The sequence below is a fragment of the Cervus elaphus genome, chromosome 33, assembly GCF_910594005.1.
Source record: "Cervus elaphus chromosome 33, mCerEla1.1, whole genome shotgun sequence".
NCBI classification, from domain to species: Eukaryota; Metazoa; Chordata; class Mammalia; order Artiodactyla; family Cervidae; genus Cervus; species Cervus elaphus.
Window position 1 is genome coordinate 52,379,777 of NC_057847.1, and position 72,089 is coordinate 52,451,865.

A 72,089-nucleotide genomic window follows, 5' to 3' on the forward strand; every position below is an offset into this window, starting at 1 on the left:
GTTCTTCAGAGGATCTGCACCACCCAGGGATTGAACACAGGTCTCCTGCATTGGCAGGCAGATTCTTTACTGCTGAGCCGCTAGAGAAGCCCAACCTTCAGATATAGCTGTCCTCCTTTTAGGCACAAGAAAGCTGTGCCTCAGAGAAGCTGAGTCAACACAGCTCCTGAAATCCGATATTCAAACCCAGGGAATGTCTTGACACAAAAGCCTGTACTCTCTTCAGCTTACCAGACTCCCTTCCTCTATACTGAACACTGACACTGTCTGAAAAAGTGCAGAAATTCCTTCAGCAGCTAGAGCACTTCTCTATGACAAGGAATGCATAACTGCAGTTATAGTTACAGAACAACCCAGTTATATTTGACAACAGCCCATGAAAACAAGACCTCTTAAAGGGAGATTAATGCCATCACATCCTTTCAACTCAGACCTATACCTGCTTATATAATTGGCCTTTCACATATCAGTTGGTAAAATCCAGCCTCAGGAGAGAGAGAGAGAGACGCATGCAGTATTTATACTGTTGTTGAAAGTTTCACGGCCTTCAAACCACACAGGTTGGAACTGAATTTGAAAATCTGTCTCCTGACTTCTTTTGAGGAATCACTAATCTTCCAAAGGATGCTGTGTTTGCTCTGCATGAATGGTTTAGCTAGAGAAAGTGGTCATGCCCTGGTCACTAAAAGAGGCTGAGTCGTTTTCCTCTGTATTTAAAACCAAAACATGACTTGCCATATAAAGCTGTTCAAAATCAGTATCAGAAAGAACACTTCCTTAATGTTCAAATAATACACCAAAATCCTGTCCCTATTATTTTGACTTCCGAGGGAACGTTTGAAATAAGGAGAAACAGTTAAATGAAAGGCCAAATTAACAGTCTTTCATCTGATAGACTTAGGTCACGAACAAATAGCTGGCTGTAACTATTCCAGCATCATTTTTTTACAAATGAGAAGTGAACTATAGCATCACACTATCACTGAAATGTTAAGTCACCATTTAAGTTGAGGAAGAGTGTTCTATTTCTGCCTTATGTTCTATAACATCCAAATTTGTAAAGAATTGGTATCCTTTACTTTTAAAACAAATACTGATATTATTTGATTGTTTAGATTACCTAATGCTTTATTCTTCTAAAAACTGATACAAATACTAAGTTAATTCCCAAATTGCATAAGTGATAGGCAGTTAGAATCTGAAGTACCAGGTAATGACTCCATCTAACATCTTTTTTTTGCATGTTGTTTTTGATAACAGTTGATATTGTCTTTTGTCATAAGGAGAGAGGTAGCTTAAAGTACTTCCCAAAGTGGCAGAGTTGCAGGAAAAATCCTATTGCCCAAAGCCAGTTTCTTAGCAACAGCACCCTCTCAATGTGTCACAAAGTCTGAAGCCCTTTGGCCCCTGAAAGGAAGTTCCTTAGGTGTCTTTTCCACATTGAATGCTTTGTGATAGTTGAGGCCTGCTGGCTGTCAACTCCGTCCCTTAAGGGAACTTGACAGATCTTAAAAAAAATCAATTTTAAGCTCACATGCCCCAGTGGGTGCCAAAGCCACTTCAGAGAGCCTGAAAGATGGCTGAGTCGACAGGATTTGACTTCTAGAGGTAGAAAGGTGACAAACTCTATCATGAGAAAGGGGCAGCTCGGGGCCTCAGAGGCCTAACCTGCTCCCAGGATCTGGGGCCTAGTGTTGTATTGAACCTATTTATCTCTTTCATGGGCCGAAGGTACCACAGGGAAAGAAAAGTTGTTCAAAAAATGCTGGCAGAATTCAGGGGTGTAAATGATGAATTACTTTTCATCAGCTGAAAGGAAACATAGTCCGGAACAATACTGAAAGGGAGCAGGAGCGGCTGACCCCCTGCTTCAGAGCAGCCAATATCTTCATTCAAGAAGACAACCATGAAATTACACAGAAAATGGGATTGTCATGAACAGCCCCTTGAAATCTCAGTATACAGTCATTACTGCATGGGAAAAAGCCTTCATCCACACATCATAACTTGTAACAGACAAGAAGGGAAAAAAAGAATGGGGAGGGGGGGGGAATAGGCCTTGGAGTTACCAGTAGGAATATGGAGAATATTTGTTGATTGAAACTTTCCCCCATAAATTTCTCAAATACTTTCACATGGCTTTAGCAGTGTATTAACTTAATGCTGATTGCTGATTTCTCCTTTTGAGCTATTTTGGGTGAGTCTGTATTAATTTTAGGAAAGTAGCAAGGGAAGAAAGACCTGTCTTTATATATATAGGCTTCACCCTACAAGATAAGAATTAAATGGACTGGTATCGTAGGTCCTCAAATTATTGCTTAATTAATTTTCTAAAACTCAATATTGTATATTACCTAATAACCATACAGAGCTTGCTTAAATTTTTCACTCAACTCTCAAACTTTGGAAGATCAACTAATTTTAAGGTCTGTGTGAGAATAGTTTGAGTCGGAATATAGAATTTTTAGGAGGGCATCTAGAATATAAAATATTGGTGACATAGAAACATTAACATAAATGATATCATGGCTATGTATTTTGCTTTGTCATTCTGGCTACTTTCTCCATTGAGTTTAACCAAATTTGCCCTAGTCTTTTGTTTTTTAAAGGATTACTCATTACACTCTTTTCTTCTTCTGTGTTCCAGTGGTTTAGGTGACTAACTCTCATGAAAATTTAAATTACAAATTTTGACACAAGTCCAGTTATAGACAAATGGAAGGCTGTGACTGCTACATGGGGTACATTTTTTTCACAGGTGATAGGAGAAAGTTGAGTAGGAAGTGTCTATTCAGGCCAAACAATTCCTTGCTAACTTCTTAAAGATACTGTTTGAAATTTCAGGGTGTTCTTGATAACCTTTTATCTATATTTTTTCCCATAAGTCTATGTTTAAAAGCAAAGATAATTTGCATTGATTGGAGGAGTCATACTTATTTCCTTGTCTGCTTATAATTCTCTTAAAACAAACAATTTAGACTATAAAAGCAACTGAAAAGAAATAATTCCCTCATAGTCTACTTCTTACAAGAATATTAATCTCCTAGAAAAGGAATTGTCTCACACACTGGAAGCTAGGCTTTGCATTTAACTACAGAGAAGATTGTCCAGAGAATAAGGGTAAAAGTAGAATGACTCATGATTAAGCTTAACTTCACAAGTTAAAACACAACACATTTCAATGGTAATAGCTGTCAAAGTTTTTGATACCTTTTGATAGTTGTTAAGGCTTTTGAACTACTTCTACTGTTTCAGTAACTGCAATATACTGAAGATGTTATGAGGTATATGGAAAAAAGTGAAATTCTGACCTAATTATAAGATGATGGTGGTTTAGTCGTTAAAATATTGTCTTGACTCTTGCAATCCCATGGACTGTAGCCTGCCCGGCTCCTCTGTCCATGGGATTCTCCAGGCAAGAATACTGGAGTGGGATGCCATTTCCTTCTCCAGAGGATATTCCTGACCCAGGAATTGAACCCAGGTCTCCTGCTTTGCAGGCAGATTCTTAAAAAACTGAGCTGTGAGGTAAGCCCTAATTATAAGATGACTTATAATTTAAGAGTTCAAGACCTTATTTTAAAAGAAGATGAGACCATAAGGCAAAACATCCAGTTCCCTGGTTTATTGTTAAATCCAAGCGAAGACAGTGGTTTTTGCCCTTCTGGTCTTATTGTTTTATTTTCCATTTTGACATAACCACTGAACAACCTTCATGATGTCATCTGGAGCTACACTTATACAGTTGGCATTAGGAACTGGGGATAAAAAGTAGAGAAGCTTAATTTCACTGCCACTTTCAAAGATTATATCTTATTGTCACTTACCGATAAGTAAAAGTTTTCTTTTTATAGACTCTTTTCTTTGTGGGGGTTTAATAAAGCTTTTTCTAATATTGTGTATGTGTGTATATGTGCAGGTGTGCATATGTGTACACCCAAGCTATGAGCTCAAAATTGTTCCTCTTCTTTTCCATTTATTTCATTTTTCCATGCTCTTATGGTAAGTGTAGAAGTTCTACCCCTCATGACAAAGTTATATACTCTTTTTAGCATCTTTTGGACCTTAACAGATATTTATTGTAGCTCCAATGTATTTTTAGTAGCATAGAATTGTTAATTTATAAAACATTGTTCATATCTTTCATTGAAAGATTGCCATTCATAATTGCAATAAATTGCAATGCAATTCATTGCTCCTTCAATGCTCCCTCCAGAAATCTATTAATAAATTTGTTCACAGTTTTTTCTTTCTGTCATATGTATAGTTCAAATGTTCATACATATGATCAAATGTTACTGATTTGATCCAACGACAGCAAAAGTAAAGCCACGACCATTCTTCAAAGGGAAAAAATATGATTATTAAATAAGCAATATTCTCTAGAAGTAGATCATATGTTCTAACACGTAGGCTTGCTGACATTTAGTTAGCCTTAGCGTTTGGTGTTCATCCTTCTTTTAATTATTTTTATTTAAAAAAAATCAGGTTAGAGGAACCAAAGTAAAGTTCGTTGGCAGATAGGAATCCTGTTTACTTTCCAACTCTGAACTCAGCAGGTTAGGTAATTGGGCTACAGAAAAGTTCCTCCATTTCTATTTCCAGCTGGTGATACACAAAAGGCAGGAAGTTATCTCATTAATGGGGCACCAGCTTTATGCAAATTATGGTAACAAAAAGGCTTCCCTTCATACTTTTTCATAAATTACCTAATAAAGTGGGAATAAATGGCCATATTCAAGAGCCTTTGTTGTATTTTTAGCACAAGACTCTTTCTGTTACTGCAAATATGACTAAATGTGCCTTGTTCAAAAGGGGTGTTTATGAAATAAGGCCACTCAAAAGCTTTTATTTCTTAACAGCCTTCAGTTACTTTTATGGCACAAAATTAACATAATTAGTCACAGAGAATAGATGACATAAGCAGCATGCCATGCACAAAAGGGGGAAGCAGTATCTAAGGAAGGTATTTTGAGAGATCAAAAATTTTCAAAGTGCTTAATACTAGAAGGTCCTTTTTATTTGTGCACAGCCTTAAGATACTTTTTTTTTTTTTAACTCCGTGAAATTCACATAATGAGATGCAGTAGACAGATGACATTAGCGATGTGCCATTAGAAAGAGGTCAGTTTCCTCTGAAAGATAGTCACTGTTCCTGCTCGTCATTAATTTGCAGCTTCAAAGCACTGAGCATATGATAGCCTAGCATGTTAAGCAAGTTGCAGTTATCTTTAAATAACCATTTTTTCCAGTTATTAGAAACTAAAGTTTTTCAACTACCGACTGAAAGCAAAATTAAGGCATGCAGCAGTGTTGGGGAGGAGGGGAAGGAAAAGAAAGGCAGGAAGATTAGGAAAAGAAAATCAAATATATTTTAAAAATGAAGTTGCTGATGGTTTTCCCTGGAGGTGACCTGCTTTAACTTCAGTGCTAGAATTTGGGGGTCAGTGATGGGCCTTGAAGATTGGAGTGCTGGCTAACAAATGAAACAAGTGGGGATTTTTGGTTTCTGTGGCCTTATTGTGGCACACATAACAAGGCTAAAAAGCGATTGTGTGGTTATTTATGATCCCACTGAGGGGGAACATTGAAGCCAGAGGGCTCCGTGAGGTAGGAACATTAAAAGGGTTAAGAGCATGTGGGTTTCTCTTACATGAGTACTGATCAAATAAAAATGCATTGAGAAATAGATCAGATTATCTTATTTTAATGTGAAGATCAGTGAGATTTCTCTATTTTGGTTGGTGAGAAAATCACAGACGAGAACACAGAAAACTAAAGGATTGAGACTTTTAATTCATCTATGAGTTCAAATCTGTTATGACAAGGCTGTTTTATGTTTAAATAATTCCTTTTTTTGCATCAAAATACATGAATATGGTACAACATTCATAATATTCACAAAGACTTACAGATTCTCCAATTTACATTCCCTTGGAGTCTATTTTTGACAGAAATTCTAGAAGCATTTCATAGTGTCTAGCTGCTTTAAAAACATTCTGATTTATAACTTCATCTCCCACCACCCAAAGTAAAGTTCAGTCCCCAAATCTGGTGTACATGTGATGACTGACTTTCTGCTATATATTTAGCTTGTGTATCAGTGAGTGGCAAGGCCAAAAGGCATCAGAGAATAAGTATTAGTAAGAATAGCAGACAACATTGGTGAACATTTTGAAACTATTGAAGCAAAATGCTTATTTTTAGGTCAGCAGTAAATAAGGTAAAAATGGTGATTGTTGAATGATGATTTTACATCTGCGGTGACATTTTACTACTAGGAGAGTTATTTTTACTCACTGTGTAGATTGGTGATATTGCATCTTTGCAGTGCTTGAATTACCTGGTGCTGGGCAGGACAGGGGAAGATGGCCTGGGGCACTGTTCCAGGCTGTGAGGAAGTAGAGACAGAGAGACTCCGGGCTGATGCTGTAGCTATGATGGCCCTACAGGACATGGGTCATTGCAGCTGAACCAGCATGAATGTTTATGGAGGAGTTCCCTCATGAAAATCACAGATTAAGGAAGAGTAAACTAAACTGCCCCTCTTTCTTCCGTAAAGTATATGTGATTTTATATTGCTTAACTTGCTTTTAGCATTGTTTGATTAGCTTCCATTTAGTTAATACTAGGGCTTCCCAGCGGAGAAGGCAATGGCAGCCCACCCAAGTACTCTTGCCTGGAGAATCCCATGGATGAAGGAGCCTGATAGGCTGCAGTCCATGGGGTTGCTAAGAGTCGGACAGGACTGAGCGACTTCACTTTCACTTTTCACTTTCATGCATTGGAGAAGGAAATGGCAACCCACTCCAGTGTTCTTGCCTGGAGAATCCCAGGGACGGGGGGAGCCTGGTGGGCTGCGGTCTATGGGGTTGCACAGAGTCGGACAGAACTGAAGCGACTTAGCAGCAGCATCAAAGAAAGTATCATTGAAGAGTAACTAGAAATTCACTAGAGTGACAAAACAGAAGCTCAAACAAGGGAACCTGAAAGGCCAAGGCTAGTTCTCCACTGATGGGGTTGGAGGCTTAATCAGTGAAACGTGGGATATGCTGACCCAGGAAGTTTGAAAATAATAGTGGCAATAGATGAAAAAGTGAAACATTTCAAATTTAATTCTTGTTTTAAAACAGCATCTTATACAAATCCAGGCTGACTTGCACTGCCTTTTGGTAGTGCTTTAGAATGAGAAGAAATAAGCATAACCATTGCACCTTTTCAAAGTGCTTCCTAAAGTTGGAGGTTGTCATGGATGCATTGCAAAGGTTTTCCTTTTAACCCTCTCAACAACTGTATGAAGCAAGTATTTTTTATGCCTGGTTTTCATATGAGAAAACTGAAGCTGATCTACCCAGCATCACAAGAAGTTAGGAAAGACCATCTGGATTCACATTCAAACTCAATTCTTTTTTTGGCTGTGAGGTTTCTTGTGGGATCTTACTTCCATTCTTTTCCACCAACTTTCAGGGAAAGCCCTACAGGATCTGAGAGTGAATCACAAGACAGGGCATGCGGACAGTATAATATGAAATTTTTAGAGCCTCATTTATTATACTCTTCACATTTAGCTTTTTAATGATTTAAAATGCCATATGCATTTGTAAATAAAATTTGTATGAATTTTCCTTTAAGAATATCAAGCTGTAAAATAATAGATGGTGCATATAAATGGCAAAAAAATAAGTAAACAAAAACAATCATTCACCCAAATACATATAATGTAGAGTAATTGAAAAAAGATTTCCATTGAGTTCAAATGCTATAGTTGCTTTTTTGTCACTGTTCTTTTCCATGAAAAATGCTGGAGAATAATTATATGTGTTTAACTATATAAAAGAAGCCATGATAGTTAATACTATACTTTTTCTTGTAAAATGGATTCCATCTGCTTTTATTAAGGAGAATAGTTAGAGTAGAATGAAATACTTATTAATCTAGCTGGTCTAGGTAAGGTCTAGTTCATTTTAATTAAAAAGCTGAATTTCTAAAGAATTGCAAGTATATAGATGCACTTAAAGCACCTTGCATTTTACGCTTAACCTTTTACTTTAATCCTGAAGCTTTCTATATTGTTATTTTAAGTACATGTTAATAATATGCAAGCTGATGCTTTGAAAATTCTCTGAGATGTGGTTAATGAAGAGAAACTACACCATAAATTGTATCCAAAATATGCAGTCCATGCAGATGTAATTTTTCTTGAACTGCAGTATTTTGCACTAAATTGCAATAAATAATTTTTCAGCTTGTTTGGGTTTATTCTCTATTGTTTATAAGAAGTACCATCAGTTACTACTGAAAGAAACAACTACATACAGTAACAGGCAATCTTAGTTTAACAAGATCCTTTGGATAAAAATAGATTTCAGATCTATCTCCTGCTAACAGAATGCAAATTCTGATGAAACTACACACTAGTGTTTTTCATAATTTAAAGTTTGTCACATGGTGTAATGCACTTGCTCACTTTCCCCTGAGTTCTGCCAGATGAGGCAGAGTGGCTATGCCATTTTATGATCAATACAGACAGAATGTTCTACAAGGTATTCTGGGAACTGTAGTTAACAGAGAACATTTTTCTTGTAAATGCATTTGTTAAAACAATGCCCAAAAGAGACATGATATTCCAGCGACTGTCCATGTTTCTATGATGAACCCTGTGTTTTTCAGTGGATTGTAACCAGCAATTTGGCCCTTGCTAAATGGCACCATCTGTAGTTTAGCCTGCAGATTTGCACAACCCGAGATACTGTCACCATTTCGGAAAGTCTGTCTTTTAAAGGTCTCACGTAAGCCTAGGTTAAGAAAGACAAGAAGATAGCTGATGTTTTCACTGCTTTTCATTTTAAGCTGAATGATCAAGAAAAAGACAATGCGCTTAGAGTGGAGTGATTGTGTCAGTTTGTCTCCAGTGGATTATTTTACACTTCTGCTTGTTTTCCTTTCCACGTTATATTATTATCATTTGGAAATAAGTAGGAATGCTGTAAGGAGGGAAATAAGAAAATACTATGACTCTGTCTTTTGCTAGAAGATATAAGTATCCTTTGAATCCTAGGCTATCGCAGGAGACAGAAACTAAGATTTTGCAAAAGACAGGAAATGAGACTGGGGCAAACTGGGGAGCAGTGCCCAGCTAAAATAAGCAGCCTGAATATAGCACTAACAGATGGCTGCCGTGCCCCTTGTTACAAGCTAGCCTATATTTTTTTCCAAAAGATGTCAGAATTATGGAGTTTTCTTACAAAATTAAATATATCAAATGCCTTAATTTTTAAAAGTTGGCAGCATATTTAATTTTAAGATAAATTTGTTTTTTTTTATTTTGCACAAGTCAAACAAAACACTTCTCCAAACCAGATTTGGCCGAGACACCTCAGTAGCAAACCTATACTCTAATCTTGTATCTTCACATCAGTCAAGCGTCAATGCCTTCTTAAAAATGAGCAAAAACTGTAGAAAAGATAAAAAGTTAAAAAAAAGAGTCAAATTGGATATTTTTTGGTTCATCTGTTTCTGTGTTTCAAATGGATTGATTATATTGAAATTATTTTAATAACTTTCTATAAACTTTTAAATTTCTTTTCAAAGCATATTTCTGTAACTTGTGTACTCACATTCTAATGACTTCATAGGTCATCAGTACTATTTATGATTTTGTATTTTTAAATTGTTATTGGAGATAGTTGCTTTACAACATTGTGTTATTTTCTGCTGTATAGCAAAGTGAGTCAGCCATACATATACGTATATCCCCCTTTAGGGGGTGGATTTCCCTCCCATTTGGGTGATCACAGAGCATTGAGTAGAGTTCCCTGTGCTACAGAGTAAGTTCTCATTACTTAGCAATTTTATACACAGGAGTCTATATATGCAAAAAGTGAAGAGGAACTAAAAAGCCTCTTGATGAAAGAGAAAGAGGAGAGTGAAAAAGTTGGCTTAAAGCTCAACATTCAGAAAACTAAGATCATGGCATCTGGTCCCATCACTTCATGGGAAATAGATGGGGAGACAGTGGAAACAGTGTCAGACTTTATTTTTGGGGGCTCCAAAATCACTGCAGATGGTGATTGCAGCCATGAAATTAAAAGACGCTTACTCCTTGGAAGGAAAGTCATGACCAACCTAGATAGCATATTAAAAAGCAGAGACATTACTTTGCCAACAAAGGTCCGTTTGGTCAAGGCTATGGTTTTTCCAGTGGTCATGTATGGATGTGAGAGTTGGACTGTGAAGAAAGCTGAGCACTGAAAAATTGATGCTTTTGAACTATGGTGTTGGAGAAGACTCTTGAGAGTCCCTTGGACTCTCCAACCAGTCCATCCTAAAGGAGATCAGTCCTGGGTGTTCATTGGAAGGACTGATGCTGAAGCTGAAACTCCAATATATTGGCCACCTCATGTGAAGAGTTGACTCATTGGAAAAGACCCTGATGCTGGGAGGGATTGGGGACAACAGAAGGGGACGACAGAGGATGAGATGGCTGGATGGCATCACCGACTCGATGGACATGAGTTTGAGTAAACTCCGGGAGTTGGTGATGGACAGGGAGGCCTGGCGTGCTGCGATTCATGGGGTCGCAAAGTGTCGGACGCGACTGAGCAACTGAGCTGAACTGAACTGAACTGAGTCTATATATGTTAATTACAACCCCCCAATTCATCACTCCCTTCCTCTCTTAGTATCCATACCTTTGTTCTCTATGTCTGTGTCTCTATTTTTGCATTGCAAATAGTTTTGTCTGTATCATTTTTCTAGATTCCACATATATGCATTAATATATGATATTTGTTTTTCTCTTTCTGACTTTTGCATTATTTTCTTGAGGTAGCCCAGTAATCACTCATCAGAAATGATTATGAAAGGAATCTGGAGGTGACTGCCAGCTTCTGCTACCTCAGTAGGAGATTGTCTGGACTGGGTAGGGGGAGGGAGCTCCATGGCATGGGAGCCCTCCAGGCGGCCAAAGCCACATAATGTCGACAGTTCATCCATCTGTCCATGCCAAATGGGTCATGGGGAAGGTGACTGTGACAGCAATGCAGAAGACTGTTGAAGTAAGAGTGGCCAGATTGTTTTATATCCCTATTTATTAAAATATTTTAATAAGCAAAAAGTGTACTTTGCTACAATGCTCTCCAGCACTCCAACATTGGGCATATTGAGCTTCTCCGAGCTCTGCCTGTCCAGCAAACAAAGCCCTGTTAATCATGAACTGACCGAGATCATGTTCGGTGTTGGACAAGTCATATATCCAGGGACCACAAGGTGCTGTGGGGGAACCACCTACCTGGCGGGTCCAGTCTGTCTGGAGCTCACCCACCTAACCCAAAACTTGGAAGACCTCGATCCCTCTTCAACACGGGTGAGGGAAGATTGGAAGATAGAGCCAAAGGGAAGGGTTTCTAAGTTTACTTTTTCCTAAGTTTTCTCACAAATTATCTAGTTTCCCTTCTGGTATTTATGAAATAGCTAAAAGTAAATGGAGTAAAGGCCTTGTTATAATTTTTCATAAAAAAGAAATGGTAATGGAAGAATTAACATTATTAAAACTAAATAAAGCTAAGTAGCAAAATAAATAAATGTATACTTATTTGTGAAAAAGTTATTTTATAAAGAATCCTTTGGAAATTGAAGACAAGAAAGTGTAGTTACTGGCAGCTTTTTCCTCAAAAATAAGGTAATCCCTGATAACTGAGTCCTTTTTAAGTACATTCCAATATCCTAACTTTGGTTGCTTAAGGATCCAAATAAAATCAAATAAGATTGTGTGGTAAACAGTCACAAAGAGAGAACAACACAATTTTGGAGGAGAATCAAGGTGATGAGAAAAATCTTGGGTTTTTTTTTTTTCCCCTAAGAGAATTAATATGCATGTATAGAGATGTGTGGGTTCCCCAGGTGGCTCAGTGGTAAAGAATCTGCTTGCCAGTGCAGGAGATGCAGGTTCCATCCCTGGGTTGGGAAGATCCCCTGGAGAAAGGAATGGCAACCCACTCCAGTATTCTTGCCTGGGAAATCCCATGGACAGAGGAGCCTGGCGGGAGCTGTAGGAGCCTGTAGGACTGTAGGACTGTAGGAGCCTACAGTCCATAGGATTGCAAGAGAGCCAGACAAGACTTAACGACTGAACAAAAACAATATGGATGTGTAGGATTCCACTGTATATATGTTAAAAAGAAAGATAAAAGTATATCCAAGAGCATTTTTATTGTTTTGAATATTAAGCCCAAATCAAAGCATTTTGTATTTACAGTTAGTATGAGGATTGCTATTAGCCTATATGTATTTAAATTCTACCTACAATTTTCCTAACTGTGCTCATTTTATTTGGAACAAATATGCCATGTTAGCATATCAAATGATAAGTTATCTCATAGGAATCAGTTCCTAATTTAAGATTACTGGATATTTTAAAGGCCCAAGTGTGTCCCTTATTTGGCCCTTTAATACATGCTTGCTGCCTTAATTCGTTTCCCTTAAAAATCTGGTGATGGCTGAAAAGAAAAACGAAAAGTACATGTACTCTTCACTGAGGCAGAAAGAGCCCTAATCATAAAATTTCCGACCAGAACAGGGTCACCTACACTTAAATTTTCTGTAAACAAATAAGTGCTGAGACAGCTGATCAACTTCCTCAGTGCATTTTTCCCCTAGTACAATCAGTTTGAGATAAATTGCAAAATAAATAAATGTCAAATAACAATTCCCATGACTAGTATTTGAACTGAATTTAATGATGATTATGAAGACAAAGCTGTGATAGGCCTCTGCATAGAAGGCTTAAAGGGAACAATCTGAAACAATTTTAACTCCGAACCATTTTAACAAATGAATGTATTTCCTAAATTGCCACATCAACCAATCCTGCTATCTAATTATGGCCAGCAAAAAGGGCTACATATTAACTATTCCAAAACCTAAGCCATTATTTTTGGTTGACGTTCAGCTAATAAACCTGAAAAGCATTTTGCTCATTGAATAGTCAAGGTTTCTGCTTTACAACTGATAGGGAATATAACCGGAAGTTGCATTGTTCTAAGGCACACATTCTCTAAAGACTTTACTCAGACTCTGTGCTCTTGCTCGTCATCAATGCTTCTACCATCTTCTAGGATAAAATCATCACAGTTGCTTCTTAGAATAGAAATTTAAGAGAGCTCTGCCCATCATTTCAAAATTATTAAGAAAAATATCAGTGAAAAGTCCATTTTATGTCCAAAAGGGTAAAATGACCTAGGAGCAGGTGATTCTGTAGCCCCACCTGGGTCGTTTTGACAGCTTATGCCTATGTGCTAATCAGCTTGTAGCAAGGCAGCACCCTTGAACTTGTCAGGAAAAGCAATCTGGAATTCACTGATTAGCAAAAGGAATTTAGAGAAACAGTATGTAGAAGTATTTATGGAAAATAAGAAATATACTTTCAAGGTCCTAAAATTTATTTTGCTATTAAGCTTGTCCTTTGGAAAGTTGTAAACCTAAAAACTTTAAATCTGTTTCCTAATACCCTTGTGTTTGTTGATCCTCTGTCCACTTATTTTGAAGGGATCTTTTAAAGTTATTGCAAAATGTGGAGTGCATTTGCCATCTACTGTATATCATGCAATGAACTCTATTTAACAGTCCAGGGGGAAATTTTCTTTGCCTGGAGGATACATTGTTCTTTTACCTAACCAACACTAACTGTATTTCCCTTTTTCACATTTGCGACCAAAACCCTCAGAGCCATATTTATGATCCATTTTTAGAAAAGGCATCACAACTCTTCTCTACCTTAATCTTACTGCAGGCATCAACTTTCTCTTAACCTTTGTCTTAATTCCTCCACCTCATCTTAATATATTCATCTGGTTGTTTTGAAATCTGGGAGGCTGGATTGCAATTTTGAACACCAAAATAATAAAAATTAGTTCATAACATTTTCCTTTTACCATATCACTTTTTGGAGACTATATGGATTAAAGAAAGAATCACACACACACACACACACACACACACACACACACACACAACCCTTTAGGAAGTCCAGGGTTCTTTTTTCTCTAAAATAGTTTAATGTGTTTCTCAATCAGTAATTAGACTTTCTTATAAATTCATAAGAACACAAAGATAGCCCATTAATTCAGGCAAAGAAATGACAGTTTTTGCACAATCAAACCCATAAAAAGTGAGACATTCAAAAAAAGTAAGTTTATGGTCCTATTTTTGTATTTCATGTAGTGCCAAGTGTATTATGGCAAATAATTGCTTAATAGATTATTCACTTTGGGGGAGCATAGACACTCTTCCTTGTTACAGACCTAGATTCTTGAACTCTTTAATCAATGTAAATTGATAAGAGGCCAGACTAGAAATTCAGGTATAAGGGAGCAAAAACAAATAACAGGTCCCCTTGCTTGCTGCCCTAGGAGGTTGAGGTGGTCCCTTAGGTGGGATGGGGTGGATTGGTGGATTAGGCTGGAGAGGTGGCTTAGGCCGTCTGCCCACCCACTCCGTGGTGCAGTGTACTGGGATCATAGGCAGCACCCTGCTTTTCCTTCTCTCACCTCAGAAATGGCAGTTGGGTTTGGACCCTTTTGTATGTTGTTGTTGATGATTTGCTCCAGTTGGGCATGCATGTGGTTATTTTAGTCTCTTATATTTTCTTTGTATGCTCTTGCCTGAGGAGACATTTATCCAGGTAAAAGCACTGCAGTAAAGGGTGCAAGGTCCCAGCCTGTCTCAGGCTCACTGTAGGTAGGGGCTGGTAACAAGGAACACCACTGTTTCCTCTAGGTTTTCCCTTTCTTGTCTCTCTCTCAATTGGTGCCCACAAATTCTTTATTTTCATTTCACCGTGCATAAGTCTTTACAATGCTTTGCCCTAGCCTTGACAGTCTGACTTTTTAGCGAATCATAAAAATTCTCTCAAAGTCTTTTAGTTAAAATTCCTGAGGTAAGAAATTTAAATGAATTAAATCAAATATCCCAAGTTGCTGTTGAGCATATACCTACTCCCTAAAAGTGACAGATTCAAAGTCCACCCATCTTTATTCATGGGTGTGCAGACCCCAGCTGATTTTGCAGGTGAATATGAGGTTACATGAAAAGGAATGCAGAGAGTGGGGAATGATAGACCATTCTAATAGTTTATCACATCTATCAATGTATATATGCACGATGATAATTAACTCTATGTTTATTACTCTGTAGTCCAATTTGCTGCTGCTGCTGCTGCTGCTAAGTCGCTTCAGTCGTGTCCAACTCTGTGTGACCCCAGAGACGGCAGCCCACAGGCTCCACCGTCCCTGGGATTCTCCAGGCAAGAACACTGGAGTGGGTTGCCATTTAGAACCTGCTAAACACAGGTTTGAACAAAAATATTCCCTTGTTTTGATTTGTTTGATTCACTTGGTTTCCCTTATAAATACTCTATCCATCAGCTTTGATGTAATCATAAACTGTCCCCAAATTCCAGTGGCTTAGGTACGTATTTCTTGTGCATTTCACACATGATGGTTGTCTGGTTCTCAGTGGGTCTTCCTATATCAGACACAGGCTGAGGAAGCATCCGCCATTTGTGACATAATATTCTTATGGCAGAGAAAAAAAGCAAGAGAGCTGGCAGAGATGTGTGAAGGCTCTTAAAGTTTCTGCCTAGATGTGCTGCATGTTATTCCTGCTCACATTACATTGGAAATAGATCCAGCATTGATGTCAAAGGGATGTGCAACTCCCTTCCTCCATTGACAGGGTACAACCCATCAGCTGGTGGTGAATAAAAAATGTATCATCCCTGTACTGGACAGGGTGGGAGCAAGAAATTGAGCACAATAATGCAACTTACCACAAACTACTATAGTGGCTCCAAATGTACACTGATAGAGTCAAACTCTTTATTCCAATGGTTTTTGAAATATTGCATTGATCTCTGAGGTTCCTTGGACATATAGTGTTGTCAAGAGAAATTAAGGGGCATGTGGTTCTTGATGCCACTCCCTCCCCCTGCCATAGTAGTTCTAGTTTTACCTGTGCTATCTGTCAGAGACCTGTGTAAGATTTACTTTCAGGGGAAATAAGAGCTCTTTTTAATTTCAGAAAAATATTTAAAATCATTTTCTTTGTTTGATCATCAATATTTTCTATCATAAATTGCCAATGTAGTTTTCAAAATTTGTCTTCTCTATCCCCTCCCATTTACTTTACACTTCCACCTAACTTAACTCATCATAATTTTTATATGGCACCATTTTTTTCTTCCTTGACTTTCTTCTACATAAACTACACCCCCTTTTAATGTAACTTTTTAATTCCACCATTAATGCTTTGCAAACCTATGTATCTTAGTTTTTTAAGACTACCATTACAGCTTTCCTGCTGGCTCAGTGGTAAAGAATCCACCTGCCAATGTAGGAGACATGAGTTTGATTCCTGGGTTGGAAAGATCCTCTGAAGAAGGAAATGGCAATCCACTCCAGTATTCTTGCCTGGAAAATCCCATGGACAGAGGAGCCTGATGGGCTGCAGTCCTTGAGGTCGCAAAAGAATAGGACATGACTTAGCAACCCAACAACAACAACAACCATTACAAAGTACCACAGATCAGAGTACTTAAACAATAGGAACGTATTGTCTCACAATCCTGAGGCTAGATCTGAGATCAAGGTGTTGACAGGGTTGATATCTTCTAAGGCCTGTCTCCTTTTCTTGTGGATGGCCTTCTTTGTCTTTATCCAGTATCTTGACATGGTCTTCCCTCTCTGTGTATGCTCAGTTGTGTCCAACTCTTTGCAGCCCTATGGACTATAGCCCGCCAGGCTCCTCTGTCCATGGAATTTTCCAGGCAAGAATACTGGAACAGGTTGCCATTTCCTCCTTCAGGTGATCTTCCTGAGCAGGGATGGAACCCGCATCTCCTGCATCGGCAGGTGAATTCTTTACCACTATGCTACCCACTGTGTGTATCTGTGTCCTAAGGGTCTCTTCATTCACAGACACCAGTCATATTGGATTAGAGCTTGTCCACATGATCTCACATCACATTTCACATTGCGCTCATTTCATATGCTAGCAAAATAATGTTCAAAATCCTTCAAGCTAGGCCTCAATAGTACATAAACCAAAAACTCTCCATTGTACAGGAAGGATTAAGAAAGGTAGAGGAACCAGAGATCAAATTGCCAATATTCTTTGGATCATAGAAAAAGCAAGGGTATTAAAAAAAAAATCTGCTTCAGCTTCATTGACTATGCTATAGCCTTAGACTGTGTGGGTCACAACAAACTGTGGAAGAGATAGGAATATCAGACCACCTTACCTGTTGCCTGAGAACCCTGTATGCAGGAAAAGAAGCAACAGTTAGAATCGGCATGAAACAGTAGACTAGTTCAAAATTCGAAAAGGAGTATGTCAAGGGTGTGTATTGTCACCCTGCATATTTAACTTATGTGCAAAGTACATCATGCAAAATGCCAGGCTGGAAGACTCACAGGTTGGAATCAAATTGCCTGTAGAAATATCAACAACCGCAGATATGCACATATCTGTGCATACCACCCTAATGGCTGAAAGTGAAGAGGAACTAAAGAGCCTCTTGATAATGGTGGAAGAAGAGAGTGAAAAAACTGGTTTAAAACTCAACATTCATAAAACAAAGATCATGTCATCCTATCCCATCACTTCACGGCAAATAGATGGGGAAAATGTGGAAACAGTCACAGATTTTATTTTCTTGGACTTCAAAATCATCGCAGGTGGTGACTTCAGCCATGAAATTAAAAGCTGCTTGCTCCTTGGAAGAAAAGCTATGACACACCTAGACAGCATATTAAAAAGCAGAGGCATCACTTTACTGACATAGATTTGTGTATCGCTGATCCTGTTCCTGATGCCAATTGTCTTGTTTTATCTGACTTTGCTCACTGTTTGCTGAATCCAGGGTAGACAATGCACAAGCGAGGGAGCTGGAGAAACACTTGAGGAGCCGTAGGAACTGAAGACAGGTTTATCCTCTCCTGGCTGGCGCAGCAGCCATAGCAGCAGACAGGCTATATTGTCTCCTCTTGTGGCTGATCCAACAGACACAGCCGAGATGCAATAGTAATGCTGCCGCTTTTTAGGTGGAGTTCACATAGCTCCACAGCACAGAGGAGCTGGTGACCAAGCGAGTTCCTTGTGATGCGCATGTGCAGTTCTGTAAATGATCTCAGCTGTTACATAGTCATTATTTACAAAACCTGGGGTGAGAGAGCCTGAACAGGCCCTCTTGGCTAATTTGCTCTCTCCCCACATTCTCTATAGGACTTCGCTGATAGCTCAGTTGGTAAAGAATCCGCCTGCAATGCAGGAGACCCTGGTTGATTCCTGGATTGGAACGATCTCCTGGAGCAGGGAAAGGCTATCCACTCCAGTATTCTGGCCTGGAGAATTTCATGGACTATATAGTCCATGTGGTCACAAAGAGTCAGATATGACTGAGCAACTTTCACTTCACTTCACAGCCCCTATAGCCAAAGCTATGGTTTTTCCAGTAGTCATGTATGGATGTAAGAGTTGGACCATACAGAAGGCCGAGTGCCGAAAGACTGATGCTTTCAAATTGTTCTGGAAAAGACTCTAGAGTCCCTTGGACTGCAAGGAGATCAAACCAGTCAATGCTAAAGAAATTCAACCCTAAATATTCATTGGAAGGACTGATGCTGGAGCCGAAACTCAAATACTCTTGCCACCTGATGCAAAGAACTGACTCTCTGGAAAAGACCCCGATGCTGGGAAAGATTAAAGGCAGGAGGAGAAGGGCACGACAGAGGATGAGATGGTTGGATGGCATCACTGACTTAATGAACCCAAGTTTGAGCAAACTTTAGGGGATAGTGAAGGACAGGGAGGCCTGGTTTGCTGCAGTCCATGGGGTTGCAAAGAGTTGGACACGATTCAGTGACTGAACAACACATGACCTTATTTTACTTTATCTCCTTAAAGATCCTGTCTCCAAATGTCATTATTTTCTTTTCAAAATTAAACAAAATATTGAGATATAATTGGCATGTAGCATTGTGCAAGTTCCCTGGTAGCTCAGACCATAAAGAATGTGCCTGAAATATACATAATATAAAATTTAACCAATTTTTAAGTACAACTTGGGGCTTCCCGGGTGGCACTACTGGTAAAGAACCTGACTGCCAATGCAGGTAGATGTAAGAGATGCAAGTTCGATCCCTGGGTTGGGAAGATACCCTGGAGTAGGAAATGTCAACCCACTCCAGTATTCTTGCCTGGAAAATTCCATGGTCAGAGGAGCCTAGCAGGCTACAGTCTATAGGGGTTGCAAAGAGTTGGACACAACTGAGTGACTAACACACATTGTATAAGTTAAAAGTGTAGAATGTATTGATTTAATGCATTTATATATTGCAGTATGATTCCATTATAACATAGCCAATAGCTCTATCTCTTCACTTTTCATATTTTTTCTTGTGAAGAGAACAATTAAAATCTTGTCCCTTAGCAACTTTGAAGTTTATAAAGCAGTATTGTTGACCATAAGCAATATGTTGTGCGTTAAATCGCCAGCATTTATTTATCTACTTGTTACAAATATTGTCACATTTTGTGACACTGGGGGTAGGGATTCAATGTGTAAATTGTCGGGGAGACACAATTTAGCCATAACACTGTCCTTCAAACTTTGATGGAAGTACTAGCTCAACTCTTGTTGAAAATACTAATTCAAATCTTGTTGAATTTTGTAACTGTAATAGATTCATCCTAAGTCCATTGCATAAAATAGAAGAAAGATAGATAAGTTTTTAATACCTTTTGATAACTAATCTATGTGCCTCAAACAGGTAATCTTCATCAATCATGTAAGATTTCACTCTGTGATTGGGCTCCTGTCTGTCTTCCAGCTCAATGACCATACTGCTGAAGAGGCCTTTTCTGGCCACAGCTAAGATGCTTACCTAATTGCTCTATCACATTTCATTTCACTTATAATAATGTGCCCTTTTATTTCTTGCTTTACTTGCTTATTGTACTTCTCCATCCCTCTATTTTAAATGCCAGCTGGTGAAAGGACTTGTGTGCTTCATACCACTCACCATAGAGTCAGCTGTTCCAAGCCAGTTCTTGGCACATGGTAGGGATTTAATGACTCTTCTCTTGAGTAAATAAATGGAGGGGAAATAGCATTAGATATCAAAAAGTGAGAGAGTAGGCAAATAAGCAAGAATTGAGCTGTCAAAAGGCTTCCCTGGTGACTCAGTGATAAAGAATCCGCCTGCAACACAGGCGGCACAGGAGATGTGGAGGGTCAATCCCTGAGTCAGGAAGACCTCCTGGCAAAGGAAATGGCACCCACTTCAGTATTCTTTCCGGGAAAACCCCAAGGACAGAGGAGCCTGGCAGGCTTTAGCCCATAGGGTTGCAAACAGTCAGATGCTGAGCAATGAACACACACACAAACATACACACACACACACACACACACACACACACGACCTATTAATATCAAAGGAACAATTCAACAGTGCCAGTAATTCAATAATTCACAATAGATTCTAATTATCAGGGTCATATCACACAATATTTGGGCAAACAATATAATTTTTTTTTCAAAAGGTCATTGAATAATCACTAAGTTGGCAAAGAGCTGATTATAATTTAAATAAGATAATAAGGAATGAGACACCATATTATTGAAAAACATTTTCACATCCATGAGAATAAAATAACAGAAGTAATATCTACTTTCCATATGTAACTGCAATTATTTATTAAAGTTTTTCTCTATTTCTTTAAAATATATATTCACCATCTAAAAAAGTTTCTTGAATTTAATGACAACATATAAATATTTTATCATTAGGTATACTTATTTAAATATATCCCTGCATCTATGTGTACATACAGATGCCATTATAAATATCGCTAAAGTAATATATAGTGTCCGTTCTGTGTGTTTAACAAATAGGTATATCAGAGTAAAGTTTTGGAAAGAAAACCCATGTCTTTAATTCTATATCCTTTTCATGAATCTAGCTCATTGATGCAAAATATTAAACCACTGAACAAGAAAATAGATTCTATGCAAGAAGTAGTTTCTCTGGAGGTAGGAAATTTGTAGTACTGAAGACTAGATCGTCTGAGGATAAATTCAAAATAACCACTGAAGAAATGACATGAAGATTTAATTCTTTCCCAAGGGAAATTGTAAAGAAGAGCAAATGACTTAATGCTAATCAAAAAGCTAATGAGAGTTACCTGTGGAATAAAAATTTCTAAGAACTTATTGTATGTATAATCTTTTGGCTGTTTTCGTTTATCAAAATAGCTGCTGAAATTGTAAGGGGATTTGTATGTATCTTTATATTCTGCTTAAAATATTTTTGTTGGTTGTAAAGAATTTTGCAAACCACGTGTGTGAATGTCTTTTCGAATTGCTACGTTGACCCAAACCTTTCTTTTCCTTTTAGTTTTGATAGAATAAATCTCCAACAAAAACAAAAATGAACTTAGCAACAGGTGAAGGAAAAGGTTAGTGTCATTTCAACAATATAAATATACCTTCTTTCTATTTAAAGATCCTAGACCTTGTTTTTGCTCTTTTCTTTTTTCTAGTTTACATATTTAGGTGATAGAATTAAAGGTTATGATATTATCAAAAAGCAAATAAAATTATTTGATTAAATTTGAAATTTAAATTGCAGTAAAATGACAATGATTATTCTCTTCTTCCATACCCCTATTTGGCACTGTTCAATTGATTTAAAAGCTTTTTCAAATTTATGTATAATATATGCCAGTAGGTGGTGGTAGTATTTTCCACAAGACAATGCTATTTTCATCAGTAAATAGCCCCCAAAATAGAGATCATTTTCTGATCCTCAGTTATTCCCAGAGCAATACAGAGACTTCAGAGATTATCTTTCCCAAGTTATACTCCCAGATTCTGTTTAAAAACAAAGTTAGGCATTTTAATCACTGTATTACATTTTGAGGGGTGGTGGCGGAAGCCTCTAATAAATTTGGGGGCCTACGGGTTTAATTCCATGGCATTAACCGTTACATTTTTCTTTTCTAACAGATGCCAGCCATTAAATTGAAAAGTTGAAATTGAGGATATAAAAAGTGGGGTATGTGTAGCCAGCTAGTGAGTGATTTTAACCAGATTTGCTCCTTCATCATGGCTCATTTGCATTGTGACTACTCTGAAAAAGACAGCTTTTGTGGACTCCGCTGTGTTTGTTGCTCCTACAATGTAAAACTATTCAAAGGGTCCGATTGTGTGTTCAGATATCACATACATATTGCCCTGGTTCTGGGATTTCCTGTTACTCTGAATGATAAAGATTCTTTCCTATTTAAAGTACAATTCATCCATTGTGTCTGCGTATGTGAAAGGGCACCTTTGTCGGATATACATAAGCAGGGAAGAGACTGAGAGTTGAGGGGATGGAATAATTTGGCAGTTGTAGGGGGACAAAAGGTACTTTTTAGTAAGAGGGAGAGGAGAGGTAAACACTAGAGATCATCCCATAAAGGAACTGACTTCAGTTTGAGAAGGGGTGGTTTGGAAAATGATCTGGAATTTATAACCTTCTGAACTGCATTTTTAAAGAGCTTTTCTGACCTTAATTTAATCCAATTTTCGGGAATCTAAAATACCCCTTCCAGTTCTCTGTCCAATTTTATTTTTAGAAATCAGAAACTGGAAGCATGTACAGACAGTGATTCACATTGAGAAAGCCAAGATCTCTTTAAATCTGGATACAAATATAGGAGTTGAGAACCATGTTACTCTCAAGGTCTGGCCCAGAACTGGCAGCTTTGGCATCACCTGGGAGGTCGTTAGAGACACAGAATCTCGGGCTCGGCCTTCCCCTCGATCTACTAAACCAGAATCTGAATTTCACAGGATCCTAAGGGGATCTGTATTCATGCCAGGGTTTGAGAAGGCCTGATTTAGAAGATTCCTAGTTAATGAAGCTACTTATTCTTTTCATAGCGTGGAGAAGGAAAGCACAGAGTAGCCTTTTTATACATTTCACAGACTCAACAGAATGTGAACATCTAGAGCAGGAACTTCAGTCACTCAAGGTCTTGAGTTTCCTATCTTCACTCTATTTGTGGATTCTGTTTATAACTGTAATAAAGGCTTTTAAAAAACTGGGCAGATGGCCAAACAGAGGGAAAAAGTCAGAAGAGTGCTGCAATATTAGGGATGACTGAATCTTAAAGATCATCTAGTTCTTCAGTTCCCCTGTATAGGCATCCTTACAGATCATGCTTCCATCAGGACTTGGTGACTAAAGTGTCTTGAAAAGCTTTGCACGTAAAAACTGGTGTTGCCGTTCTTTTGAATCAAAGAACAAACAAACAAACAAGAAACCAAAAAAACCAGAGAAGGTTAAGCACCAAAATTTTGGAAATGTTCCTTAAGGGCAACAGAATGGAAGCAAATGAAGCTGGTGAGCTCTGGTTAGTGTTCAGTTGTTCTACAAGATTTCCTGTTAAAATGAGTCTGGAAATGCTTGAAATATATTCCAAACATTTTAAAATAGTCAATTATTACTATTCAAAACCCCCATCTATTTTAAAAAAGTGAAAGTAAGCCATTATGTTATTGTATCCATTCCCACTTAGAAACCTTTTGAGCAAAAGACATTCAATAATAACTGTATTCCAGTTTCAGTACCCTACACGACATGAGTATCTCCCCCACATTCATGCTAAATATAGATTAACACAGGTTTAAAGTTATGGAATTTATATAGTTCATCAAGTCATAATTGGCTTTCCCAGGTGGCTCAGTGGTAAAGAATCCACCTGCCAGTATAAGACGCGAGTTCAATCTCTGGGCTGGGAAGATCCCCTGGAGGAGGAGGTGGCAACCCACTTCTGTATTCTCACCTGGAAAAAAATCCTATGGACAGAGGAACCATGGGATCTCAAAGAGTTCAACACGACTGAGCAACTGAGCATATAATTCATAATTACTCTTAAGCAAAAGCTTACCCCAAACTAGCCTAAGATATCAAAAGTGATTTAAGCAATGCATTGGGACAACCACAGTATTATACAGTTTATTCTAGGACCCTGTATGAGATGGTCCAGGTAGAGTAGAAATGCAAATCTGTTGCCTTAATTTGGACCAGAATATTTTCAGTGACATCCAATGATTCCAGTTTTACATTTATCCACCTTCAGTTGCAGAGAGCTACTTTTTAAAATGGATTTGAGACTTTGAGAGTGCTTCAATCGGTTATTTTGCTAAGGAAAAAAATTATTGCTAATCAAGAGTCATTAGTATTGGCTGTTTATACTATAGATCCTTCCTTATGAGTTTCTTCACCTGTCACCAGCATAGGGCTGGTGCCAACACCTGCCCAGACAATCTTTCCTGCTTCTCCTATAATGGGTCCCCAACATTCCAGGATCTATCACCTGATGATAGAGCTGATATAATAATAGAAATACCATGCATAATGAATGTAATGTGCTTGAATCATCCTGATTCAATATAGAGCTGATATAATAATAGAAATACCATACACAATGAATGTAATGCCCTTGAATCATCCTGAAACCACTACCCGTATCTTCCCCACCCCCGCCAGGCCCAAGTGAGTACATGGAAAAATTGTCTTCCACAATTTTTCTGGTCCCTGGTGCCAAACATGTTGGGGACCACTTCAGTGAACCTTTGCAAATAGTCTGTTTTCAAAGAAACTCTTCCGTACATATCAGATTTTGAATATCGTATGAGTTTCATTTTGAGAACCTGCCAGATTCAGGAGTATATAAAAGTAATTTAAAAATTAAAAAACAAAACAAAACATCAGTTCAGCTCAGTTCAGCTGCTCAGTTGTGTCTGACTATGTGACCCCATGGACTGCAGCACACCAGGCTTTCCTGTCAATCACCAACTCCCAGAACTTGTTCAAACTCATGTCCATTGAGTCGGTGATGCCATCCCACCATCTCATCCTCTGTCGTCCCCTTATATTTAAACCAAAGGAATTGAGTTGTCAAATAGCTTGATAGTAACAGATCTAGATGGAAATCCCATGATTTATAATACTTTTTTTTTCTATATCAAGTGGGAGATTAGATGCAGAATGAATCATTTCCTGAGCATCTTTTTCAGACCACCAGTTTTTATTTAATCTGATTGTTTATATATGCCATTAAAAAGTCCTTTGATAAACTAAATGTGGGAAAAAATATATTATCTACATGAAGTATCTGTTCATTTAATTTATTGAGATATGCTATAGCCCTACACTGAGTTCTCTATGCTGATGTGGACAGTAAACCTCCATTTACAATAATGTGGAAAATTAAACATGACAATGTACCCTTAGAACTAGGACAGGAAGAAGAGTATATTAGGTCCCAAGAAAACACCTGATGTTTAGTTCAGCAAAATTACTAGTAGTATGCTTGTCCAGAAGCACTGCTTATCAATCTAATAGTTTACCTTCATATTTCCCATCTTATATTCATGTTGGTGTTCAAGAAGACTTTCTTTAAGTGTAAATATACAGTTGTTGTTTGTTGTTCAGTCACTCAGTTGTGTCTGACTCTTTGCAACCCCATGGACATCAGCATGCCAGGCTTCCCTGTCCTTCACTGTCTCCCGGATCTTGCTCAGACTCATGTCTATTGAGTCACTGATGCCATCCAACCATCTTATCCTCTATCATTGCCTTCTCCTCCTGCACTCATATACAGGGAGATGATTAAACTTCATCAGCTAACTGTTCTCACAATTCTCTAACCACAAGGTAAGGAGACCTTATGATGATAGAGTCCCAGATAATGCTACAGATGGGGGCCAGAGTTGGCAGGAAACGAAAGAAAGTGGCCGCTAAGTCAAACTTGACTTTTTAGGAGAGCCTGGGCCCAGGGCTGTAAGCCTAAGTTCTATTTGGAAGCTTTCTTTGAAAACCCTCCTTACGTGTTTGTGATGCTCATTTTAAACTTCTGACTTGATAAAAAATAGTATCCTTCCTCTGTTCTTCAATCTTATATTGAGAGATAGTTTGCACCTCAGGCAGTCTCAGGAGTGTCCTCTCTAGGCAGAGAGGGTGGGGTCTGTCCCTGAACATCTGGAGCAGGAATTAGCATCTGCAAAAGATGTGGAGGAAGCCTGGGGGTGGAATCACAAGATGGTGAGTAAGGTAGGCAGGCATGGAAAGTCACTATACAGGAAACAAAAAGTCATAGAATTGGGTGTTTGTGCAGCATGCTGTGTGAGAGTAGGAGAAAGGGAGTCTTTTTCTGGTCAGAAACCAAACTGAACACATTTGCAAAGACCAGCTAAGTCATCTGCAGTGAAGCAACTTTCTGCACATGGTTTAACTTAAACTCTGTTTTGGAGTAGGGGCTTCCCTGCTGGTTCAGATGGTAAAGAATCTACCTGCAATGCCCAAGACCTGGGTTCAATCCCTGGGTTGAGTTTTGGGGTGAAAGATGCTGAATCATGTCTGACTGTTTGCAACCCCATGGACTATACAGTCTATGGAATTCTCCAGGCCAGAATACTGGAGTGGGTAGCTTTTCCCTTCTCCAGGGGATCTTCCCAACACAGGGATTGAACCCAGGTATCCTGTATTGCAGGCAGATTCTTTACCAACTAAGCTATCAGGGAAGCCAATAATTAGCTGAGGTTGATAAAAAAAAATTGTTCTTCCTCTCTGGCCACCCACGTTGACTCAGTTCTTAGCCCTGGTCCCTTTGAATTGAACTAGCTCTGTTTTCTTTCATTTTCCACCTTTTTTTTTTTTCCTAGTAAAAGAAGATGGTTTTGATCTTAATGAAAGACTGTTTCATCGAGGCCTTAGAAGATGTCTTAACTAATCATCCCATGCCTGGGGAAATATCCACCAGTGGTATCATCTTGAGATTTGACAACACAGTTTATTTTTCCAGAATTATCTATGAATGCAAGCACATAAAAATTAGCAATTACACACCATGGCAATTTAAACATTTTCTTTCTCAGTATGGTTATGTTTGCTTAAAGTGGAAAATGTGATGTTAACCAAAAATCAGATTTCACTTGTGTGAAGGCAAGACATTTTATTAATGTCAATTAATTGAGTATACTGTGTCATTTGTTTGTATTTTCAGTTTTTATATGCAACTCACTTCAATATCATGTGGCCATAAGAATTTGTTTTTGTAAGAGTCATATCCAACTCTTTGAAACCCCATGGACTGCAGCACACCAGGCCTCCCTGTCCCTCACCATCTCCTGAATTTTGCCCAAGTTCATGTCCATTGCACCAGTGATGCCATCCAGCCATCTCATCCTCTGACACCCTCTTCTCCTTCTGCCCTAAATATTTCCCAGGATCTTGGACTTTTCCAATGATTCCTTCTTCTCAACACATGATCAAAATACTGGAGCTTCAGCTTCAGCATCAGCCCTTCCAAAGAGTATTCAGGGTTGAGTTCCCAGAAGATTGACTGGTTTGATCTCCTTGATGTCCAAGAGACTTTTGAGAGTCTTCTCCAGCACTACAGTTCAAGGACATCAGTTCTTTGGTGCTCTGCCTTCTTTACAGTCCAACTCTGACAACCATACATGACCACTGGGAAGACTATATCCTTGACTGTACAGACCTTGGTCAGCAGAGTAATGTCTCTGCTTTTCAACACACTGTCTAGATTTGTCATAACTTTCCTGCCAAGAAGCAAATGTCTTCTACTTTCATGGCTGCAGTCACCATTTGCGAAGATTTTAGAGCCCAAGAAGAGGAAATCTGTCACTACTTCCACCTTTTCCCCTTCTATTTGCCATGAAGTAATGAGACAGATGCCATGATCTTAGTTTTTTTAATATTTAGTTTTAAGCTGGCTCTTTCACTCTTCCTCTTCACCCTCATGGAGAGGTTTTTTAGTTCCTTTTCACTTTCTGCCATTAGATTGGTATCATCTGCATATCTGAGGTTGTTGAAGTTTCTCCCGCCTATCTTGATTCCCACTAGTCACTCATCCAGCCTGGCATTTCCCATGATGTGATCAGTGTATAGGTTAAACAAACAGGTGACAACAGACAGACCTGTCATACTCCTTTCTCAATCTTGAACCAATCAACTGTTCCATACAGAGTTCTAGTCATTGCTTCTAGACCCGCATACAGGTTTCTCAGGAGACAGGTAAGAGGGTCTGGTATTCTCATCTGTTTAAGAGCTTTCCATAGTTTATTGTGATCCACACAGTCAAAGGCTTTGGCATAGTCAATGAAATAGTGTAAGTATGAAACAGTCCATAAGTATAAGGACTCCTTAAAAACCATGTCAAAAATAAATGTTTTTCTCCATGATTATACACGTTCTGAATTCTGATTATGGACATTTAAAAAATATAGAAAGAAAAAGAAAAGAATGGCCCTGAGTCCTACGCTTAAAAAGATTACTACTGGGTGATACTTTGATTTATTTCTCTCAAGTTTTTTTTTTTTAATTGTATATATCTACATAACTGTTTAAGACCAAAGCATATTATTATGTAAAATCTTATTAGGCTATATTATAATTCAATAGCTTTCACATAACTTTTCTTCCATTTTAGCATATTTTAGTTAAGTTCATACTATTCTACCATGGATTCCTAAGCATGAGCCTAGAACACTCTTTTAGAAGATATTCAGATAGATTTTTCCAGTAGTTTGGTACTGTAAATAATACTGCAATAAACATGTTCATGCTTGAATATTTGTGCTTCTGACAATTTTTAAGATAAACTTCTGGGAGTAGAATTAATGTGGCAAAAGATACAAAAATTTAGGCATAACAATTTTCATATTTTTAATCAACATTTCCAACTATTTTTACCTTCCTGTAAAGTCTATGAAAATATATATGCCTACCAGTAGTTTAGGAGAGGTCTTTCCTAGAAAAATATATTTTTGTTTTAAAAATGTATTTGATTTAAAAGTTTGGATTGAAGACAAGAATAATTTTTGAACTAATACATTAGTTAACCCTATTTCTTATTTTGTGAATCTCATTTATTATGTTCAATATTTTATTGGGGAATGGTCTTTTTTATTTTATTCAACAAACTCTTTATAAAATGAGAATAACACCATAGGTCTATTTTATAATTTGTAAAATTTTGCTAAGTTTTTATTTATTTTAAAAATTTAATATATTACTCTAGAGAACTTTATTATATTTAGAAATTTCATTTAATGTTATAAAGTTTCTTAATTTCTTGTTTGTGAGTTCCTCCATTCCAGAAATTTAAAAAGATTCTCCATATCACTGATTTCATATTCATCTAAACTGCTTTTATTTAATGTTTTAAATGAACATTTCAAGCAATATGGAAATAATTTTAACATTAGATAAAGAGAAGTTTTTGTTACCTATAAACATTTAACTAATGTTTCAGTATCATTTATTAAGAATTCTTGCTAGAAACTATTGCATAATGATATCAGTTCAATCATATTCCAAATTCTTTTAAAAATCTTTTTATGAGTTACAAATTTGGTATGTTGGTCATTTTTTGATTTTACAGAAATCTACAGTTTTAAGTATTAAAGTTAAATAATACATTTTAATATTTTCTAGTTCTAGTGTCCACTAACTCTTTTTCCCTTTGTAGAGGTGTCATATATAGCTTATCCCAGATAATTATAGTGTGTGTTTCTTATGTTTACAGAGCATCTACTTAGTTTTTCTTTTCTTTTCTTTATTTTGGGACAGGATATATTCTACTATGAACAAATGCGTAACAAGTACATATTTCAAGACCAAACATTAGAAATATACGTCAGTGAAGTATGTGCCCATTGTCACTCAACAAGCTAGTAAATTATAGATCTGGAATCAGACTTTGTGTTATTACAAATTTCCAGTCTGATGCTTAACCCACTGAAACTCATAGCTATATTGTTTATAGGCTGAAAAAAGGACCACTGTGGGGCTCCTGGCTCACAAGGAGCTTTTTCCTACACGCTATGGAAAGCCTCCCTATTGGCTTGCAATAGTTTCTTAAAGTCTCCTACCCAGAAAGAAAAGGAGCTCAAGACAACACTCTCACCATGCCATCTTATCTTTGTGAATTAGAAAATGAAATAATGTTTGAAATCTCTATTGAGAGTGCTGTTATAGAGATAGTCTCTCTGGGGGCTGGTTAGGGTTGAAGAGGGCAGGTTCCTGGAATGTTATGGGGGGCCTAATGATATGTCTGAGATATAAAACAGTTTCTGATGTTTTCCAAATGGGTTATCGTTCATGTTTAAGTGATTATAGCAGTGATTTAAGCCAAACTAAATATTCTCTTTCTATGGTTTACTTCAACTCTAATCCCTCTTCATGCGAACTTGTCCAATTTTGATTTTTTTTTTTTTCTTACGTGGGTATTTGATCATGTGGGCAAAATTTAATGGGTGAAAAGAGTGTGAAAACTAAAAAACGATAACAACAACAAAAAAATCCAATAATGTGTGGTTGGTAGGAGATATAGGGCTGGATTGATTGCAAGTGTTCTAAGAGAAAAATGACACATTGGCTAGGCATCAGAAATCATTTTTTGCCAATAAAAATCTCTAAAGCAATGGAATCATCTCTAAAAGAAATGATTGAAACCTCTTGTCTGAGCCACTTAAAATTGCACCTAATAAAGCTTTTGAGAACTCTATACTGTTAGTAAGAGATGATGACCTAATAAGTCCAGTCCATTGATTCTGTGATAGTCTTGGCAAGACCTACTCATGGAATAACTTCATAATCAAATCTAAGACACCCTGCAAGCACATATAAATTCATGTCTCTAGTTTCTAGATGACTATTCAGATACATCCTTGTATTCATAAAAATACTTTTTCCCCTCATGAAAGAATATGTTCATCTATTACCAAAGAAAGAAGTGATTTGAAAAATAAAATACAAACACAAAACAATGATTTATCAAAATATAATATACCACAACCTGATGCTTGTTTCTAGCTGTTGATGTTGTTATCTCAAGACTAAAGAACTGTGCTAGAGACTCAATTATTATTTTATCAAAACAAAAGTGAAGGAGGAAGAAAACTCTCCAAGCTGACAATCTGCATATCATATTTCAACGTGATGTGATTTAAAACAGCTGATCTATTAAGCACTCAAATTAGACTTTACAAGCAAATAACCGATTCTACCTTGGCTTTAGCATTGCCTCTGGCATTTTTATAAATGAATATCTGAAAAAAAATATATAAGAGCCTCCCTTCTGGTGCCTGGGAAACTTATTAACTATTTCATATTCAAAGACTTTCAAACTTATGAACTTTCCCCAAAGTGAATGGCTAGTGCTAATACTTGATATCTGTCTGACTGACTGAACCTTGTGTGAAAGTGAAAGTCACTCAGTCCTGACTGGCTGTTCGTGACCCTATGGACTATATAGTCCATGGCATCCTCCAGGTCAGAATACTGGAGTGGGTAGCCTTTCCCTTCTCCAGGGGATCTTCCCAATCCAGGGATCAAACCCAGGTCTCCTGCATTGCAAGCGGATTCTTTACCACCTGAGCCATCAGGGAATCTTGTGTAGTTTCTGCAAAAGTCTGAGTTGGCAGCTTCCTCCTTTTACCAAATATTGATTCCCTTTTTAAACCCTTTCATGTTCTAAATTAACCTGGGAATTTCCACATTGACTTCTTTAGTTGCAAAGAGAAATAACATGCAGGAACTTTCCTGTTAACTTATCATGTGGGATAGAATTTAGTTTCTGTAATGGTAAGCACAGAACCCTATAGAGAGCTTCTAAGCAGTGAGAGGAAAGGAAATTGGAAGGAAGAACTGAAGATATTTTTCTCCTATGAATTAGCACAAATACAGATTTATAGCCTACACATGTGTTTTGTTTTTACTGATGGTTGTAACTAGGGACACCTGTAAGACAGAGCCAAAGGGGAAGAATTAAAAATAAATGGAAGAAAAATGTAATAATAAGCTGCATTTCAGAGCTTGATTTGAAGCCTAGTATGTGAGACTCTAAAATTCTCCTTTCCTGGAAAATGTTTTATCATTTAGCTTATGTAATTTAGCATACCATAGGAAGGCTGAAATATGACAACATTTTTTTTTTTAAAGATTCTTTCAGTATTTCCAACGGAAATGTTGAGCTAAGTGTAGAATTTGTGGGATCAGTTAGCTTATAAATAATGATCCTTTATGCTGGCATTGGGAAATCCCTGTTCCCACAGCTAGTTCAATAAAGCAATTAATATCAATAAACGCTGAAAAAAGCAAATCTCTATTCACTTTTGCCTGGATTAGATAACATGAAAAAAATCCTATACCTCTCCTGGAGTATTTAACCTTTTCAGAGGAAGACATTCTAATGCAAGGTAAATAAAGTATGTTTTTGACATATGTTCCTCTTGTCCTGTGCTGTGTTCTTACTATAAGATGATTGACCTTTCTCCCCTCTCTGAAAGTTCAATGTGATTTTCAATTTAGATCAGATTCTTGTGAAAACTTGTGTTGTCAATAGACCTTAGCATTTTCTTCTAATATCCCTAAATTGTTACTTTTATGAATTTCTTTAAAAGAAACAAGTTCCAAAATTCAGATGTAACGTTTCCTTTCTACTGCATAATAATCATACATTTCATGTAGAGTAATTCATATGTACTTTGAATTCACAGAAGATATCCTAGAGAAAGAAAATTTTACGTGACATGGCATGTTTTAGCAAACCTCTTAAAAATAATGTACAGAGTGGGAGAAGAAACTTTGTCAAGGTGATGGTGAGGTATCATTGACCATATTGATAGATAAGGATTTGTGCATTCAGATGTTCATAGACCAGCATTCAGTAAACCAACGTCATGGAACAGCCCTGAATTTTCACTACACTTGGCTAGATTATTTGAGATTTCACACACGAGCAGCAAAAAGCTTTAAAGATACTATCCTGTAGCATCCAAGAAATGTAATAAAGTAAGAGTTAAAATGTGCTGTTGGCATAAGGAAGCCATGGTTCCTACTTGATTTGTAACACACCCAGTTTCGTCAGAGTTGGCATAAGGGTGCTTGTTCTGACAGCATGGTGATAACATACTGCAAGAGTTGAAGCTGCCAATTCTTACACCTTCATTCTACTAGCAAAGAATTTTAAAACAAAATTTCAGTATTGCTACAATACCACACTCCTCTGCTAGTTTCCCTAAACTGACAAACTCACTCTGCCTGTTTATAAATTTGAGAGAGATAGTTAACTTTAAATAATACTTAACCAAATGAATGTATGTGTATTTGTTAGTTTTATGTAGAGCAAAGTTATATATAGTTAAAATTTGCTATGGGGTGCCTATTACTAAGTCACAAACAGGTGCTAGTTTAATTTTGAAATGGAATAGTCATACCAAATTGGTGCCATAAAATTAAAAACATAAACTCAGACAATATTATTATTCTCATTACAATAGGTTAAAAAGTGTTATCCTGTCCATGGGAACTGAATAAATAAGAAGACGAAATTTTTTATGATAATTACATTTAAAGGTTATATTACAGTAAAAGGAGTAACAAGTTTTGTTTCTATTTAGAAGCTGAAGATTTACTTCTGCAGTGTTATACAAATATATTTTGTGTGGTGAAAAAATATCAGAGGGAAATCGTACTGTACGGAAAATGAAAGGACCGTTAGCATTTTGTTTTTCAACTATTACTTTAGTAGATTCTTTTAAGACTTTTGTGTTTAATACCATTAAAAATTATACTTTAAAAATGTTATATATAAATTAAACTGTATTCAAAAGTGGATATATTCTTGATGCTTAGTACCTTGAAGCATGGTATGTATTAAAGTGAACTTTTAATTTGGGATAATTGTAAATTCACAAACAGTTGTGAGAAATAATGTCGTGAGATTCCACATACCATTTATCCATTTTTTCCAATGGTGATTTGCATAACTATAAAACAATATCACATACAGGATACTTACATTGATACAAGGCACTGATCATTTTCAGATAGCCTATGTTTTATTTGGACCTGTTTGTGTGTGTGTATATGTGGGGTGGTATTTAGTTCTATACAACTTTGTCACTTTTATAAGTTCATGTATCCACCACCATGATCAAGGTACTGAAGAGTCCCATCACCATAGTCATTTTTCATACTGCCCTTTAATAACAATACCCACTTCCTTCTCTCAGACTCACTTCACTCCTAAGCCCTGAAAACTACTAATCTCTCATCCAATTCTAAAATTTAGTCAATTCAAAAATTATTAATGGAATCATACAGTATGTAATCATTTATTGATGGAATCATATAGTATGTAAATGTTGTTATTGATTATTTTTTCACTCAGCAAAATTTGCTGGAGAGTCAGTCATTCAAGCTGTTGTGTGTATCAATAGTTTGTTTATTTTTATTGCTGAGTACTATTCCATGTAATGGATGAACTACAGTTTGTTTGGTTGACATTCACTTGTTGAAGTCCATTTGTTTTGGGTTTTTCCCCCGTCTTGGCTATTATGCCATGTGTCTAGAGATGTTCCTCTTGCCTTTCTTTTAGTGTATTATTGTATGTGTATAATTCCTTTATATTCAGAAAGCATATTGTATATTATTTTCATTTGTTTAGATGTGTTGGGGTTTGCTTTATAGCCTAGGATATGGATACTTGAAAAAAAATGTATAGCCTACTATTGTTGGTTGAAGTGAGATAGAAAGATGGATATAAATGTCAATTAGATTCTATTGGTTGATTGCATTGCTTAGATCTTTTATATCTTTGCTGATTTTCTGTGAAGCAGTTCATAGCAGCTGCTGAGAGAAGAATTTTTGTCTCCAGCTACAATTGAGGATTTGCATATTTATCCTTTCAGGTCTATCAGAGTTTGGTTCATGCATATTGAGACTTCCTTGCATACACATTTAAATCACTATGTTTTCCTGGTAGTTTAATCATTTCATCATTTTGTAATACCCCTCTTCGTCTCCAGTGATTTTCTTGAAGTCCACTTTGTGTGACAGTAATACAGTCTCTCCTGCTTTTTAAAAAATTAATATTTTCTTTGTTTATATCTTCCCCATCACTTTATTTTCAACCATCTATGTTTCCAAATTTGAAATGTTTCTTTTAAACAGTGTATAGTTTGATCATATTTTCTTATTGACTCACTGATTTATGCCTTTTACTTAGTGTGCTTAGACTATTTACATTTAAAGTTATTACTGATATGGTAGAGTTTAAATCTACCATTTTATTATATGTTTTCTGTTTGATTCCTTTTTACTTATTGCTTGGTTTGGTTTTTCTTGTTTCCCTGTGAGATAATTGAATTTTTTTTTATTACTCCATTTAGATTCATTTATTGAGTATATCTCTTTCATTAGTTTTCTTAGTAGATGCTCTAACGGTTACAATATGAATTTGAGGCTAATCACAGTCTATTTGTATCAACATTTCACTGCTTTGAGTGAACTGTTGAAATCTTACTTTCATTTATGTCTCTACTTTCCCCACTTCGAAATGTGATCAGCTTTAGTATCAGATGGTGTTATATTTTTATTCAATCATCAATTATGATTTATAAAACTCATGAAAAGAAGAATAGCCTATTGTAGACCCCTGTATTTTGGCTCTTTTGGGGCTTTGTTCTTCCTGATATTGCAAGATTCTATCATTTCCTATTAGAAGAAATTCTCTCAGCCATTTTTAAGGGTATTTCTGCTAATTACAAATTCTTTTAGTTTGCTTTGTCTAAGACCTTTATTTTTCCATCTTAAAAGACAGTTTCTCTAGGTAGAGAATTTTTAGATGACAGTACTTTTCCTACAGTATTTGAATAATGCGCTGCTTTGTCTTGATTTTAAATTTTCAAGTGAGAAATCTATAATTTTGAAATGGCCATAAGTAATGTGGTTTTTCTATCAGGTTACTTAAAATATTTTTGTCTTTAATTTTTAGGTGTTTAATTACAATGTGTCTTGTTGTAAATTTATTTGGATTTATCCTATTTGGAATTTTTTTAGCCTCTTAAATATGTAGATTTATGTCTCCCAACAAATCTGGGTTGTTCTTAGCATTATTTCTTCAGATACTTCATCAGTTCCACTCTCTTTCTCCTCTCCTTCTGGATCTCCAATGATGCAAATGTACCTTATGTTTTTGTGCTACAAGTCTGTAACAGTTTTCTTTTGTTGTTCTATTTTCTTTTTATTGACAAGATTGTAAATTCTACTGATTTATTCTCAAGCTCACTGATTCTATTTTATGATATTTTCATTCTACTATTAAACACATTAAGCAAAATGTTTACTTGGCAATTTGATCTCTGGTTTCTCTGCCTTTTCTAAATCCAGCTTGAACATCTGGAATTTCATGGTTCACTTAATGTTGAAGCCTGGCTTGAAGAATTTTGAGCATTACTTTGCTAATGTGTGAGATGAGTGCAATTGTGCAGTAGTTTGAACATTCTTTGGCATTGACTTTCTTAGGGATTGGAATGAAAACTGACCTTTTCCAGTCCTGTGGCCACTGCTGAGTTTTCCAAATTTGCTGGCATGTTGAGTTTGCTGGCACTTTCACAGCATCATCTTTTAGGATTTGAAATAGCTCAACTGGAATTCCATCACCGCTAACTTTGTTTACAGTGATGCTTCCTAAGACCCACTTGACTTCTCATTCCAGGATGTCTGGCTCTAGGTGAGTGATCACATTATCGTGGTTATCTGGGTAATGAGGATCTTTTTTGTATATTTCTTCTGTGTATTCTTGCCATCTCTTTTTAATATCTTCTGCTTCTGTTAGGTCCATACCATTTCTGTACTTTGTTGTGCCCATCTTTGCATGAAATGTTCCCTTGGTATCTCTAATTTTTTTGAAGAGATCTCTAGTCTTTCCCATTCTATTGTTTTCCTCTATTTCTTTGCATTGATCACTGAGGAAGGTTTTCTTATCTCTCCTTGCTGTTCTTTGGAACTCTGCATTCAGATGGGTACATCTTTCCTTTACTCCTTAGCCTTTTGCTTCTCTTCTTTTCTCAGCTATTTGTAAGGCTTCCTCAGACAACCATTTTGCCTTCTTGCATTTCTTTTTCTTGGCGGTGATCTTGATCACTGTCTTGTACAATGTCATGAACCTCCATCCATGATTCTTCAGGCACTCTGTCTTTCAGATATAATCCCTTGAATCTATTTGTCACTTCCACTGTATAATCATAAGGGATTTGATTTAGGTCATACCTGAATGGTCTAGTGGTTTTCTCTACTTTCTTCAATTTAAGTCTAAATTTTGCAATAAGAAATTCATGATCTGAGCCACAGTCAGCTCCTGGTCCTGTTTTTGCTGACTGTATAGAGCTTCTCCATCTTTGGCTGCAAAGAATATAATCAGTCTATTTTGGTATTGACCATTTTGGCTATCACTAAAAGTTATTATGGGTACCGTTTAAATATTTTATTTTACCCGACAAGCATATGTTTACATTTAGCATACTGATCCTATTCTACATTTGTGAACTATGCTTCAAAAGGAAATTTATTTTACAGATTATCTATGGTGATGTTTTGGTTAATCTAGTTTACCTATTATGATCCCCACTGGTCCCTCCTCATGCAGGGTAAAGGAGTCAAGAAGTTCCCAAGTTTTGGCTGTCATTTATCTCTTGCTGGGGAAAGTAATTCTATTATCTGAACAGACAAACTTATTTCCCATAGCAAGCCACTTCTTGGGAAGTTACACCTTTCTGGTTCCACCCAGCCACACATTGTCTCTTAGTGGGGAGGGGGGCTTTCATGTTCAGTGGAGAAGGAGAGCATAGTCACCCAGGTTCCTGATCAATCTATATTGCTTTGCTGCTTGAGTGATACAGTGATTGATTGAGTGATTCAATCAACTTGTCCTGAAGAAATGAGCCTACCTAGGCCACCTTCTGTGGTTATGTTGGTGGTTTGGAAGTGAGGTGAGATGGTCTTCTTATTCTTTTGAGTGGTGGTTTATAAGATGCCCTGCCACTTTGTTATTCCTATTATCCTAGAGTTTCTAGTCAGTTTTCTTTCTTTCCACCATTCAGTCCTCCTTTGGTTGCCTGTTACATTATTTCTAGCATTTATAGCGGTATAAGTGAAGAGGGAGAGGAAAGAAGAGTCTATTTAATCTTGTCTAGATGGGAAGTGCCACATATAGCATATTTTAACCTTTAAAAAACTATTTTCCCAAAAAGTTGATAAAAAAACATATTCCAACAGGATATAAGCGAATGGTACAAATAAAAGAACACAAGGAATGAGAGGTTGGAGAGATAAGAATAGGTCTGATGCTGAGTATGCAAAACACTAATGAAAACAATATTTTAGTGTCACAAGCAATTTAGTACTATAAGTAAAAAACAGCCCACATATTTTATACATAAGGGAAAAAAAAAGAATCAGAAACTGGATATTTTGATGAGTGTCAAGATAACAGTAATGTACTATTTGTGTGAGTTTTAAATCTTTAAAATTCTCATTAAAGTAAACTAAAAGGAGTTAATGATAGTGCAATAAATATTTATTATATAATTGTTTAAATTATTGCACAGTCTCAAAATGATTATTTTAAATGGATGCAAAAATGCAATAGATCAAGAATAGAATAGACAACACTGAAGAAGATAAAATCAGAGAATATATATGAAGCATGTTTGAAGTTATAATAAATCTAGAGAGACTGAAACAAATAGGTCAATAGCATATACAAATAGAACAAAATAGAGGGGTCACATACATACAGTCAATTGTTATATGATGAAGGTAGTCTTGCAATCTAGGGAAAAAAGAAATCTTCAGTAAGTAGCATTGGGTCAACTGTATATTCAAATAGAAAAAAAGAAATTTGACCTATACCTCACTGTATATTCAAAGACTAATTCCAAGTGGATCATAATCTAAAATTGAAAGGTAATTCACTAAAGATAATACAGGCGAAGGCCTTCATGAACTTGAGACAGGAAAAGATATGTTAAACAGAACAAAAAGCACTAACCATACGGAAAAAGATTTGTAATATGGATCATTAAAATTTAAAACTTCTGTTCATTTTAAGACAATATTAAGAAAGTGAAAGACAAGTCATACAGTGAGAGAGGAACTTTGCAATGCGTGTATACAAGAGTGGACTCTTATTAAGAGTACATAAAGAACTCTTAGAAATTAAGGTTAAAAAGACAGACAGCTTAATTCAAAAATTGTCAAAAGACCTGAATATTACTTTACTAAACTAAAAACTATAACTACAAATTAATTTTCTCACTTTGTGAGAATATTTGAGAGTATCTATTAAAATGAGCATACATATAATCCTGTAACCCAATAATGTGCACATACTTGTGCCAAAATATACACAGAAGAACATTCATCACAGCTTTATCCATTACACATAAAACAGGAAATAATCCAAATGCCCATCAACCTGCAAATATTCAAGTAACCTACAGTGTATTTATATACTAAAATATCAAAGAGTCAAAAAAGTTTTTTTTAAATTACTGTCACAACAACACACAAACATAATATCAAGCCAAAGAAGGCAGACACTAAAAATTACACACCCTATGATTACAGTTGTTTGCAGTTAAAATATATATATATATATATATTTACATATATATAATATATGTAAAAAGAACAGGCATATTTTACAAACTGAAAGTTTGTGGCAACTTACTGTCAAGCAACTATATTGGCATCAGTTTTTCCTACAGTGTTAGTTTATAATAGGTATGCACATTGTTTTTCTAGACAGTGCTTTTGCATACTTAATAGACTATAATATATTATAAACATAACTTTTATAAGCACAAGGAAGTCAAAAATTCATGTGGTTCACTTTATAGTGATACTCCCTTTAATGTGGTGGTCTGGAACCTGCAATAACTCTGTGTAAGTGATTAAGAACTGGAGAATGTGGATTTGGGTCAGAACTCCTCTGCTTAGTCATGATAAAATATAGCAGGTCACCTAACAATTCAGCATCAGTTTTCTCATCTGTAAGATGTAAATTAAAACACCTGCCTTAATCAAAATGATGTGGATTGTTGTAAAGTCTTTCCTTGTTATCTGCGGAAGGAAGATTGTTTCCAGGACCTCCTTGTATACCAAAATCTGAGGAAGCTCAAGTCTTTGATATAAAGTGGTATTGTACTCTTCCTCCAAGAGATCTCCCAGACCCAGGGATCGAATCCACGTCTCCTACATTGCAGGCAGATTCTTTACCACTGAGCCACCTAGGAAGCCCCTTTCTCCATCTTATCACTACCTAATTCAGACTGCCATCATCTGTCTTTTATTTTTATATAATAAACTCTTGACTGATATTTCAGCATCTAGGAAAATCTCCATACTGTCGCCAAAGTCAACTGGCAAAAACACAGACCTGATCCCTGCCATATAAAAATTCTTCCATTGGCTGGGAAATGCCCTAAGGGGAAAGACACATTCTTAAACATAACATAATTATTTTTTATTATTAGACTAGTGGTGTCTACTTTTAAATCTAATTCTCACAATCCAGCTAGTCCATTATTTGCCCTTTAACAAGAATTTTTCCTCAGGCCCACTATGTCACTTATATTCTTGGAAAAACCAATGATATTTTAACTAGGAGCTTTGTTATATATATTCCCTCTGTCCAGACCCTGTCCTCTGTTCTCCATTCTCTCCTGAATCCCTTCAAAAACTCTGATGCATTCACAGATTAGACCTCACAGCCTGGAAGCCTCCAGGCAAAGCCAAGTGTAAAGACTCTCTTATGTACTCCTATAGCATCTAAACCTCTCATCAAAGTGTTGAGATTGAGATTTAAGGACCAGGATCACATCCTGCTCTCTATTTACAGTATCTGTGAGAACACGGGCTTCCCTGGTAGCTAAGCTGGTAAAGAATCTGCCCGCAATGCGGGAGACCTGGGTTCAATCCCTGGGGTGGGAAGATCCCCTGGGGAAGGGAAAGGCTACCCACTCCAGTGTTCTGGCCTGGAGAATTCCATGGACTGTGTGGGGTCCAAAAGAGCCGAACATGACTGAACTTTCACTTTCACCAAGTATTCAGTAGGCATTTGGTGGCAATGTCTTGAATAAATAAATGAGAAATAGGTATCAAATTTGCTATGCAGAGAATTTGAAATTCTGCCATTCTTTCCTCCACAGATAGGGATAGTGGGGTTTCAGCAAGATGGAGATGTAGTAGGAAGGAGATCACCAGAGAGGAACAGTAGCTTGGGAGAAATAATAGTGGGAAAGGGGATGTCTGTGAATGGTTGGATGAGAAATCTAACTTTCTCAGGCACTTCAAGTAAAACAAAGTTATATGCCCTTACTAAGCCACATAGACTTGTTGTGAATGTTTTTGAAAATAAGTTGAGTAGAATTTTAGAAAGAAGACATTAATATAAGGCTTCCAAGAATAAGGAGTGGCCTGTGAAAGCTATAAATTTTAGAGATTATTGCTTAACTATCAGGATGGTGAATTACAATCACATTGAAACCTAAGTAAAAAGATTTGACACAACTGTAATCACCACAAAGGACATAAAAGACACAAAAATCCTCTTAGCTAGTTTATTGTATCAAGGTTGAATACTGATTTTTATTAATAATTTTAATTAAAAGTATATTTTAAAATATTTTAAAAGTTTTTATGCTGTAAAATAAACTAAATGCATGGGTATATTATTTCATGTAAGAAATTATTTGGGTAAGAAAGATGTTGTACCAATCAGGACAAATATAATATGTTGCAGTTATAATTTATCCTAACTTTGCAGTGGTTTCTATTAATATATTGAATGTTGATTTACCATTTTATGCAGAATATCCATTGTGGATCAGCAGTGAGTTTAGAACATTACTATTTACACAGGTACTCAGACTACAAATGCTCTCTCTTGACATGACTTTCCATGGTTATCATGTCAGGGACAAATCACATATTGGTTCATGATTTTCCCTAGAAATGATCGATGTCACTGCCACTCATATTTCACAGGGGCTAGAGCCAATCATGGGGTCACATCCAATTTCAAAAGTCAGATCTTACCAAATGCCTTCATAGAGAAGCAACTATTATTTACCATCCTACTAATAGCTTTGAATGGGTCACAGTAAATAGGATACTGAAAAATCTCATTCTGGGTCCTCTATTCAAATCCAGGAAGGTAGCACAAAGCAGCAAATTCAGTTTCTGAGAAGTGGAATGAAAGATTCATGTGAAATAGCCAGCAATCAGCAGAACTACAGCTGGACTCCAGTTTCTTAATCTTCCTTCCATATTGTTTAAATGTGCAACCTACTGCTTCCACTTTCACATATTTAAAAAGTGATCTGTGAATTCCATATTCTTGTGGCAGTCTGTAACACAACGTCCTTTATTTTGTTTCCCTTAATAGTTCTACCAAGTCGATGCACATCAGTTTGAGTAAGCCCTGGGAGTTGGTGACGGACAGGGAAGCCTGGTGTGCTGCAGGCCATGGGGTTGCAAAGAGTCGAACATGACTGAGTGAGTGAACTGAACTGACTCAATACTTCCTTTGGGCTTTCTTGGTGGCTCAGTGGTAAAGAATCTGCCTACCAATGAAGGAGATGTGGGTTGGATCCCTGGGTCAGAAAGATTCCCCTGGAGAAGGAAATGGCAACCCACTCCAGTATTCTTGCCTGGATAATCCCACGGACAGAGAAGCCTGGAGGGTTAGAGTCCATGGAGTGACTAAAGAGTCAGATAGAACTTAGTAAGTAAAACAACAAAATACTCTCTCACCCCCAAAACCATCAGAAAAAAGATGTGGATTAAAGACTACCTTGTATATCAAGCCACCTTGATTTCACAGGTATATAATTATATTTAAGAGAATTTTGGTGATTTAGTGAATTTTCTGTTTTTTGTTTAAACCAACATTAAAGCAAACAGCATCTTCTTGCCCTGGAAACAAGTTTCCTCAAACTGTTTAGTTGACATGGACTAAACTTATGATAGGTAAACACTTATAACTAAAAAAGTGACTATAAGAACAATCAAATAAATTATATTTGGCTCAGATTTTGTTTTATCAAGGAAGTGGAACTTTAGCACTAACCCAAGGCTGTTAAGAATCCCGAGTTTGAAATAGCAAGACAGTCATCTGCTTGAACGCTGATTCAGGAACAAATACCCTCAGGATTCTAACTTTATAATTTCAGGAGTAAAAGATAGGATTATGCAACCTGAAAAAAATGTCACTCTACATTTAGAAAATAATGCCACATACTGGGAATATCCACACTTGCTATACCCCCTTTTATTCCAAAAGGCTTGTAAGAGATTTAACTGTGATACTTAATCAATCACAATTTGCTAATGATATCAAAGTGGCAGATTCAAGTGCACTTTAGATCATTTGAAAAGCCTTTTATTTTTCATGTACTCCTTTTGTCTGGTGTAGAATAACCTTTAAAACTCTGTCTCAACCCTCTCTTCAGTGAAAAGACAGAGACTAATCACAAATGGGAACTGATTGCTGTTCACCAAACTTGAAATAAAATGCAGGTCTAAAGCTTCATATGCAGAAATGATGGAGTCCTCTTATCTCATATTGAATGTGATTGCTCCTCTCTCCCCACCCTTTGACATCCATTACCATATTAAAGACATCTTTACACAGAGGGGAGGGAACTGTAGATTTAAATTTGATACTCATTAGTTCTACTAAGTATTTCTTTAATATTTGTTTGTTTTATCTGATTAAGCAGGTCTCCAGCATCTCTTCTTTCTTCCAGCTCACCTTCTCTAAATTTTCTTTGAAATTCTTGGCTCGGTATGACTGCTACCTGAAAATAATTTAAATTCTGAAGCTGTTTATGGAAAGAAAATCTTGTTTAATTGCTAATTGCTGAATTTCTTGCCACTTTTCAAAAACATGTTTTCCCAGACCTTTCTCTCTACTGACTCCCCATATCAGAGCTTGCATATAGGTTTCTTCTGGATTATTTCATGCTTATCGTAGAAAAGAGAGAGTGTGTGTGTGTGTGTGTGTGTGTGTGTGTGTGTGTGTGTGTGTATGTGTGATTCCAAACAAAAGATCTTGTTTTTTTTTTTTTTTAATCCCTTTGAAATGTTTTATTTTAAAATTTAGAATAGAATGTGCTTGTAAACATTCTAACAGGACCCTTGGAGACACAATTATAGCATGGACCATCAGCCTTTCAGACACTTGGCTGTGTGAGGCAAGGGCAGACGTGCTGTATTTAATAGCAAACCAAGAACAGAGAATTTAAAGATTGGTTTCAAATATTTGAGCAAGCCCTAAAGCAATGGTCACAAGGAATGAAGGCACAAGATGCCTGTCATATGGGCAACTCAATGTTAATACTGCAGAAGGAGTAAATTCTTATTAATGTATCCGAATGAAGTCAACGATTCCCGAGGAACTGGGGCTGGCAGCTAGCTGAGAAATAGCGTAAAGTCAGGTTGAAACTGACCAGCATATACCTAACACAAAAGAGGCAGAGGTGACTCACCACTTCTGTCATCGAGGGATTTGCAGGGTCTACTCAGGCTGACACCTTTTCACTGGTCCAATTGATTGATCTTAAGTACAATTCTCAGTGTCTCTGGGCACTGCCTGATGTGAGGAGTCTCCATACTTCAGCTACCCTTTTCCTTACACTTATTCCCGAACCTCTCTGTACTCTTTCTACCTTGACTATTTTTTCCTTTTTTTTTTTATCATAAACTTTCTATTCTCTAAAATAGTGCATCATAGCAAATCAACTTAACAGAGCTGGCTATCTAGTTTGTGAGGTCCTATGTCAAGCAACAATGTGGTCACTGCCTTAAGATGTGGGGAAAAAAGTAGTTAGAGGTACTAAAGCAAATATTTTCCTTCTAAAATATTTTAGTACTTATACAACATAATAACAACAGTATGTAATACATGAATAATGACAAACATAAAAATTGCAAAAGAAAATATTTTGGTATAATTATTTGTAATTATGTATAACATAATATAATAATAATGCTTAATTAAGTGATATCTTGATTGATACAATTTTATGGCTCACTTTTCTGAATATTCATAATTTGGCCATCAGAATTTAGACATTAACAACTCATTTTCAGCAACATAATTTAAGGTGATATTAGTCATTCTTGGCAAAGTAAGAGTGCAAGTAATTTTTGATTAAAAGGATCTTTTTGCTGATGCAGTTGTTACTAGAACTTTTCAGAGTATTTTATAGACTGTGAAAATACTGTAATACATTTCTGATAAATTATTTTGAAATAAAATTTTTAGTATTATCTTGAGCTGATAATTCTTGAGGAACAATTTTTCTAGAGATGTTTAACTCTTCATGTAAATCAGTTTTGTATGTTGTTATAATTTTAATATATAAATATAGTGTAATTAATATATACATGTAACTATAAATTTACAAAGAGCATTTTAAGGCTTCTACTGACATTTCCTGTAACTATTGGTGATTGTACAAGACACAAAAGTGACTTCATGATTTGTTTCTATATGGTATAGCTATACCTTCGATTGCAAGGAAACAAGTAATTTCAAAATTGCCTTTTTTATTTATAACTGATCGACCTAAAATTTCATATGAAAATGGTGTTTTTTTCTGTACATGCAGCTGTTTTAAATTTAATTTCTATGCTCTATGCATATGTGCTTTGAAATGTTGCAGTAGGTTTTAAAGCCAGGGATTTTCAAACTCTGAAAAGTTCTAATATCCCTCTGATATTTTCAATTGCAATGTCCAAGTGTACACTTTTATTTTCCAGTAATGCATGGACAATGTTTAGTGCCTTGGTACTGAGTCTGCTAGCACTTGTGTGTGCTCAGGCCAGATCTCTGATATCTGTGAGGTGTTACAGGCATAGGCTCCCAGTCTTGATGCTGCCCCATTGGAAGTTTTCCTTGATCAAGGAACCAAGGCACCTACTACCACTTCTGCTGTTATTGCTATTCTTCTCACCCTTTTCTCCACCTGTCCCAACATGGGTCCCCACTGGACACCCCTTTGGGGCACCATAGAGCCTGAATAACATGGGGATTCAAGTTTTAACTCATCGAATTGAAACACTAGACATTCAGTTGCCTAAGTGTGCAGTTCAAACATTCCTTTTGACTCTCTACTTATGTTCTCTACTAATATCCAAGCTTTCTTATTCCCCATCTTACTCCAAGTGTCGTCAGCATTTGACACAATTGAGCACACATGTTTTATCAATACCCTCCCTCACTTGTGTTTAGAATACTCCACTTCTATTTCCTCTCATTTACTGGTCACTCCTTAGTCTCCTTTGTCATTCTCTCTTCTAATCTTTAATGTCGGAGTTCCCCACAACTCAGTCTTCATCCCACTTCACTTTGCTTCTCTGTCTGTACCCACTTCGGTTACCTCATCCAGTCTCATGGCTTTTCATGTTATCTTTATGCTGATGACCATCACATTACCCCTCTCATCCAGGTATCTTTTCAAAGTCCAGATGCATATTTCCATCTCTGCTTGGATGCTCAGTAGACATCCCCAAATTTACATGTCTGAAGCTACAGTCCTGATCTTCCCAATGCCTACTCCATCCTCACTTTTCCTATTTCAGTTATTTGCAACTCCATTTACACTGCTGCCAGGTCAAAGGAAGTATCTTCCTCACACTTAATATCTAATTCCTCAGGAAATTCTATTAGCTCAAAATTAAAATAAATCCAGTTTCTGACCTCTTCTCATTTCTACAACCCCAGACAAAGTCACAACATCTTGCCAAAATTCCTGCTACAACTTCTTAATAAAATCTCTCAGTTAACTCTGGTCCCACTACAGTCTAGCCTCCATGAGCTATTCAGTACGAACTATGTAAACATGGAGGTCTAATCATAACATCCCCTGCTCAAAGCCCTTAAATTTCTGTCCTGCTTACTCAGAGCAAAGCTGTGGTACTTACGATGGTCTCCCCAGCTTGAAATGATCTGTGTTGTATTACCACTCAACATCTGTGTTGCTCATGTCTCTAACTTGTCACATGTGAATCTCCTGCCTTAGCGCCCTATTCTACCCCTATGTTGTTCCACTAGTTCTCACAAGGTTCACACTTTTACCTTCTTTAAGTCTTTCTCAAGCCACCTGTCCTTCTGGGTGTCAGACTTTCATTTATCCTAATCTTCCATATGGGTACCAAAGGCTCTCTTTCTGTATTGCCAGTATCTGCAACAATTGTAAGTGTGAAATGACAATTATAATTCTCCTTTAATGACTTTGGAAATACAGAGGTAGCATCTTTTGGAAAGTAACTTCTTCAAGCTCAGAAACAGTGAGCCTCTACCAATTTGCTTTTAAGTAAAGTGCTATGTGTGTTGCATCTTCTATAGAATAACCTCATTTTGCAGAACTGATGATACAGGACCCAACAGGAGATGTTGACTGCTCTTTTGCCAGCTGGTGTATGTTTCTGGAGCAACTGTACAGGTAACTCTCAGCTGCTGAGATAGAAGCCCCTGTATTTAGTTTCCACTGTGTGAATGATGAATGGGCCAGCTAGATCAAATCCTTTTGTCAATTTTACTTCACCTGCCCAGCAACCTTTAAGTTCCCCTTAAATATAGGAGGTCCCCTATAAATATGAAGATACTGTCTGACACAATATTCTCTGTGAGATGTTCATTTGCTGGTATTCACAATGACTGTAACACATACCCTTTTCAAAAAATTACTTTCCATTGACATCCTTATTATAAAGTATCTGCCTGACACATTTCAGCTGCAGTGTTAGAAGGATTTAATTCATCATCACACAAGTTGCCCTAGCTTGTTAGTGCATTTACCTCCGCAAACTGGGAAGGTTCACCCAAGGGATCCATGGAATGAGATATTTAGCTTGTCTTTTCTTAAACTTCTCAGCAATTCAATATTCACTGGGGAATTTAGACCACTCAGACTAGTCTCATTTAGGTGGCAGTGAAAATGGGTTAAACTCCTTATGGAAAGTGCCCCAGTGTGTCAAAGCCCCAATTACATAATAAAAAGTCAATAAGTGGCCCTAATGTCAAAGAACCCACCTGCCAATGCAAGAGACATAAGAAGCACAGGTTTGATCCCTGGGTTGGAAGATCCCCTGGAGGAAGGCATGACAGCACACTCCAGTATTCTTGTCTGGAGAATCCCAAGGACAGAGGAGCCTGGTGGGCTACAGTCCACAGGGTCGCAAAGAGTTGGACACGACCAAAGCAACTTAGACAGCACAGCAATTATAATAATTATTAATTACTTTTCTTCTCATTAACATCAATAGTTCACCATTTGGCTGTACTTCTCATACTTTATTGTAATTGCCTGCTCACTTGTCTGAAGCCTTCCACTAAACCATAAGTTTCTTGAGGGCAAGAAATATGATGAATTCACCTGGAATTTTCTAGAATCTGCAAATGAATAGGTTGATTAAATGAAGCCCATATAAACTAATTGTGGGATTCTACTTTACTGGAAAAGTTCAAGTATTGACTGAATAATGATTTATGAGGTTTTTATAAATAGAATTAGACCAAATGTTCAATACCTATTTTCCCTTATGCCTTACATTTGTAAATAGTAGCAGTGCTACATATCAAAATTTTATAGCAATGACACTGAAGCATTGCAGGAGTTTCTGTTATCAAAAGTGATGTGTTATTTTCAGAATACTAGACTTATTAAGGCAGAAAAATAGACTAGTGTCCTAGTGTGTCTCACATTATTATATAGAAAAATCAAAGATTGTAGATTAATTTAGGAGATATAATTTTATGGGAACATTTGTACATAAAATCATTAACAAAGCAGTAAAAAGAAACTATAAAAGCTTTTTATAGAAATGAAAAGTTATACATAATATCAACAATTATAATTTTTAAAAGGAAGGTCACAATTTTTTGGAGAACAATTTATTGATTTCCTATTTTCCAGGAAATTTCTTAATTTATCTTCCTTTATGTTTTCTTATTTATGTTTCCTTCCCTAATGATAAAGCTTTAGATTATATAAGACAACATATTTTGTGATGTTAGAACAAATCCATATCAATGCGGGAGTGGGAACATGTTCCACATGTATACTTTTTTTATTAATTACATAGAATAGCACTGTCCAACTGGAATGCAGTTGGTGAGATGATGTTCTAGGTTTTTCATGGGCAATGCAGAAATGTCTGTAATGATGGAAGATGATCAAAGTATTCTTTGTGATCCAGTACAGTAGCCACTAGCCACAAAAGGCTATTTAGTACTTGGAATGCAGCTTGTACAATTGAAGAACTCAGATTTTTAATTTTATTTAATTTTAATTTAAGTAACCATATGGTGCTAGTGGCTACCATATTGAACAGTACAGTTCTAGAGAAAGATTTCCTTATGTGCTGAATTGGGGCACAAATCAAAAGTCATTTCTAATATATCTCTATACTACATCTCAGAATACATAAACTGGTAGGTTTTCTCACGTGTTGATCATGATTCAAGAGAAAAACTGTTTCCAAGTTGCCATTTTTATAAATCTAAATTTCTTTGGAAAGAACTAAGTGATGGAATATACTCTAGATCCATAAAAATTAGGCTGCTTGTGTTGTGACTCTTCATTATTTCGGCATGCAAAGTGTGACATGATGTAAACCTACATCATTAGATGTGTTCATATATTTATGTCATGAGATTCAATTGCTTATCTAGGAGAAATAGCTTTTTTTAAAAATTCCACTAAAATGATCACTAAAACACAGCTGGCATCCATTCTACTATCACGTAAGTGCCACTCTTTATATATTTCATAAGACAAACAAATAATGAAAACAAAAATGTTAGGAAAGAATATGACAGAAAAAATGATTTATTTTAAAAAAGCACAAGCTACAACCCTAGTATTGCTAGAACTTTTGTTTTCACAGGTGGGAAAAATGTTTACTAGATATTTTATAACATTATTATTGAAATTGAACTAGATAATATTTAAATTTTGGAAATATATCCAGGTGGCGGGAGACTTAAGAGATGCAGGTTTGATCCCTGGATCAAGAAAATCTCCTGGAGAATGGCATGGCAACCCACTCCAGTATTCTTGCTTAGAGAATCCCGTCAACCTGTATAGATAGAAACCTAACTTAGAAAAGCATGTGTGTCTCTTCAAGAGCCAAGCATTTCTAAAACACAATTATGAAATTGAATTATTGTACATGTGCATATTATCTCATTGATTTATTAAAGCAGATGTTATTAAGTGAATGTAATTTGTAAAGTTAGTTTACAAATGTTCCAATAAAATACATTATTGTCAACAAAATAGAATAGCAGTTATTTTACAAATTATATCTATGACATTTGTCATAATCTTCAACGTTCAAATAAATCAACCTAATGCTCATGAGTCTGGGCATTTACTTTTAGGTGTTTTGTCTTTAGACAGAACTTACGGTTTCTGAAATCCTAGATATCAACTTTAAATTCTAAACAGACATACTTTTCATGGATGTATATAATTTGAATAAAACCAATAACATACTTTAACATTTAAAATGCATTCTTCAGTGAAAGTGAAATTACTTTTAAAAATCATATTTTAAAAGACAAAATATGTTGTCTTTGTTGGTGGGAATGCAAACTAGTACAGCCACTATGGAAAACAGTGTGGAGATTTCTTAAAAAACTGGAAATAGAACTGCCATATGACCCAGCAATCCCACTTCTGGGCATACACACCGAGGAAACCAGATCTGAAAGAGACACGTGCACCCCAATGTTCATCACAGCACTGTTTATAATAGCCAGGACATGGAAGCAACCTAGATGCCCATCAGCAGACGAATGGATAAGGAAGCTGTGGTACATATACACCATGGAATATTACTCAGCCATTAAAAAGAATTCATTTGAATCAGTCCTAATGAGATGGATGAAACTGGAGCCCATTATACAGAGTGAAGTAAGCCAGAAAGATAAAGATCATTACAGCATACTAACACATATATATGGAATTTAGAAAGATGGTAACGATAACCCTATATGCAAAACAGAAAAAGAGACACAGAAATACAGAACAGACTTTTGGACTCTGTGGGAGAAGGTGAGGGTGGGATGTTTCGAAAGAACAGCATGTATACTATCTATAGTGAAACAGATCACCAGCCCAGGTGGGATGCATGAGACAAGTGCTCGGGCCTGGTGCACTGGGAAGACCCAGAGGAATCGGGTGGAGAGGGAGGTGGGAGGGGGGATCAGGATGGGGAATACGTGTAAATCTATGGCTGATTCACATCAATGTATGACAAAACCCACTGAAATGTTGTGAAGTAATTAGCCTCCAACTAATAAAAAAAAATAAATAAAAAAAAAAATAAAAGACGAAATATGAATTGGAACCAGAGTAAATCCAAATAATGCATGTGGTTATTTAATTTTTAAATTAATATAACTCTTCTGAACATGTTCTTTTAAAATTATTTCTACCTTGCCTATCTTGACAAATTATTTGGTGCCATTTAAAATAAAATAGATATACAATACAGTGATAAATCTAGAGAAACAAAATATAAAATGACAAGATATTGGGGAAATTGAATATTCCAAAGGCTTAGGCTAATATAATTACTGTAACTAAACATTAAATTTAGTTCAAATCTTTCTAGAAATAAAAGCATTTTTAAAAAATTGAAAAGGAAACCCAAAATGTCACAAACCTAGAGTATTATAGATGGTTATGGTTTTGTAATGAAAGGAGATGAGTAAGTTGACATTTATAATATTGTACTTGATAGAAAATAGGCACTAGTCTGTGACAATAGAAACCTTGTTTTTCTCAAAACTGAACTCAGAAAGTAATTTATTAATGATCTTTATGTGAGTGACGTTGAACAACATGAAGGAAAATTCCCCTAATAGCGCTTTTTGTAAAAGATGCAAGAACAAACTTCATGTGACCATTTGATTTGGATGTTTTATTCTAGGCAAGTAGGCTAATGATGTCCATACTATGTAGGCTATGGATTTCTGGTTCCAAACTGACTTCTCATAAAGCTGAGAAATTAAAAGAGAAATGATTAGTTAGTAAATGCCTCTGCCATCCTTTTTCAAATATAAATTCTCTAAGCTATACTGAGTGTCTGGGGCAAAGGTATTGAGCACAAACAATATTCTCACTCTTTGTGGGCACTATGTTATAGCCATAGAATTTATTCTATATCATGAAAATTCAAGAGCTTGAATTATAGTTTATTCAAAGGAGAGGAAAAAATTTCTTAACACAGTTGCCAGAACAGAATGTAAAATTCATTCAAAACTGATCCCCAAAAAAGAGAAAAAGAAAATCAGCCAAACCAAATATTTCCCAGGTGGACCTCCTGGATATGCTATATTATCTGAATAAATTCTCATTTGGCAAATTGATTTTCATACCATAGAGCACAGACTAAATTAATTTGGCCAGAAAAAATTGAGAGCAGGTATGATTATCCATTTTACATTTACATTTTATATCCAGGTATGATTATCTAATTATTACTCATTGGAATATCTGACATTTGCATGGTTTTATAATGATTAATTAATATGTATTCCCAGACCAGTAATTTGAATGACTTATAGTATATGATAACTATATAATCTGTATTACTTTATTTAATTTTCATTTTCTCCTTTGTTATTTAACAACTTTCTAGAAAATTTAATAAAAATATAAAAAATTTTCTTGTATAGTATAAATGACTCTATAAACTTCAGGGCAACTTGGCAGGAAAAGCTATTTCTTGCATTTTTTCATTTCTCCTCAGTTCACGAAGGCTATCCTTTAACAGCCTTTTAAAGTTACTCATCCTCACTTTTGTTTATCTTAATATAAAATATATATTTGAATTTCCGCCATTTTTGTAGTAGGAATACTGTTCAGCTTCATGAAAATTCTATGAATTTACATTTATGTGTTTATTCCTCAATGCCTTAATATCACTGGATATGTACTTCCACTGTATAATAATTATCACTCTCAAGTCTACTTATTTTACATAAATTTATCTTTCAGCCTAATCTGTAACCAGTCAGAAAACTTTAAAAAATACTGATACCTACAAAATGTAAGTGAAAATGTTAGTCACTCAGTCATGTCCAACTCTTTGCAAATCCATGGACTGTAGCCCACTAGGTTCCTCTGTCCATGGGATTTCCCAGGCAATAATACTGGAGTGGGTTGTCTTTCCTTCTCCAGGGTATCTTCCCAACCTAGGGGTTGAACCTGCATCTCCTACCTCACAGGCAGATTCTTTACCATCTGAACCACCAAGCTTAACCTAAAGACAACAAAAAACAAATGTTGGCAAGAATGTGGAGAAAAGGGAACACTTGTGCACTATTTGTAGGAATGAAAATTGGTATAGCCTCTGTGGAAAATAGTATGGACATTCACCAAAAAATTAAAAATAAAACCATTATATTCCCCAGCAATGCCACACTTGGTTATTTATCCTAAGAAAGCAAAAACACTAATTAGAAAAGATTTCATTGCCACATTAGTTACAACAGCCAAGATATGGAAGCAAGCCCATCAATAGATGAATGCATAAATAGATGTGGTGTTAGTTGTTCTGTTGTGTCTGACACTTTGCGACCCATGGACTGAAGCACTCCAGGCTCCTCTGTCCATGGAATTCTCCAGGTAAGAACACTGGGGTGGGCTGCCATTTCCTTGTCCAGGAGATCTTCCCAACCCAGGGATCAAACCTGGGTCTCTCCTGCATTGCAGGCAGATTCCTTACTGTCTGAGCCACCAGGGAAGCCATATATATATATATGAAATAGTATTCATATATATTGAATGAATATGAAATATTCATATATATATGAAATATAAGTCATAAGAAGAAGAATGAAATCTTGTTATTTGCAACAACATGGGTAGACCTAGCGGGTATTATGTTAGGTGGGGTCAGTCAGAGAAAGAAAGATAAATATTGTATTATTTCACTTACATGTGGGTTTAAAACTGGGAACAAAGGAACATACATAACAAAATAGAAACAGAGTTATAGATATACAGAGAAAAGCCAGGAAGGGTAGGGGAATGGAGGAAAGAAAGAAATAGGTGAGACAGATTAAGAGGTACAAGCTCTAAGTTTCAAAATAAATGGACAATTGTGAACTGTACATTGTGGGGAATACAATCAGTAACTGTTTTATGTCCTTGTTTGGTGACACAGCATAACTAGATTTATGGTAGAGATCATCTTGAAAAGTATAAAAATATGGAATCATTATATTGTGTAACTGGAACTAACAGAGTGCTGTAGGTCAATTATACTTCAAAAACAAACAGACAAAAAACTTAAAGAAACAGAGAACAGATTTGTGGTTACCAGATGTGAGGACTGGGGGTAGGGGGATTGGATGAAGGCAGTCAATAGGTATAAGATTCCAGTTACGAAATAAATAAATACTAGTGATGTAAATTACAATTAACACTGCTCTATGTTATATATGAAAGTCATCAGGAGAGTAAATTTGAATAATTTTTATTATAAGGAAAACTTATTTTTCTATTTCTTTAATTTTGTATCTGTGTTAGGTGGTGGATGTTCAATAAACTTATGATAATCATTCATGATGTATGTAAATCAAATCACTATGCTGTATATCTTAAATCTATGCAGTGTCAATTATAAATCAAAAAATACTGATGCCTAGACTCTCTTCTAAACCATGATTCTGATTTAATTGGTCTGGGGGTGTATATGAGCACCAGTAGTTTACAAAACTTTTGCAGTGATTCTTATGTATAGCAAATTGAGAATTATTGCTCTCAACTGTAACATTCTTAAGGGCAGGAGCCATGGCTTATCATCCTTGCATCTGTTTAATATTGTGCCTGTCATATATATTTAATTTCAGAACATATGTTTTCTGGTTATATTTGAACAAATTCTGGGAGATAGTGGAGGACAGAGGAGCCTAGCATGCTGCTGTCCACGAGGTCGCAAAGAGTCAGACACAACTTAGCAACTGAACAACAACAACAATCCAATAATAATAATTTTAAAAAAGCCAATTTTTTTTCTATTATCAAGGTTTTCCTCTTAGCAATTTTGATCCTCTTAGGATTTATTTTTTTCTTTCATGGACAAAACAAAAAAACAAGTAAACTATGAGTCATGTTGCCTATAATAACGAAAACTAAGTATTGTGGTTAATTTCCCCCACTGGAAAAAAAAATCATCTGGCCACTCCCTATGATCTCTCCTAACTTCTTATTCCTTCAGTATTTACAATTAAATAAATGACAGTTTCCAATGTCATGCACACACTTTCAAAATAATATGTATGTACAAGCGTTTTAGCCAAAACCACACCTGAACATGATTTTAAATCAGTGGTTCTCTATCAGAGACATTGGCAACGTCTGGGGACACTTTTTGATTGTCACAACTTGGGGAAAGGGGAGTGTCACTGGCTTCTAGTAGGGAGGAACCAAGGATGCTGCTAAACATCCCACAGGGCAGCCCCGCAACAAAGAATCATGGGTCCAAAATGTCAATAGTGCTGCGGATGACAAACAAATGCAAAGTAAATGTAAATTAAACATAAATATTTCTAAATTAATACTATCTTTCATGACTTAAAAGATACAGGAGTGGTAATCCCCACTGCACTGTCATTTAATTCAAGTCTGTCTCTTTACAAAGTGATTTAAAAATAAGAGAAGTAAGTTGACTACTGCAAACATAGCCAAGTAGCAACCTCAGCTGAAACTGCTGCACTGAACAGAATATTTTTGCTGGGGACAATTGATGCCTCTGGAGCACAGAGTAACCATTGATCTGTGACCATTGATATGAATTTGTTGCCAGCACTGTGAAAGGAGGATCAAAAGCAGTTCACATTTACCAGGGACAGGCAATAGTACATATTCTTGTTTTTGCTCTGGGGCCAAGCCAACTTTATATGTAGCCGACTTTATCAATGGTACCAGCTTAATCAGACTGGATAACAAGAAGGACCAAATACATTGGAATCCTTCATACAACTCATGCACTCAAGAAGGTGGGAGAGGAACCTAACAAAGATTAAAACTTAATGACTTCGGTTGATTGGGGTGTGTCTGGACCTACTCTCCAAAATACAAACCAAGTGACAATCTTGCAACTTCTACCAGAAGGAAACAAAATGCTTGGTAGGACTTTTTGGATTCTGGCCACAGCCCAATCCCACAGGAAGTACTCTCTTATTTGTCGACACGGAGGACAGCCACATTTGAATTCAGTCCAGAACAGGAAAGAACTCTTCAGCAAGTCCACATTAAAGAGCAAGTTACCGCTTGGGGCCCTATAATCTGGCAGAACTTGTGTCCTGGAAGTACCTATGATGAGAAAATTACTTTGCCATAGTTTCACCAAGTCCCAGTAAGAAAATCAACATTTAAAGAGGCCCAGAAGTTTTGAGAAGGAACATGCTATCTGTAAGAGAGAACTGTGCACCATTCAAAAATAGCTCCTGGTCTATACTGTCTCAGAAGCCACTGAGTGACTGATCTTGAGACATCGTGTGATCACACGGTCAGAGCCATACATTGGGAATTGGATTCTGTCAGGCCAAAAAGCAATAAGGTTTGAAGGGCTCAATAGCAATCCATCATAAGAGGTAAGTGTTACAGCTAGGATCGGCATAAAAGAGGCCAGAGGCACAAACAATGGTGCATGAACAGGTGGCCCAGACCCCACATCGGCCCCATGTGGCTCCAGTGCTTTTTACCCAGCTCATACCTACGACCATATGAAGTGCAACCTTTTTAACTGACTTCCAGAGGACAAAATAGTCCCAGGATAAGTTCACTTGGTGTGTTAATAAAAGCTGAAAATGAATTGTTATGGCATTACATCCCTAAGTAGGAGCAGCTTTGAAAGTAGTAAGAAGATATTTTCTCAGTAGACAGAACTCTTGATGATTTACCTAATTAACTATTTGTGTAGAAGCGGAAGTAGCTCGAGATAAAAATACACATAGAATCATTAGCAGTGATGAATGTTTTGTCTAGTTGGTCAGGATCCTAGAAGGAAAAATATTGGAAGATTGAAGACAAGATCTGAGTAAGTGGCAAGTGGATGGACACGTGGAAGTGAATACAAATGTGAAAATCTTTGCATTTCATATTAATGCTCACCAGAAAAATCTGAGAGGAAGAATACTAAAATTAACCACCTAAGCAGGATGTCTCATTTGCTGGCATAGTGGACTCCTAGACAGGGTCCTCTTGGTAATAAGAATAGAAATTATGCAAGAGCTCAAAAATTTGTCTCTCTGGTAGGATAAGTTTAGTCCAGAATGAGCTTCCTGCTTGCTTGGGGTTAAACACTATGCAGATTTACTATGTGGAGACAGTGGACACAGACATGAGAGATTGACAATGGAACGCCAATGTTTCACATTCACCTTATTCTGGCCATTATTTATAATATCTGCACACTCCTGGCCATCAAACTATACCACTGTTTCTCATATCTTCAAAATATCTTCCTCTTTGATAGTTTCATAGTTTAGAAAGCCATTTGCACCATCTCAGCTTGAAGAGTTTTTTTTTTTTTTCAATAGTGTTTGCTTTGTAAATGTGTGTAGTCATGTCTCACAGATTGAGCTATATGAGCATAAGTTGTCAGTTGGTATATATTAATACTAAAATCATTTGGTCAAAAAACCCTTCTACTCACTTGTGAGAAAAAGTCTCATTTGAGGACTGGTACTTCTTTAAAGTAAGTCCATTAAATTGCCTAGCTTGTGCATTTTGGCACTAACTTACTAAGAAGGTAATTCAAGAGAACTTTCCATTTTGCTTTCTTTTTTTTTTTTTTGCCTGGATGGGACTTTGACATCATTATCCCTCTATGCAATGTTATAGCCATTGTTGTGAAGGTTTGGGTCATTGAAGAAACCATTGTTTTTGCAAAAGGAAAGGTTTTTGCAAGTTATGCAGTGTATAGTTTATAATTTACTTGGAAATCAAAGTGGATATACACAGTGACTTACAGAAATTATTTTATATTTATAGCATAGATGTAAATTAGGTACTAAAATGAATATTATATTAGATTTTTCCCCTATTTTCTTTTTTCTCTTAGTTATCCTTAACCCCACCTTTATTTCTGTCTATACATTCAATCTGGAAATTTTGCCCTAGAGAAGTGGTATTACATGTAGACAATAACAACAATACAGTAGTAAGAATAATAATAATGATATAGTAGCAACAATAATAATAGAAATATTTGGAAACATCCTGGTTTCAAAGATTCAAATCCAATTTAAAATGTTTCCTTTTGATTCAAAGGCAAATATCACCATACAAAGGTGTTTTTGAGGAAAAAGCTGTAAAAAGAGAGAGGGAGAAATTTCCCCTCCAGAGGAAAATGTACACCCCTAGTTTTGGAGGAGAGGGTAATGGACTGGGGAGTGATGAAAGATGGGTGATACTTGTGAATCCTAGAGAAAAGTGCCCTGTGCACTGTGTTCTAGGCAGAATCCTCAGGGAGGTGACAAAACCACAGAGAGATTGGGAATATCCCAGAGCAGAAAGAACCTGAAAATGCCCTGCCACGTAGAGCCTTAGGAAGGCAGCAAAGCTCTTAGAGACAGAATGGCTAGGAGACCCTGGAAGAGATGAAATCCCGAATAACAAAGGGAAGCAGCAGATGTCTGCCTACACTCTGAGTGTGACAGTCAAGTGACAGAAGAACATGCAGGGTGAAGAGTCTTGGTGGGCAGGAAAGAGGGAACTCTGGTAGACTGATGGCCATGAAAAATGAGGGGACCGAGTGTCCCCAGTAAACGTCTTCATGGACAAATAATCCCCAAAACTTTGGTTATTTAGGGGCCTAAAGTAGAAATTAATTTGTGTCTTATAAAGCAAAAAGAGTTTGTATGATTTTTGATAGCTGAGATTCCAGATTAAAAATCATACCTGATACAATTCTGTTTAGGAGACTGTCAGAAACTAAATAATTTTCCTAAGGTGGTACAAGCAATGGTGGAAGAGACATTCAGGTTTTCCAGCTTCAAGTCAATATAATTTCTCTACTCCTGCCATCATCAATATATATTTGCTTTAAAAATAACTTTGGTTCCCAAACTCACATTCATGAGAAAAACACAGGACAAACATGAATTGAGAGTTATTCTGCAAAAGATTTAACCTATGTCCCTTTTAAAATAAGACGAGTCTAAGAAACTCAAGGAGATCCAACCAGTCCATCCTAAAGGAGATCAGTCCTGGGTGTTCACTGGAAGGACTGATGCTGAAGCTGAAACTCCAATATTTTGTCCACCTCATGTGAAGAGCTGACTGGAAAAGACCGTGATGCTGGGAGGGATTGGGGGGCAGGAGGAGAAGGGGACGACAGAGGATGAGATGGCTGGATGGCATCACCGACTCAATGGACATGAGTTTGAGTAAACTCCGGGAGTTGGTGATGGACAGGAAGGCCTGGCGTGCTGTGATTCATGGGGTCGCAAAGAGTCAGACACGACTGAGCAACTGAACTGAACTGAACTGAGGAAACCGATACAGTCCAGGTGAGCCAAGAAACATGATGGATAAATGTAACATGGTATCCTGGATGGGGTCTTGGATTGAAAAAAAAAAAAAAAGAACAAAAAAACAGACAAAAGCTAAGAAATTTGAAAAAAGTATGGACTTGAGTCCATAAGAATGTATCAATATTGGCTCATTCCTGAAGAAGGGAATGGCAACCCACTCCAGTATTCTTATCTGGAAAATTTCATGTATGTAGGAGCCTGGCAGGCTGCAGTGCATGGGGTCACAAAGAATCAGACACAACTGAAGCGACTTAGCATGCACGCATGCATTGGTTCATTAACTGTGATAAATATGCCATGCCAATGAATAACAGGAGAAACTGGGTGTGGGGTTATGGAGAGCACTATCTTTGAAACTTTTCTGTAAATGTAAGTCTAGATTTGAAAGTTTCTTTTAAAAATAAGAAAGAGGAAGACAAATATATAATATTATATATATGCAGAATTTTTAAAAAATGGTACAAATAGACCTATCTATAAAACAGAAATAGAGTCACAGATGTTGAAAACAAGCATAGTTACCAAGAGGAAAGGTGGGAGAATGAAGCAGGAGATTCCCTGATAGCTCAGTTGGTGAAGAATCCACCTGCAATGCAGGAGACCCTAGTTCGATTCCTGGGTTGGGAGAAGGGAGAGGCTACCCACTCCAGTATTTTTGGGCTTCCCTTGTAGCTCAGCTAGTAAAGAATCTACCTGCAATGAGGTAGACCTGGGTTGGATCCCTGGGTTGGGAAGATCATCTGGAGAAGGGAAAGGCTACCTACTCCAGTATTCTGGCCTGGGGAATTCCATGGACAATATAGTCCATGAGGTCACAAAGAGTCGGACGTGACTGAGCGACTTTCACTTTCACACACACTACTAGATATAGAATAGATAACTAATAGGAACCTACTGTATAGCACAGGGAATTCTACTCAATGCTCTGTAATAATCTATATGGGAATAGAATTTTTAAAAAATGGATATATGTATATAATTGATTCTCTTTGCTGAACAGTAGAAACTAACAGAACATTATAAATCAATTAGACTGAAACTAAAATTTAAAAAAATGAAACAAAACCTTAAAAGGAAAAATTTTTAAAAATAGAAAAAAAAGTAACTTTGGGGGATCCCACCCTAGAAACTACCATTTGTTTTAAAGAGATCACATTGCAGTTTTCATTTCAGAAAGAGTACTTCCTGAGAATAATGGCATATTCCTCTTCTATTATTAACTAACCATTGCTTTCTTTATTTCCCAACTCTAGTTTGTCTTGATTCAATGTACTTTCAATTTTCATTGTTTAGCCTTGATGTTTCTCTCACCTCATAAACCCAAAATATGCCAGTATAAATATAAATATGCTAGTATAAGTATAGTAACATGGAGAGCTGCACACATGCAGATTAATACACATCTAACACCTCAGTTCTCAGATTCAGAGAAGTGGGTGATTGAAAAAACTTGAGTTTGAATATATATTCAGTCACTTACTGTGAGACTTATGTTACTTCATAGTTTCAAATTTTACTTTTCTTATCTGAAAATGGGTATCATAATACCTATGGGATAGAGTAAGTGTTTCAATTAGTGATTATATATCAGCAGAATGTCTGAGTCATAGGAGGTACTCAATTTTATTATGGGCTGCTAAAAGTCTAATAGGCAAATTCAATTTTATGGTTTCTGGTCAACTAAAATGCTCAATCCTGTTCCCCTACCCATTCTTCTCAGGCCTTCTAGGTAGCATGTCTGTTATTTTCTCCATTCATGGAGTTCTTACATGTGTATGTTTATGTCTGTTGAACTGGTGCCTATGCCCTGTAAGTAAACAGATGAACAGCAGATCTGAGAGACATGTGGTCAGTCAAAGATACAGCAGTGTGTTCTTGACTTAGCAATGAAGACATAAAATAGGACCATGAGTGTTTGCAACTTAGGGATTAAAAGAACATGGAATTCAGTTGCAGAATACACTGTTGGAGAAGGAAGAAGTCAGGGGTAGATAAAAGTTGTTATCACCAGTGGAAGCCTGAAGATGTTAGAAGCTGGTACTATAATCTGTACGTTCTAGATTCCTCAGAGCCTTCCTACTGGGGGCCTTGAAATTTGGCATCTTCATTTCGGTCAATGCCTCCTCTTAAGCTGGCTGCTCTTGATCTCTGCCAATTATCTTCATGCCAGCAATATAATTCACAGCATTTTTTATCTGAATCTCTTTTCTCTGGTATCTTGCCCCATTAGATGGTATGGCTTTTAAAATAACTTTAAGTCAACATTTTAAACTTTAAGTCAATATTTTAAAGTTATTTTAAACATAACTTTAAGTCAAAATAATGCTCAAAATTCTCCAAGCCAGGCTTCAACAGTAGGTGAACCGTGAAATTCCAGATGTTCAAGCTGGATTTAGAAAAGGCAGAGGAACCAGAGATCAAATTGCCAACATTCTCTGGATCATCGAAAAAGCAAGAGTTCCAGAAAAATATCTACTTTTGCTTTATTGACTAAGCCAAAGCCTTTGACTGTGTGGATCACACAAACTGTGGAAAATTCTTCAAGAGATGGAAATACCAGGCCACCTGACCTGCCTCCTGAGAAATCTGTATGCAGGTCAAAAAGCAACACTTAGAACTGGATATGGAACAACAGACTGGTTCCAAATCGGGAAAGGAGTACGTCAAGGCTGTATATTGTCACCCTGCTTATTTAATTTGTATGCAAAATACATCATGCGAAATGCCAGGCCGACTGAAGTACAAGCTGAAATCCTAGTTGCTGAGAGAAATATCAATAACCTCAGATATGCAGCGGACACCACCCTTATGGAAGAAAGCAAAGAAGAACTAAAGAGCTTCTTGATGAAAGTGAAAGAGGAAAGTGAAAAAGTTGGCTTAAAACCCAACATTCAGAAAACTAAAATCATGGCATCTGGTCCCATCAGTTCATGGCAAATAGTTGGGGAAACAATGGAAACAGTGAGAGACTTTGTTTTTTGGGGGCTCCAAAATCACTGCAGATGGTGACTGCAGTCATGAAATTAAAAGACACTCCTTGGAAGAAAAGCTATGACCAACCTAGACAGCATATTAAAAAGCAGAGACATTACTTTGTCAACAAAGGTCCATCTAGTTAAAGCTATGGGTTTTCCAGTAGTCATGTTTGGATGTGAGAGTTGAACTATAAAGAAAGCTGAGTGCCGAAGAATTGATGCTTTTGATCTGTGGTGTTCGAGAAGACTCTTGAGAGTCACTTGTACCGCAAGGAGATCCCACCAGTCCATCCTAAAGGAAATCAGTCCTGAATATTCACTGGAAGGACAGATGCTGAAGCTGAAACTCCAATATGTTGGCCACCTGATGTGAAGAACTGACTCATTGGAAAAGACCCTGAAGCTGGGAAAGATTGAAGGAAGGAGAAGAAGGGGATGACAGAGGATGAGATTGTTGGATGGCATCACCAATATCACCAATAGGATGGACATGAGTTCGAGTAGGCTCTGGGAGTTGGCGATGGACCAGGAAGCCTGGTGTGCTGGAGTCGATGGGGTCACAAAGAGTCAGACACAACTGAGCAACTGAACTGAACTGAACTAAGTCAACATTCCCTTTGGGAATCCCCATCTGTTCCTTGGATGGGGGTACAGTTCCTTCACAGACTCTTCTCTATACCACAAGATGCTTTATTTTCCTGGTCATAAACCCAGAACTCATCTTCCCAAGCCTTAACTGAAGAAACATAGTCTTTTCTTCTCTATGGCCTTCTCATTGGGCATGCAGAAAGAATCAGAAATTGGCTCACCAAAGCACAAAGAGCAAAGAAATAGAATGGAGCTCACATCACATTAACTATTCTCTAAAGTAACACTCTACATGCACTCTCTCTAATATCTACTTTCCTGATCCTTTTTATCCCTCAGTAGACATGAGACACTTCCTGAGGCAGCTCAAGGTTTTGTATTTTTAAATTCCGCCTATGGCCCAGCATCTCCTTTGTAATATAGACTCTTATGGGGTCTTGGTTCCTCAGCAGAAACTTCCAATTTAACATCCTGTTACATGTACTACAAGTGAGAATAATGAGGTAGTTTCCTTAATGGACTCATATTACTATTTGCAGGCCAGCATGAAACCTTAGAAATGAGTCATAGTTCAATTAATATTGGGCCTGTTATGGGTTAAACAATCCTTTCTGCACCACTGGGAGGGTTTCATAAAATAAAAGCAGTACTTCTTCAGGAAAATGAGAATTAACTTCTAAAGACAAAAATTGGCAAATATGATTTTGGAATAAACTGATTTGTACATTCAGAACTTGCTCAAATTGGTTATTGACCTGCTATTCAAACCTTCAAAGAATGACCTTGACTTAGTGGCACATACTTTGAAAATACCTGGCTAGAGCCATGGTTCATGTTGTGATCTGAAAACAACTGTTGTCCTTGAATTGAGAAAGCTGACAGTCCCACCCAACTGCTTTCAATTTTAAGTTTTATGTTAGTAGCCTTATACTCCAAAAAACTGAGCCAAATGTTAGCATTCATCCAGGAAAAAAATCCTTACAAATCCAGAACAAAATCTTTACCTTTTGTGTGCTGAAACATATCTATCTAATTTATTTCAACCATTCAACATGACTTTGTTTAGTTTAGTTTAACTGACTGAGTGAATTTCAACCCTTGCAATCTATGAAACTGAATGCAGACAGCTCCTGCAATTCTTGTAGTTCTTTGTACTTTGGAACCTGCTGATAAATGTTTTAAACTTTATACAACTTGCCTATCACTATCTCTAATAAAAGATCATATAAGTTAGTCCTTCCAAGGAAGACAGATGCAGCCATATTTTATGGGAAGAATGTTTTCTTGAAGCTTTACATAATTTGAAACTCACACACTTCAAAATTATTTTTCCCATAGGAATAAACATAAAATGAAACTTTCATGGTTTCAAATTTTGCATCAAATTTGAAAACCCATTCATATTTTATATCACACTATTTTAAATTGCCATGACCAAAATTTACATTAAATATGACCTCATTTTGCATATTTGAGAAATGAGGTTGCAGGTGCATGTGTAGTGTGTGTGTTTTGAATAATGGGAGGAGATAGCCCTTCACTTTGTTTTTTACAGATATTAATAATAACAATCTCTTGAAATATTGAATTAGGGATATATTTCATTCACCAAATTTCACTACTCTTTATATCCAAAGCAAAGAGAAAATTTTCCTCATCTCCAAGTTTTGAGCTCAGTAGCTATGTCTCCGTGGTAAGAGAACTTCAGCTCTTAAAGTTGCTTCTGATGTTAATGATTTCACCAAATATCTCACTCAGGGAGAACTGAGCACTGACTGGAAGCCAAGTACAGAAAGTTTTTGAAGAGTGCTTTAATTCTTTCAGAATATGTATTTTGCGGTCTGTTAATATTTTGCATTAAGCCAATTTTCAGCTATTAAAGTTTCTCTGTTCATTTTTTTTTCAAGTTTGCTAATCATCAGGAAGCATTCATTTTCTTCTGGGATTTGTTTGCATTGATTGTATTTCCTCTGGTCCTGTACTTCACACAAAGCTTTCAGAATGAGAGCTGGGGGTGGCTGCAGTAAAGAGTTGTTGCAATACTGATTCCAACTGCCCGCTCACCCTGTTTCCCTGACTGTATACTCCTTTTGCTTGTCTTTAGGCTCATGAAATTAAAAATAGGAGCATAATGCCAGACAGCTGGGAAAATATTTCTACTCATGTAAATGGACAGGCTTGCTCCTATTCCTTAGGAAAGCAGTTCATCCTGTTCAATTATGTTGATTTTTCTTTCTTTTTCTTTTTTAAACTGTAGGCATATTGAAGTATTTTCCACCTGAGTTTGAAGTTTTTTTCTGAAGATCTGTCACATGTTGGCCTCTCATTTTCTTCATGACTTAGATTTTTCTGTCCCATCAGTTGGGTCTCCATCATGAAACATACAGTATATTCAAAGTGCTTTAAGTGAGAACAGTTTAATAAAAAGACCAGGATTAAGAGAACCTGCCAGAGATGTTTGAGGCACTGTAATACACTTGAACATTGGGAAGACTTGCTATTCTTTGGCATGAAGGAATGAAAAGAAGGGACATTGTTACTGGGGTTCAAGGAGAGATGGAGTCATTGAAAATGACCCGCCCCAGATATCCAGTGGGAAAATAAACAACCAACATTTCTCTTCTAGTCCCTCATATCCTGCCTATACATCCACCATTCATCCCCAGTTGATTGAGCTCAACTGGAAGCCCAATACAACAATAACAACAAACCTGGCAATGGAGTCCACAGAAGCTAGTTTCCAAGGTTACAGAGCAGGGTGAAGAAAGGCAGGAAGGAATCTGGGGGTGGGGGGGGGGTACCCTGGGGAATCACCAGTTCATCTGCTCTCTCATCCCTTTTAAAGCAACTATTGACTATGAATTCCCTTCATCTGGCCCTCTCGTCTTCCCATTGGCTTCTCATTTCAAAACAAGGTGTCCTAGCCTGTTTGGGCTGAAATAAAAATATACCACCAACTGGGTAGCCATAAACACAGAAATTTATTTCTCACAATTCTGAAGGTTGGGGAAGTTCATGATTAAGCTACCAGCATGGTTTTGTTCAGGCTTCCCAGGTGGCCCTAGTGGTAAAGAACCCACCTGTCAACGCAGGAGACATAAGAGACACATGTTCAGTCCCTGCATCAGAAAGTTCCCCTGAAGGAGGGCTTGACAACCCACTCAGTATTCTTGCCTGGAGAATACCATGGACAGAGGAGCTTGGTGGGCTAAAATGCATGGGGTCACAAAGAGTTGGACATGACTGAAGTGACTTAGTGCATGCATGGTTTTGTTCTGGTAAGAGCTCTCTTCCTGGTTCATTGCTGGCACTCTCACATGAGGAAAGGGATGAGGGATCTCTGAAGTCTTTTTTATAAGGACATTAATCCCATTCATGAGGGCTCCATCCCCAAGATCTAAGCATTAATTAAAGATGTCATATCAGTATACCATCATCTTTTGAGATTAGCGTTTCAGCATATTAATTTTGGGGCAAACAAACATTCAAGTCATAGTGCAAAGTAAGCCTATTCATTCATTTTTTATTTACTGAGTGCAACTATGCGATAAGCTCTGTGCTAGAACTGGAAATTTTTAAAAAAACAAAACATACAGTTCTTAATTTGGGGTTAATTGTCATGACAAAGGGCTTAAAAAGGAATTTGAATTGGACCACACCAACACATCCACTACTCCCCCATCATCTCTACACATCCACATCACCCAGTCTTCAGGTATCTTTTTAGCAACTCCCTCTGCTCAGGCCCATTTCTTTCCATGGACCCTACCATCCACCAGAAAACTGAAACTTCTTTGTCTCTCGGTCTCTCTCCGTCTCTGTTTCTGTGTCTCTGTCTCTCTCTCACACATACACATATTATTAGCTCTTGGAATATAATACTATAAGGTTAAGGGAAGGTTAAAAGACAGAAAATAGAAAAGGGGCAAAAAAAGGAAAACAATGTGCCTTTACTTTCTTTTCAACTCCCCAGTATTACTAGGAAAAATAGAAATATGCATGTACATACACAGGCATATGTCATCTTAGAAAAAACCCTTTGAGGGTGCTTCAGGCAGTACTGGTACATAAGAGAGTTGACACATAACATTTTTTCTTAATTTTTGAAAGCACAAGGAAGCCACTGATGAAAAGCCTCCTTCTCAAGACTCATTTCCAACACACTTATTTGGAACCATCCAAATATACTAGCCCCTGATTGACTGTAGCCCTGTCTTAAGCTGCTGGAACTACTCCCACTTCTACTATCAAAAATGAGCTGGGGAAGAGGAGAAGGGTCGTTTAAATACCTCCATCCTACTGAAGAAGGGTCATTCAAATACCTCCATCCTATTGGAGAGTAGGAGGGATTGAGGTTTAACTCCAAAACATTTTGCCATAGACACAGTGTTTACACAACACAGCTGCTGGGATGGCTCTGATGACAGAAACTTATTAAGGCCTTTGGGGGATGATGAGATTTGTTGAAATCATGATGTCTGTTGGCTAGCCTTGATTGATGTACCATCACCAGTCCTAGGCTTCAGGCATTCTATGGCTTACACAAGCTTTCTGGGCTGAACTGCAAGCTTATCCCTGCTATTAAAAACAAATCAATCCCTTGTTTAAAAGTTTTTGATGTCTTCTATAGCCTGAAAGTATTGGGGTTTTGTTGAAGCTGAAACTCCAATACTTTGGCCACCTCATGCAAAGAGTTGACTCATTGGAAAAGACCCTGATGCTGGGAGGGATTGAGGGCAGGAGGAGAAGGGGATGACAGAGGATGAGATGGCTGGATGGCATCACTGACTCGATGGGCATGAGTTTGAGTAAACTCTGGGAGTTTGTGATGGACAGGGAGGCCTGGCGTGCTGCAATTCATGGGGTCGCAAAGAGTCAGACGACTGAGCGACTGAACTGAACTGAACTGATAGCCTGAAAAATAAAATTCCCTAAAATTTAAGCTCCTTAACAATGTATATAAAGCTTCTTATGATTTGGCTTCTGTCTCCACAACTCTCCCTTCTGGAAACAAATCATCCCTACCCAGTCCTCATAGGCTATTTCTTTCCCGCTTAACTACCTCTCTGCTTAGAATGCCTAATCTGCCGTTCAAAACTCCTGCTTAGCTTTAACACTCATCACAGGCATCACCTCCTCCCTGAAGTCTTCCTTGATAACTTTCCCATCCCCATTTAAAGTGTTCTTTATTGAGCTTAGGAAGATCCCCTGGAGGAGAAAATGGCAACTCACTCCAATATTCCATGGACAGAGGAGCATGGGGTGCTACAGTCCATTTAGTCACACGAGTCAGACGTGACTTAATGACTGTACACACACACACACAAGTCCGATATTCTGATATCAGTCTCTTATATGTATATGTATGTGGTTTTCCCATACCACCAAGCAATTGTCCTACATCAATTGGGTGTCTTACAATTCAATTCAGTTCTAACACTATCTACCCTGAGACAGCATCAGATTACACAGTTTAAAGCTCGGTCCCACAAGATTGTCCTCCACTTCACATGCCAATTGAAAGCCCTGGTTTTCACTTGTGTTTTTGACTGACTGGCTCTAAATCAGAGGTTCCCATGACTTCCTCTTTGTGTTTATTAGTTTGAAGAGTGGCTCACAGAACTCAGAAAACCCATTTATTCACTGGATTATCAGTGTATTACAAAGCATATTAAAGGGTGCACATCAATAGCCAGATGAAGAGATATACAGGGCAAAGTCCTGAACATAGGAGCTTCTGTCCTCATGGATTTTGGGGCCTGGTTGGTAGCCATGGAAGCATTCTGGTTCTCCAACCAGGAAACTTTCAGAACCCCATCCTTTTAGGTTTTCATGGAGACTTCCTTACATAGGCATGATTGATTAAATTATTTATCACTGATTTAACCTCCACTCCTCTGAACTCCTGGGACTAAAATGTCCAATCTACCAATCACATGGATGGTTTTCCTACCAACCAATCTCATCCTTAGATGCAAAAGCAACCTGATTAGCACAAAAAAAGACTTATTTGTAGCTCTTAACATGGAGAATATTCCCAGAGTTTTAGGTGGTTTTGCAGAAACATGGGCAAAACTAAATTGTGTGTGTGTTTGTGCATGTGTACTTGCATGCACATGTACAGACACTCAGTTGTGTCCAACTCTTTGTGACCCTATGGACTGTAGCCCACCAGGCTCCTCTGTTCATGAGTTGCCATTTCCTTCTCCATGGGCTCTTCCCAACCTAGGGATCAAACCCAAGTCTCTTGCATCTCCTGCATTGGCAGGAGAATTCTTTACCACCAGCACCACCTGGGAAGTCCAAATCTATATACTTGTTATAAATTGCAGTGTCACAACAAGTGTCTGTCACTGACAGCTGCCTCACAGATGAGAAAAATAAGATTATACCTATGTGTATTTTCAGATGAATGCAAACTTTAGCAGTCAGTTGAAGAGTAATCAATTTTATCCTTCAAAAGTAAGTCATTTTTAAAATTTACTTCAGAGTGGGGAATGAAGAGGTATGTGTGTATGGGAGTCATAGTAGGATTGAATTTAGTAATGAACATAGTAAAACTTTTATTCAGTACTAGCTTGTTTATACTGTTGTTCTCAATGTTTTACAAGGAAAAATAATAAATACAACCATTTATTGAATATATGCTATGCACCAAATGCCTGAAAAAACTTATTGCTTTATATGCTGTGAGCATGAAATCCAGGGAAAATGTGAAGATATTTCCGATACAGAAGCATTTTTTCTGTTTAATGTCATAGCTAATAAAGATCAAAAGGGGTGGTGAGTCCCACAAAGTAAACCAGGTTCCAAAAATTCAGGAGCAATCTCTTCAAAACTATTAACTTTTCTTACATCACGAAACTGTAAGCATTTAAAATCTTCATAAGACTTGATAATCACTACCGAAGTAGCAGTTTCCCACAACAGTATTGTATTCTGAGCTGAGTATTTATACAACTAATTCTTGACAAATGCCTCCAAAAATTCCCTCATTTTTTGTTTGAATTTATGTTAAATTATTTATTTTCCAAGTCCAAAATAAATGCTAGAATTCATCCTTCAGATATGAAACCACTATGGCTCACCCATGGTTGGTTTGTTCCTTGGATTTATTTGGTAATCCAGTAACTGAGTTTTTCACTTTTCACTTGACTTAAGGAAGAGTGAACTCAATAATTTATTCACTATTCCTGTTCAGATCACTTCATCTGGGACGGATGCATGTGCTTACTTGCTCAGCCTGTCCAAATTTTTGCAACCCTATGGACTGCAGCCTGCCAGGCTCCTCTGTCCATGGGGTTTCCCAGGCATGAATACTGGAGTGGGTTGCTATTTCCTCCTCCAGCAGATCTTCCCCACCCAGGGACTGAACTCCTGACTCCGGTGTCTCCTGCACTGGCAGGCAGTTTCTTTACCGCTGCGCTACCTGGAAAGCCCCACCTGGGAAGGATAGGTCTTAGTAAAATGCCTACAGTGACCCTTCACAGGACTGAGCCTTAGAACCCTTGAACTCCCCCGTGGCACTCCTCTGCACACTGTGTTGTCAAGCGGGTGCTCTGCTCAGAAAATTAAAAACAAAATTCTTTCTTCCCAGAGTGCCAAATATTTCTCCATTATGAAATTTCCACAAAATTCCATGGAAAGTCTCTCCTGTAAAATGAGACTCCATACTTCGGCACAGCTGCAGTACCTGGCAACTTCCCTAGCCCTGGGACGCTCAGAAAGCAAACAACAACTATCCTGGCTGTGGAAACCGTGAACAAGTTCTGGAAATGGCGGTGCAACACAGCTCTCAGCCCAGAATGGGAAGAGCACATTGATACATCGATTTTATTACCTGCGTAGTCTCCACGATCGGCATGCCACTTAAAGGGCAATCAGAACAGTCGTTTATTACATGAGAGCCACGTGCCTTGGTAGAAGCAATTGGTTTTTGTTTTCCTTTGCTATAATCCTTGACCCTCTCAGCAAGCCTGACTAAGCCACACTAATTGAAGAAATCACGAGTGTGTGCTTAGAGAGTGTGAGAATTCAGTCAGCGAAGATGGGCCCAAGTGTTCCCTAAGAGTCTTTCTTCCTTTCACTTCCTAGGAGAGCAATATGCCATCTTGTGAACTAGAAACGCCCCTGACCGGCACTGAAAATTAAAGATGAATGTTCTGCGTATCAACTGCAGTACAAATCACTCTGTTATCCTCTTGAGTTTGCAGAGAAGATAACTCTTACTTCATTTGCTATGGGGCGGTGTATCTTTCTGGCATCTTCCACAGTACTGTGCTATTCTGGACTGTGTCCAGAGTCAACAGCTGAGCAGCATGATGTAGCCTATGATTCAAAGGCCCAGGGCAGAAGGGAAATAATTCCCCAGTGCCACGATGTATTATCTTGCTTTTTACATAAATAAATCAACGTTCTCTGAAAGATATTTGACTGTGTAGGTAGTAAATTTAAGAAGTTTGCTTCATGTGAAGATGAAATGAGTGATATTGTGTCCTTTAAAAAATTGGTCACTGTTGAGAGAAAAACCACACATGTCAGAAATTATTTTTAAGATATGTGTTTTGGAGAAAAAAAAATCACCCTTATCAGAATGTCAGGTTCTCCCACAATGGATTATTTTTTTCCACATTTTTTTAAAATTACTCTAAAAATATAACTGCCTTAGAGAGGAAAAATTGAAAAAAAAAAAACCTTGCATTTTCCTAAGTACTAGATATTTCATTCACGAACCTTAGTGAACAGGTTTAAAGGTGTACTTAAAAGTAACTTTTTAATGCATTTAAAGTGAATGTTAACCTGTGACATACAAACCTACAGCAGTCCAGGTTTCTAGCTGTGCATTGGAAAATTCATATTGGATTAGACAAGGTAGATATAACCCAATTCATGATACTTAAGCAGACCTGACATTTAGTGTTGGAAACATATAGGATCTGTTGCTACTACTTAGTCTAGAAAGAAAAAGATGTG

General features: G+C 37.0%; 1 long non-coding RNA gene and 1 pseudogene across 1 annotated transcript; both read left to right on the forward strand.

Annotated features, from left to right (window-relative positions):
• Positions 1–10,976: 10,976 nt before the first annotated feature.
• LOC122688513 lies at positions 10,977–11,425 on the forward strand (annotated as a pseudogene).
• A 29,451-nt stretch (positions 11,426–40,876) lies between these two features.
• Positions 40,877–42,512, forward strand: LOC122688407. The gene is made up of 3 exons (XR_006339433.1): positions 40,877–40,976; positions 41,072–41,077; positions 42,447–42,512. It is a non-coding gene; the product is annotated as an uncharacterized LOC122688407 (long non-coding RNA).
• The last annotated feature ends 29,577 nt before the right edge of the window (positions 42,513–72,089 follow it).